This window comes from Phyllostomus discolor, chromosome 3, assembly GCF_004126475.2.
Source record: "Phyllostomus discolor isolate MPI-MPIP mPhyDis1 chromosome 3, mPhyDis1.pri.v3, whole genome shotgun sequence".
NCBI classification, from domain to species: Eukaryota; Metazoa; Chordata; class Mammalia; order Chiroptera; family Phyllostomidae; genus Phyllostomus; species Phyllostomus discolor.
In genome coordinates this window covers 181467354-181538905 of record NC_040905.2, presented here as the reverse complement: position 1 = coordinate 181538905, position 71552 = coordinate 181467354, and the positions used below count along the sequence as shown (strand labels likewise).

The 71552-nt window shown below is 40.9% G+C and overlaps 3 protein-coding genes across 5 annotated transcripts; 2 read left to right on the top strand and 1 right to left on the bottom strand.

Annotated features, from left to right (window-relative positions):
• The first annotated feature begins 46434 nt into the window (after positions 1 to 46434).
• Positions 46435 to 59036, top strand: NDUFB6 (NADH:ubiquinone oxidoreductase subunit B6). 2 transcript variants are annotated; one of them, XM_028529208.2, is made up of 4 exons: positions 46439 to 46742; positions 49100 to 49192; positions 55506 to 55550; positions 58859 to 59036. In XM_028529208.2, exons 1-4 carry the CDS (start codon positions 46563 to 46565, stop codon positions 58925 to 58927), a joined length of 387 nt encoding a protein of 128 aa, XP_028385009.1. In that variant the 5' UTR covers positions 46439 to 46562; the 3' UTR covers positions 58928 to 59036. The 2 variants fall into 2 exon arrangements, with proteins under 2 accessions (XP_028385021.1, XP_028385009.1); XM_028529220.2 differs by lacking the exon at positions 49100 to 49192 and having other exon boundaries at positions 46435 to 46742.
• Positions 59037 to 59675: 639 nt separating this feature from the next.
• SMIM27 (small integral membrane protein 27) lies at positions 59676 to 60370 on the bottom strand. Its single transcript, XM_028508557.2, has 2 exons — positions 60221 to 60370; positions 59676 to 59889 (listed from the first exon to the last, which is right to left on the bottom strand). Exons 1-2 carry the CDS (start codon positions 60263 to 60265, stop codon positions 59776 to 59778), a joined length of 159 nt encoding a protein of 52 aa, XP_028364358.1. The 5' UTR covers positions 60266 to 60370; the 3' UTR covers positions 59676 to 59775.
• Positions 60058 to 70029, top strand: TOPORS (TOP1 binding arginine/serine rich protein, E3 ubiquitin ligase). Of its 2 annotated transcripts, XM_028508542.2 has the most exons (5): positions 60122 to 60266; positions 60542 to 60599; positions 61153 to 61229; positions 61731 to 61925; positions 66141 to 70029. In XM_028508542.2, the coding sequence occupies exons 3-5, from the start codon at positions 61218 to 61220 to the stop codon at positions 68994 to 68996; spliced, it is 3063 nt and encodes a 1020-aa protein (XP_028364343.1). In that variant the 5' UTR covers positions 60122 to 60266; positions 60542 to 60599; positions 61153 to 61217; the 3' UTR covers positions 68997 to 70029. The 2 variants fall into 2 exon arrangements, with proteins under 2 accessions (XP_028364334.1, XP_028364343.1); XM_028508533.2 differs by lacking the exon at positions 60542 to 60599 and having other exon boundaries at positions 60058 to 60266.
• The last annotated feature ends 1523 nt before the right edge of the window (positions 70030 to 71552 follow it).

Sequence of the window (71552 nt, the reverse complement as noted above, 5' to 3'; positions counted from 1 at the left end):
AGAAAGGTGAACCTAGTACAGGGGGACCCCAAGAGAAACGGGGATTAATTCCCTAGCATTGTGGGACCCTCTTCCCTGGTGGCTAATAGGGGAGAATCATGGAAAACCACATGCGCAGTAGCTTTAATGCAACTACTTGTATATACTCAGTAAAAGCCCACCACAACTAGCCAGGAAGGATCCGCTCTATAAGCATAAAGTCCCTCCAGCCCATGAGGTCAATCTCTGCTTGGAGTTGGCCTGCTCCCATGTTCTCTTCTATGAACTCTGGGTGTTCGGTTCAATTCTTTGTCCCGATCACTAAGAACCTGGTTACCTGTGCCCACCTATGACAGTTTTTGGCGAGCCAGCCAGGAGAAGACACCGGAGTGGTAAGCCTCCTTTGCTGCTCTGACACCCAGGATGTCCTTTTCTGTTGCCACCTATTCTGTTTCGGTGAGTCTGATGTTCCCTGTTGGAAGGTCAGCCACTCCTTCAAGAGGCATAGTTGGACCTTCCATACGGGATATCAGTCACTACCTCGCCTGCGCTATGACTTCCTTTTGCAGTCTCCTCATCAGGCCCACAGATAGTCTTTTATGCTTTTCCTCCCCAACTGACTTCTGGTCTTTATACCTTCACTCATACCCCACTTGCCTTTTATGTATGAAGGGTTTCTGCTGTCTTTGTACTAAGATATCTACCTTGGGGTCATTGACAGGCTAGCGCTAAGTACAGTTGCAGGAATGAGCCACTCCCATCTTTGCCACGTGTATACTCTCATTGTAAGCAGCAACATCGCTCAGAACCACACAACAGATGCCTGCTGGTCGCTGGTTACTAGAATGGCTGCGTAGAGCCACTCTTACCTAACTAATTGAATTTGAGAATCTAAGGTGGTTTACTTGTTCCTATAAGGGTATTTTAATTTCCCCTCTCAGTTCATTGTCCCTCTATGAGATCCGCCTCCAGTATGAAGGGTGGTGTTTTGGACATCTCTTGAGGTCCCTTCTGCGAGACTCCAGACGCAGGTACAATTTCTTAAAGCTCTGGAAAATTACATAAGATATTTAAGGGTCTTCTTTGTGATCTAGAAAAGAGTCATTTTATAATAAGATCATCTTGGTGCTCCTCTGAATGGTTTACAGGGCCAGAAATTATTTTTTCCTAGTAAGACACTTCCTTTGCCCCAGATCTAAAAGTTTACAGGCTGGGATTGTCAGGATTATAGGCAAAGGCAATTGCTCAAGAATACAGGACTGGTTCCTTCCCAATAGTTAGAGACAAAAATAGACTGTGGTGATTCTCTCAAGTCTTTTAGATTTCTGTCGGCCGACACTCACTAGGATTTCTTTCGCCAGAGACGTCTGGTAGTTCGGTGGGATCCCAGGGGACGCCCTGTGGCCCACTAGGAAGCTCCTGAGGCAAGAAAAGGGGGACGCCTCTCGATTGCAAAGGAGTATCTCTCTCACTAGAATCTCTTTCGCCAGAGACGTCTGGTAGTTCGGTGGGATCCCAGGGGACGCCCATGGCCCACTAGGAATCTCCTAAGGGCAGCAAAGAGAGGGACGCCTCTAGTCTGCAAAGGAGTATCTTTGTGTTTCTTCTCTCTTAGGATCACTACAGTCGAAATGGGAACCACACCTTCCATCCTTTCTAAATCACCATTGAGTTGCATTCTTAGCAATTGGGATAAATTTAACCCAGAAATTTTTTTTTTTTTTAAAAAGAAAGAGATTAGTTTTCTTTTGTAACACTGTTTGGCCCCAGTATAAATTAGGGAATGGAGAAATATGGCCTGAGAATGGGAGCAGGAATACTATCCTACAGCTAGATCTATTCTGCCGGAGGGAAGGTAAATGGTCTGAAGTTCCTTACGTACAGGCATTTATGGCTCTGTACCGAGATCCCTCATTTTGCTCCAGCCCCACCCTGGCAAAACCTACAGGCCCAAGTGTTGATCAATTAGAAGATACCCTCCTTAGTTCCCCACCTGTCTCTCAAGGGAGATTAAGGGAACCCCAGAGTTCTGAAGTCTCTGCCCCTACCTTAGAGGAAGCGACCTCTCCACCATCTTATGCTATGGGCAACCTAAAGCTGCCAGCTAAGGAAAAACTCAGCCCCATGGGACATACTTAAATGAAAATGTGAAAATTTTAGAAAGAAATTATATGATGTTAGTAATAGAAGGTATAAGGCATGGAGATGCAATCTTGGTGGATATCAGAAAATATGGAAAAAAGAATAGAAGGTTTGTGAATGTTGCAGAAAGTCTGTGGAAATAAACGTGTTAAGAAAGAATTATGTAGTGTGTGTTAGTAATAGAAGGTATAAGGCATGGAGATGCAATCTTGGTAAATATCAGAAAGTATATGAAAAAGAATAAAGGGTTTTTGAATGTTTCAGAAGGTCTGTGGAAGTGAAAGTTTTAAGAAGCCTGGTGGATATCAGAAGGGAAAGGATTTTCCTTCACACTCTATATTTTTCTCCCTACCTGATCCCTCCAGAATTTGGCATTCTGAAGGAGTGAATGATGACATAAGGTTTCTTTGCATAAATCCAATAAGATCAGTCATTATAGTGGTTTTGTTAACCAAGACTTTGGCTGGAATGTCACGCCTGAAGAAGGCATGTGTGGGTTCTGGTCATTACCAGAAAGCCCTGAGGAACTAGGATTGACTTGTAAAGCTAGTGTAAGCCCACAAGAAAAGCCTGGTACTTTGGTTGGTTGTGTGGTTCGTGGTAGTCTTTCCAGGGAAGGTACGAAGGTTACTTTCCTAAAAGATGGCCAAAAAAGAACCTACAAGCACAATGGAAGCCTCAAGGATCTGAGTGAGACAAGTGGTACAGGCAATGACAGATGGCAGATGTGTGGCTCTGCTTCTGTGCCCCAAGGGGCGAACTAAGAAGTCAATCTAAAGGTTCCCTGTGTAAGTTCCAGCAAAGCAGACTTAAAGATCATAGATAATCCAGGCTGCTCTTGGTGTGTTTATGCAAACTAACAAGCAAAATTAAAAGCTAGACTCAAATGTAGTCCCTTCAATAACAGTGAGAGTAAACTTAGGGAGAAAAATCATGGTTCAAGGAAGATCACAATGCTCAGTATTGTATATCATAATGGTGCGACTAACTGACTTAAAAGTTTGTTTTCATTTCAAAGTTGAAACTGGGTTTGTAATATCACCAAAGATGTTCAATTTACAGGCATAAAGGACCTGTCAAATTGCCACTATTAGATGTTCATTGTAGCAAAGGCCTTGCAACTGGATGTCTTCCCAAAAGACAGTCTCACAGGCACAGAGAGACTGGTTTGGGGATTGTTGTGTGAATTAACGTGTGTGTTCTTCTGTTTTCATAGGGCGTATGCCTATAACTTCAGTACCTGAGTAATTGGTTGAATGGGTGAATGAATATAAACCTTGCTTAAGGAGCTCATTTTCATCATCACCCCCAAGACTCAACGGTTTGGCTGAACTAAGTGGTTGGGTTGGTAAATGGTTTGGGCAGTCTATGGGCTTCACCTAGAACTGATTTTCCCTTTTCTGTCTTGATGGCTTGGATAGAAAAGGCTCAAAAATCTGAAAGGAGGGAAATCCTAACATATTCCCCTCAGCCCAAGTGAAGTGTAGTGGGCCACAAGAGTTTTGGATAGGTGTAACATGCCTTGTACACTTTCCTCCTGATAAGCCATTCTTTACTTAAGTCCTTGCCTTTGTCATTTAGTGGTTATGATTTAATTGTTTCTTCCAGCTCTTTCCAAATCTGTCACCTCCAGAATATAACCAGGATGCCAACGGTCCAGTAATGCCAGCCTTTGGACACCAAGCCTGCAACATCATGGTGACAACCAACTGACCAAGATTCTGTAAGGTCCTTCCCCTTACAAGAAGAACTCCCTCTGTGCTGCACCGCCCCCCCCCCCCTTTCAGGGCACCCCTGACCCACGGGTAGGTAGGACAACATCCATGTCCAGCTAGAAGCAGTTACAAGAAGATGAGACCTTCGTCCATTGTCCTTTAAAAGAATTTAAAGTGGGTATATCTGAAAGGAGGGATTTGTAGGAGGGTGCAGCCAAAGGGTCCCCAAATAGAGATTTGGAATGGGGTTCAGAACTCAAGGTGTCCAGGAAATATTAGAAAAATATATAGAATGTCCTCACCCTCCACCCCAGGGGAAGGGACAAATGGAGCAGGGCCATTAAGAGCTGTTTCCCATAGCAACAGCCTTGCAGCTACCCTCTGGCGTGGTCTTTTAACATATCTATGGCCTTTGGCTGGTTGCATGGATATGTTAAATAACATATGTTATATGTTAAATAGTTGCCTCCCAAGCTCTAAGCCAGGGAAATGGAAGTAACTTTCCCTAGTTACGGAGCCTGGGAGGCAACTCCCCCTGGTCACTGCGCCTGTACCTGCGTGAGAACTTGGAAATGATTGGTTCCATAACATGGGGCCACACCTGCCCAGACCCACAATGGCAGTCCAGTAAAGCTGGAAGGCTTTGAGAGTTCTGGCATGTGAGGCCGAGTGTAGGAGAAGTCGGAAATGGGGCTGCAGAAGAAGATTGGCGCGGGATTTAAAAACCCAGACTTGGCGGCCATTGAGGAGAGAACCATGCGGCTTCAGCAGAGTGGGGACTCCCGCAGCCGTGCAGACACCGTCCGGGATGCAGCCGCCTGCAGCTCCTCTACCACCCGGCTCCGAGCCCCAGCCAGCTCTGCAGCCGAGGCCGAGAAAAGGGGCCACCAGTAAGTGACTCGGGAGCACCAGGTCACTGCCCGGCCGCCGCAGCCACCGCCAGGCCTCCACAAGCTGCGCCCACGCTCTCACCTCTCTCGGGCTCAGCTAACCTTGCAGCCACCTGCTCTGGCCAGGACACAATGAGCTCCGCGGTAGCCCTCTCGGTGCTGCTGCTGCCGCCGCTGCCGCCATCGCTCTCCCAGAAAGAGGGATCCCCCCCCCCCCCGCCCCGCAGCCATGGGAAGAATCACCACGCGGCTTTAGCTGGCGATCCTGGCAACACAACCAGTGGTACTGAGAACTAAGGAAGGACTGCCAGCTGAGCACAAATTACTAGGAAAAACCAGGAGCTGCCTAAGCCATGGACTTCTATTTCTTCTCCTGAGATACGGTACCCCAGACTGGGCAAAGGGGGGAAGGAAGGACTGTGTGTTTGTAGGTGTTTCAAGGGACTTTGGGATTTTAACAAAGACATTAAGTCATTACTTTTAGTTTGTATAACTTAAATAAATAACTCTTTTCTTTTTCACCAATCTCTAGCACGGAGAGCTATAATTCTCTGGCTTAGAGAAAGGTGAACCTAGTACAGGGGGACCCCAAGAGAAACGGGGATTAATTCCCTAGCATTGTGGGACCCTCTTCCCTGGTGGCTAATAGGGGAGAATCATGGGAAACCACATGCGCAGTAGCTTTAAAGTAATACAACTACTTGTATATACTCAGTAAAAGCCCACCACAACTAGCCAGGAAGGATCCGCTCTATAAGCATAAAGTCCCTCCAGCCCATGAGGTCAATCTCTGCTTGGAGTTGGCCTGCTCCCATGTTCTCTTCTATGAACTCTGGGTGTTCGGTTCAATTCTTTGTCCCGATCACTAAGAACCTGGTTACCTGTGCCCACCTGTGACAATGTGGCAGAGACTTAATCTCTCCATTTGGGATTTTCTATTTCTCTGTCTGGCCCAGGGGTTTGTGTCTCAACTGTGGGGCATTTTCCTAGGACTGGAGGTACCTACCTACCGAGGACCAAGGAGATGGGTGTGGAGGAGGCATCTGTCCTCTAGGTGATTTGTCCACAAAGTCATCTGCTGAGATCCATCCTTCATCCCATGGAGTCCTGGGCATAGGACTACACCTGTCACCCCTGTGTCTACCTTCTGGTCCTGGCCCCGGCAGACCTCCCCGCTTTCCTCACAGTGAAGCCCTGGGCTGCGTGTGGCTCTGTGCCTGAGCTAATGTGCTGTGGTCTTGCTTCCTTCCAGCAAGGAGGGTGCTTTGGACTTCTCTTTGATGTCCAAATTTGCCAACTCTTCTCATTTGTTTTTCAAGAAGAATCTGGAAATTTTTACCCTATGCAAACGTTTGTGATTTTAAATTCTGGAAATTTATTCATTTTGGGGGAAAAATCACTGCAGTCCCCACCCCCCCAAAAAATCTGTGGCCCAGCTTTGCCCCAGGGGCCATCGTGTTGCGGCCTCTGTCCTCGAGGTTCAGGCTTATGGGAACCAAAGCAGGGAACCACCTTTTTTTGGCTTTCTGATGTGCCACACCTGTCCCCAAGGCAGTAGGCACATGACTGCCTACTGGCTGGAACAAAGGCCTCCATTTGCTAGTGCCTGAGTGAACTACTTCTGAAGCAAATTCTCTGCTCCCATGCAGTTTAGCCTCGACTTCTTCAGATGACTTCTGCTCCAGCTGACCTCTTGACTGCTTATGTGAGACCCCAGGGCAGAATCCCCCAGGCAATTCATTTCCAAATTCTTGACCCACAGAAAATGTGAAAACTAATAAATGCTTATTTTATTTTATTTAAAATGTTTTATTGACATAAAATTTACAGTACACACAATTTACCATTTTAACAATTCAGTGGGGTTTTTTTTTTTAGTATATTCATGATGTTGCACAATTATCAGCACTACCCAATTCCACAACACTTCCATCACCCTGATGTTAAATCCTGCACCTCCTAATTCTGCTCCCCTGACATCTCCTGACAATTGCTAACCTACTTTCTGTCATTACGAATTTTTCTATTCTGGACATTTCAGATAAATAGAATGTACAGTACGTGGTATTTTGTGTCTGGCTTCTTTCATTTAACGTAACATTTTCAAGCTCCATCATGTTGAGGCATGAATCAGCACTTTATTCCTTTTATGGCTGAAGGGCATTCCACTGTGCGGATGTTCCACATTTTGTTTATCCATTCATCATCGGACGATCTAGTCAGTCATTTCAGTTGTTTCCACCTTTTGGCAATGAAGAGTTTGGCTGCTACAAGCACTCACGTGCAAGTCTTTGTGTGAATGCATGCTTTCAGTTCTCTTGCATACATGCCCAGGAGTAGAATTACTAGGTCATATGGTAACTCTACCTTTAACTTTTTGATGATAAGTGTTCTTTGATGTTTTAAATTACGAATGTCTTGGGGGAATGTATTATGCAGGAATACATGGCAAATACCATTCTTTTAGAGCCTAGGACAATTGGCATGGCACAGGTTCTTTTCAACTCGGTTTCATTGGCTTTGTGGTTAGACAGTGCCTTCCCGATTCTGAGGACAGACTGACTCCCAGTCTCACTGTAGTCAATTTTGCTATGAATTTTCCCAGTTTTTTTTTGTATGTGACTTCATAAGAATTTTTGTTGAAATTTGTGAAAGGCCATGATCGAAGCTGTATAGCAGTTATCTATTGCTGCGTATCAAATTACTACACACGTATTATCCCACAGCTTCTGAGGGTCGAGCTTGACGATTACCTGGGTCCTGGGCTCAGGGTCCCACCAGGCTGCAGTTAAGGTGTCTTCTAGGCTGCGTCCTCATCTGGAGCCCCACTGAGGGAAGAATCTCGCTGCCAAGCTTTGCAGATGTTTGGCAGAATGCATTTCCTTGCAGTCGTAGGACTAAGAGCTCCAGCTTCTTGTTGGCTTTCGCCTGGAAGATGTGCACAGGTTCTCACTGCCACCCTCAATTTCTTTTTACAGTAGCCTCCACTACATGGTCACTTACTTCACCAAGCCAGTAGGCAGAGTCTTTAGAACGAGTGTGCTAAGAAGGAGTCTTATAAAAGGTAACCTAGTCACGAAAGTGACATCCCATTACCTTTGCCACATTCTGTTGGTTAGAAGCAGGTCATAGGCCCCACCCACACTCAGTGGGAGAGGATTGTCCAAGGGTGTGAACACCGAGGGTAGAGATCCTGATGGGTCTCCAGAGCCTGTCTGCCGTAGGCCACAGATCAAAACTATGTTAAACAAGATGCAGGAGTGGGGTGTGTGGAATTCTGTAGATGATCAAACTACAAGTTCCATGTTACTTTAATTAGTTTCTAAAGGGGTAGAATTTATTTGATGGTACTTTTATGGTACATTTTCACTCTCACCTGTTACATTTTCGATACAGCATTGTTCCGTTTTCTTTCCATAAAAAAAGATTTTCTTTTTCAGACAGTGCTCCAGCTAAAATGGAAAAACTAATTGCACTGTAGATCCAGCTTTGGCGACTTTGATGTCTCCATAATCACTCTCTTGAAAACTTTATGAGGCAATGTAACATAATGTTTACAAATATGGGTTCAAAACCTGGCTCTATCCTTCTCTAGCTGTGTCACCGTGGACAAGTAGTTAACCTTTAGTGCTTCAGTTTCTTTGTCTGTAACATAGGAATAATAATAATAATACCTGCCCCATGGGGTTATGAGTATTCAAGGGCAAAATGCATGTACATTGTTTAACACACCATGTTATATATAGTAAGCAGTCTATGAATGCAAATGTATAATAATAGCAGCAATTATTATTATTATTATTGACCTAAAAAGGAGAGTTTTGAGAAGGAAGGAACAATAAACAGTGTGGCATAAAGGCCAAGTATGAGAAGGACTAGAAGATACTCAACAGATTTCACCACTGGAGGTCATTGGTGGTCACGGCGAGAGCTGTGCCAGTGGACGGGGGATGCTGTAGCTGCACTGCAGGGAGGTGCAGAGGAAATGGGAAGTTGGGAAGGAAAAGCAGAAAGAGGGCATTGGCTCTCTCAGGGGAAACTGTGGAGTGGAGATAATTAGACAATATCTACTATACGCACTTTGCTTCTCCATGCAATGGGTGATGGGACGCCACCTTAAAAATACAGCATACTCAGCAACTCCCCACACCTGTGCAGGAGATTCAGCCTTCCCTCTTTGGGTTAATGCATTTCTAATCTTTTCTTATAAGAAGAAAATGTAAAAATCCATACTTCTATTTCTGGCTTCTCTGTGGTTGGCTAAATTACAGCTTTAAATATTTAAAAGTTTTCAGCATACTTAACAAGCTGATGCAATAAATGCAAAAAAAAAAAAAAGCTGATCAGTAAGAGGAGAGATTAATGAAGAGTTACAAATTCCCAGCTGGCCCGAGATGAATGGTGCAGCCTTTGAGAGCTTGGGAGGCATCAAATGCAAGCCAAAGATGGTGGATTTAGGGGTTTTAATATCACATACTAAATTGCAAACCCATTTGGCAAGTGACCAACCATCAATATGGGTAAAATGCAGGAGCTGGTGTTTATATTTTTCCTAAGTGAGTTGCAGGATTTATCTATGTGGTAATAAGCTCTTCAGGCTGAAACAGTAGGGAAGATGCTTGAGTATGTAATTTATTATTATTCCACTTAACGTGGTACATCGTGTCCACAGTCACACTTTATCCAGGTCTTTCTGAATGATTTTAGTTCATCAGCCAGAAGGAAGAGTAACTTCTCAAGGGCAAGGGTCATACACCTAATGCTGTGCATTCGCCTTAAAACAGCTTTGGAAATATCTTGTGGGGCAGTACCTGAATGTTTATGGAGCCAAGGGGATCCTTAGTTCTCCCCCGGGGGTGTGTTTATGGAAGCTTTAATAAATTCTACCGTGAGGAAATAGAAAGGGTCTAGACTGCAGTCACAAGTTCAATATCAATCCAGCTCTGTTACAGACTGTGTGAGCTGTGTCATCTCATGCCCTCACTGAGACTCATTCCCTTGGCTGTGAAATGGGATGATTAGGGTGTATCAATCTCATGGACTGTTGTTGTACAGGTGAGAGGAGGTGCTAGGGGTCTGGCATGTTGAAGGTCAAATAAATTTGTCCTGAATTTGGATTCCTAGAACATCTTACTTTTTATTCAACATATTCTGTATTCGTCCTGTGAATATAACCTGTGTAATAACGTCTAAATTCTATCCCCCAAATGGGAAGTAATGAGTTACCTGTCCACAGTTACTGCCATAGTTGTATGGCAGAATAGAAATGGGGAAGCGACCTTGAAACCAGAGGGCAACCCAGCCTGGGGCTTCTGCGGACTGTCACCACTCAATCAAGAAGCAAGAAACAGGGATTGGATTATAATCGCGCCTTTACTCTCATCAGAGGCCAGTAGTCTGAGAAGGTGACAGGTAAAAACTCTAACATCGCCTTACCCTGAACTTTCAGAATCAAATTTGTAGAGAGGAAACATGGGGATTTGGGGGAGGAAATTCCTAGGGGGAGCAAAGACACGCTGTTTCTCTTGGGAGGGGGAGCTGGAAGGGGAGTCAGGCAACTTCTTCCCTAGCTGGCTCCTTTGTTCTGGTTATCTCTGTTATCTGCCTGTTTGCAGGTTTGCAATAGCAGTCCTCTCTTCCCCAGACACCTGTGGTTTATGGCCTAGGAGGTTCCGTATTCTTTGATTAGGGAGGAGAGTTACAAACCATTTGCTCTCAAGTGTCCGTGGTTAGGGGAGATAAGGTCTTGTGATTCACCAGCTGGCCATAAGCTGCTAGAACTGTTTGGCCTTTGTTTAATTTTCTTGTCTCAGTTTCCCTATTCTACTTGCCCAGGAATTTTCCTAACTTTTTACTATCCTGACTCAACATGACTTTGTTCCTCTGGAAGTCAAGACCCCTGGCTGCACTTGTCACCCACTGAGTGACCTTGAAAATAATATTGACTCTGTGAGCCTGCTTCCTGATTTGCAAATTATGGTCACAGTGTGGATGGCAGTATGAAATAAATGCATTCTAAGTTTTCTCTGTTTGAATATACTCGATCTAGGCCAGAAAATTCTTTCCCTACTGGGCTATTGAGTCATACTTTTGCTCACAGTAATTCATTAAGAAGCATTATTAGCAGTCATTATTATTTCCAGTAACTCTAGATGATTTTCATGGAAGAATTTAACAGCTAATGAAATCACTCACAATAAATTAATTAGCTAACTAAAATGTGGTGCTGTCCTAGTGTAACAGGGTGTAGGCTGGGAGGACCCAGGGACCCCCCAAAGGGGGGATTTGTAATGAGGTCCAGAACTTGGGGTGTCTGGGAATGTAAGATATCCCCCATAAGTCTGGCTGGGAGATGGGAGACATGGAGCAGGGCCATTGAGAGTTATGCATATTAGTAACAGCAAGATAGCTTCATATCTGACATGCAAAAATGGTTATTTTGCATATTAGTAACAGCAGACTAGTCTTCCAGCCTGACCAGCAAGAAGGTATGCATAACTTTGACCCACGATGTAACTGGAAGGCAGCTTCCCCTGGTTACAGAACCTGCATGAGAGCTTGGCATGGGTGCCATGGGACCACGCCTTCCTCTACTAACTATGGCAGCCCAGGAAGGCTGAAAATAGGGGAGTGCTAGCAGGTGTAGCCGATTGTGGGAGGAGTCAGAAATGGGGTTATGGGGGAGGTTCCAGGCTGGGATTTAAACTAAAGTCGGGCCACCTTGTGGGATAGAACCTATATGGCAGACAGTGTGAGAGCATGCGGGAAGAATATGGGTGAAAGGATTCTCAATGGTGGGCCATGAGGAGGTGCCACCCGGTTTTGGATTAAGAACTGGAGATCAAGGCGGCGATACAGCTGATGGTGCTGGGGACTGCGGGAGACCTGCCCAGCTGAGCACAGATTACTGGGAGGAACCTGGAGTCTAGCCAAGCTACAGACTTCTACTTCTTTTCCTGAGATACAGTACCCCTGACTGGCCTGGTTTAGCAAGGAGAGGCAGGACTGTGTGTGTTTGTGGGTGTTTTAAATGGACTTTCAGATTTAATGGCGACATCCCACCATTAGTCTAAATCTATATAACTTTTGAATAAATAGTTCCTTTCCTTTTTACCAAACTCTGGCACTGAGAGCCACAGTTCCTACCTGGTGGCGGGCAAGATGAACGTAGTACAGAAAGACCCTGGGGGAGGGAACTTGTTTTGGTACTAGCATCTGGCCCCCTCCATGGGTAGATTCTGTAACACTAGGAAGAAGAGAATTTGTCTTTAGTATAACTAATATTTATTTTAGAAGTCATTATTAATCAGTTCCTGAATTGTACGTGCATGAATATTTGTTGATTTAACCAGTGCATAGATTCTGCCATCCATACAGGCAATCTATGCAATAGGGTCAAGTATGAGTAGGAGCGATTAGGACATTAGAGGAGACCTGGGAGGGGCTGTGTTCTGATCAAGTCTGCTCTGTGATGTCGGTCGGTACTGCTGTCCTAAAATATACCTTTGCCTGCAAGGATCCTGCAGGCTAATTTCACCAGCTGGGAACCTGCCTGGGCTGTCACTGGCTTTAAGGTACGCTGCCGCAGGCGGTCACCAGCAGGCCTCGTCTCCAGATCTAGGGGGAGCTTGCAGTGACATGACTCCCAGCCCCAGTGGGCCTAATGGAAAGTGATAAGGCATTGTTACAGATCCAATGTTTTTGTCAGAATAAATGCAGGGCTTTGTTTAAAAGTTGTGTACATGCACAGAGAAGAGTTACCTGGACCACACAGGGATCAGTGCAGATATTCAGAACCAACTATTAATACAGACTAGCAGGGAAATTACACATCAGGCATCCCTATGCTTCAAGGTGCTCGGCACATCTGCCCCATTGTGGGGTCCTCCTGTTTAGCCATCAAGCTCTGTGGGCTTAGCAATCAGCCAGACCCGGATTCAATTCCTCGTGCTGCTACTTGGAAGCTGTGTGGCTTTGGGCAGTTTTTCTCTTCTGGAAAATGAGGATAAAAAGAGCGCCTACCTCATATATGATGACTGTGAGGATTAAACGATGAGATAATGCATGTTCCATGCTTTGTAAATTGCTTTTCACTTAGTAAGCCCTGAAGTATTATATTTGTTTATTATGATTTTTGTTATCATTAATTAATAATAATAATTGGGGCTCAGAGGAAGTTGCTCAGACTCAGGCAACTAGCAGCAGGCAGGGCCCAGGTGAACGAGGGTCCAGGCTGCCCGCCTGTGCGTGCTTGCACGCAGCCACGCTGCCGCAACAGAGAGATGCGGGTTTACTCCGGGAGCACCAACGGCAGAGGCAGAACTTGCCAGCTAGTGCTGCTGCAGAACAGTTGATTTTGAGAAAAATCTTTTAGATTTTTAAAAATTTTATTTTACTTTAATTAATTAATTTTATTAATTACGAAAGTGGGAACCGGTCACATCCACAACAGTCCTTCCTGCCTTTCTTGCACGGGCTATACAAGGACTAAATCAGAGTGTCTGGGGCTCTCCCACAGCCAGTGAGACCTGAGCGAAACTGCTTGTGGATGGGGGGTAAATGGAACAAAATAAATACTAAGCAGTGCGACTAGTACAGTTTCTTCATCTTATATAACTTTGCTTTTGTCTTCCTAATACTGCTGTCATATCCCATGTGGTCTGTGAGGCCATCTCCTTCCAAACCCCAAACTGGGCCTGGGACACAAATGCCCTAGTGCTCCTTTCCCAGACTTGCTGGGGTTTTCTTTCGCACAGCCCCCCAGAAGCAAAGGTGGCAAGCAGAAGCAGGATGGCCGCATCTGGCTACTCTTCTCTTGGTCAAAGATCTTTTACTTCCTATTCCTGTCTTAACAGGAATGTTATTGGGGTCACCTCTGAGTCCACTCTACCTGTGGCTTAGAGGAAAACTATACATTTTCTTAAGGGAAAGCTATAAGCATTGTTTCTTAAGAGTAAAAAAGGAGGTTTTAGAATTTATAATTTTTTCTTTCTCTCTGCAGTGTCTGGCTTTTCTATATGTCTTGCTATGGAATTAAGACCAAAAAGACATTTGTCTGAGGTGGCACCGACCCCCTTCTCCCCCAGGGCAGTACTCCCCTTGGCTTATCTGTAAGGCAGAGAGAATGTGTGGGAAAGAAAAGAAAGTAACACCTAGGTTACTTAGAAATTACTGAGGAAATAATGAAAGCTACTCAAAAAAATATTATCCCCGTGACACTAGCGAAGATCCACAGTTATGCCTTCAGGATGAGTCATTCATTCATTTATTCATGAATATTTATAGAGAGCCAACATGGGCCAGGCACTGCGGAGAGCAATAAACTGAACTTTCCCACTTTTCACAGCCCAGATAATAGCTTTGAGATCATCCATAAGTAATAATTGTCTGATTTTCACAGAGCCTTAGGGAAATCTCACAGAAAATGAGTAGGTGGTTTTCTGACTGACTGGGATTAAAATAAAGATATTTGCTTTTTGAGGGACCACTGCCTCAAGTCCTCTGTTCAGGGATGCTATAGCCCAACCCTGTCTGCATTTTGTAGTTGTTATCTAGAGTTGTGTGGATACAAATTACTCCAAAATTTAGCAGATTGAAAGAGCAAACATCTATTACTTCACAATTTCTTTGGGTCTGGAATTGAGAGCAGCTTAGCTGGGTGCCTTTGGCCCAAGGTCTCTTATGAGGTCGCAGTCAAGCTGCCCACTGGGGCTGCAGTCATCTCAAGGCTTGACTGAGGCTGAAGAACCTACTTCCAAACTCACTCACGTGGTTATTGGCAGGCCTCGGGTGACCTGCTTCCAAGCTTGCGTGCGTGGCCCTCTTCATGAGGCTGCCTACTACATGGCAGTCGGCTCCCTCCGGGATGACCAATTCAAGGAAAAGCAAAAGAGAGTTCCCAAGATGGAAGCTGCAGCCTTTTTATAATCTAATATTAGAATTGCCATCCTACCACTTCTGCCATATTCTATTTGTTAGGAGCAAGTCAGTAAATCCAATCCGCACTGATTACCCAGGGTGTGAGCACCAGGTAATGGGGATTATTGGGTGCCATCTCAGAGAGGGTGTCTGGCACAACCTTCTTCACCTCCAGAAATGCCTCCGGGGTTTAGGTCATAGTGTAGATTTCTATGATTCCCTCCAATTCTTTGGCATAAATAGTCACAGGCATTTGATGAAGTGTTTCCCGCATTGTACCTTTTTCTCCAAGAAGTTTAGGCAAAACTGCCGTGATGGTGATGGCTGGCAGGGCCCATAGCATAGAAACTTCCTTCTGAGGTTCATCTTGTCATCACTTGCTCTCTGTTTGCTGTTGGGGAGTATATTTCAATACAATGATGGACTCTCAAATGAGTGGTTAATGGGATAAACTAGAAATACAGGAGATGTTTCCCTGATGATTCCCATTCTGCCATTTCAGGAGTTGTTTTTACCACAGAATCAGATCACAGAGTTAAGCATCAAGAAATGTACATTTGAACCCCAGGCCTGATTCTAACTAGCTCTGGACAGGGGACAAGTTACTTTACCTCTCAGAGCTTCATGTTTTTATTTAGAAGATGGAAGTTTGGACTAAATGGTCTCCCAGGGCCCTCCTCACTGTAATAGGCGGTGCTCCCTTAACCACAGAGGTTTTCCTTCCTTGGGACTTGTGTGGAGCCAGGGGAGTGGTCCTGCCGCAGTCTTGCTCCGGGTGCATGCATTGTTGGCATTAGATAGATCGATATTATTTGGCAATTTTCTGGAAGGACAGAGTCTCAGGGAACCGCTCAGACACATCTTCACCAGCCTCATATGGGAAAAGAAGGAACATTTATTAAAATCTTGCCATGTGCTAGGCGCTATGCTGATCATCTTATAGGCATTCTTATTTGATCCTAATAGCAATCCTCTTAAGTAGATATCTTTTTATCCATAGTTTATAAAAGAAGAAACTGAGGCCTAGAGGGTGCAGTGATTTGTCAAGGTCATAAGCTAATAACGAGCAGGGCCAAAATTCTAATGGTCAGTCTGGCTGGCCCAAAGCCAGGTTCTTGATCTCTAAATTATCTATTGTGTGCACCAGTCTCTTGGGTGGAGCCTAATCAGTTAAGGATCCAATACCCTGAGCAGGGGAGCTCATCCAAGTACCCTGGGCAGTGTGATATCTTAGAAATATATTGTTTCCAGAATAAGCTGATGATGTAACAATACAACTTAAAAGCAGATGGGTCCTATGAGCACGTACCATTTCTAACAAGACTCCTAAACATGTGTTGCTGATTAGAGATGACCAACCTTGTGCTTCTCTTTTGTTTTCTTTCTGCTATGAGTTGTTTATTCCTCATGAATGTACATTTACTTGAAAACCTCTCCTGTGTTTTTGGTTAGCAAGAGAGCTATGAAGTGGAAATGCCTCTCTTGGTCCCTTGGGCCCTCTTAGAGGTATGGCTTCCTAAGTGTCTTGTTGCTAGAGGTTTGTATAAATCAGGCAGGATTTTGAGGCTGTGTTTTTGCTCCTTTAGGCTATTAGGCACACAGCTAGTGCTTAGAATTGAATTCGAGCTATAACATGCTGTAGAATTATCTGCAAGAACTCCACTGGGAGCACCTTGGCAAAGGAAACGTCTGGTCCTTGGTTCTCAGTAGACACCAATGCTGCTACACAAGCCAAATCCTGCTATGGGTGGAGAAGGGAGGACATTAATCACTTTCCAGTGGCCCTTGTTCCTAAGTGACTGTTTTGGGAGGCAGGCCCTTGGAGCTGGATGAAATAATATTTTATATAGCCATTTATTGGGCTGTCGCTATAAGGTAAATTTCCACTGACATGAAGAAGCAATTCCAAAGAGTTTACTAGATGGGAATGTCTTCACTAGAATGGTTGAACCAATAAAATAACAAGGCACAATCACTAATAATTATGGAGAAATCTGTAGGAGCGTTACACATTATCTAAGTAAATTCTTTCACTAAGCTTGGTTGAGATGCTATTGTCACCATCATGCAAGTGATGTGTAGAGGATTTAAGAGACTCATTTGCCCCCACCTACCCCCACCCCCATTCTCTCTGGCTAAGGGGAGGAAATGAGGACGAAAGGAGGCTTTGCTTGAGGCGATGGGAGCACGACGCAGTGTGCAGATGATGTTTTATTGGGTTGTACACTTAAAACCTATATGATTTTTGTGAACCAGTGTGACTTGGTTCTCAGCTATTGGTGCAAAGTTTATGCAAAAACAAGAACATCTTTGGCCTCTCTATGTTTACTTTCCTCTGAGAACTTGCACTACTTCCTTATTTGCTTATTCTTCCATCTTCTTTGGCTAGAGCTGTTCTGACCAACGAGGTCACCATTGGCTACATCAAGCTGCTGAGCACTTGAACATGGCTCGTTCAAACTGAGAGGTGCTATACCTGTAAAATACACACTAGCATCGGAAGGCTGGGGACCAAAGAGAAAAAAGTAACAAATCTCATTAATTCTTTTTTATAATGATTACATGTTGAAATAATATTTCATATACATTAAGTTAAACTATATAATTAAAATTAATTTGATCTATTTTGATATTTTAAGGGCTCCTAGAAACTTTAAAATGACATAAGTCTACTCACATTGTATTTCTATTGGTCAGGACTAGCTAAAAGCATAGATAGGTTAATTAATAAAAGAGAAGTAACTAGAAAAGTTGATTGGGTCTCAAATTTGGAAGGCCTTGGAGAACACCATGAATCACTCTGAGCTGCCAAATATCACCCACAACTTACAGAAATGCATGGTGTCTTCACTCAAGATTCATGGCTTCAATACTGCATGGGATGGACAGCTGTAACATGTCCATATCCACACTTGTTTGAGCCAGCCACCTTTTCTCGTTCTTTGTTGTGTTTTATGGAATGGTTAAGTAGTTAGAAAAAGCTACCAAGAATGGAGGTGAGGAAAGAAGAGGGCACAATTCTGCAAGGGAATAAAGAGACAATTTCCATCTAAAAGTGGTGAAACTAAAGGCACCAAGTCATTAACCCAGGATGCACTCTACGGCAGGCCTTTGGCAAGAGGCGTAACACCTACTTAAGTGGGTCACAGCCTGATTGTTCATTTCCATTCATGGGGTTTGTTTCATTTTCTGGTGTCTCAGTTACCTCCAAGGGGATGCTTTAAATAGTTGCGAAGATATTCTTGGAGGTAAAGTTTCTGGAGTGGTCAATCATTAGCTTCCTTTGTCAGTATTTCTCCACCTTCCCATGAGCCTTCAGCAGATTCTGAGCTATTCCTCTGGATTCCAACCAGCAAGCTGTTATCAGAATTCTCCAGCCACTCCTGGATACCATTGCCAATGAGCTGGAAAGAACTGTGTGGGAGGAAATGCCAGTCTTGCTGAGTCAGGCAACTTCTTCATCCCAAACTTGACTGGTAATTGTCGTGACTATGTTCATGGGACCACAGGAGGTACAATCAGCCCAGATCTGGCTCCGTCAGATTCGCTCAGTCAGGACACTGACCCGGGGACTGAAGCAGTCCAACTCCGTGCAGGGAGGGGCTGATAGTCAGGCTATCTGAGGGGGCACCCCCAAAAACCCTGAAATTTATTTATTAAAAATTGTGTATTTATTTTTACATGATTAAATTTTAGTCACCTTCAAAGCACTCTCCATTCAATGGAATACACCTATTTTTCTTTTTTCTTTTTTTACAATCCTTTATTTTTTTCCTTTAAAACATTTCCATTGTACTTTTTTCTAATTTTATTTTTAATTATTTTATTGTTGTTCAATTAGAGTTGTCTGCATTTCCCCCCACCCCTCCCCCCACCCCCACCCCAGCCAAACCTACCTCCTTCCCCTGATTCCACCCTCTCCCTTGGTTCCGTCCAGGTGTCCTTTATAGTAGTTCCTGAAAACCCTTCTCCCCTCTGTCCCCTCCCTCCTCCCCTCTGGTTACTGTCAGATTTTTCTTAATTCCAATGTCTCTGGTTATATTTTGTTTGATTTTTTTCTTTTGTTGATTATGTTCCAGTTAAAGATGAGATCATATGGTGCAATACACCAATTGAGACATTTTTTTCCACTGCTCAAAACAATTTTTTAACTCATCAATTTTGATGCCTTTTAGTGCTTCTGCTGTTTTTTGTTTCACCTCTTCAACATTGCAAAATGTTTCCCTTTGAGGACTTTTTTCATCTGGGCAAACACACAAAGAAAAATGTCGCTCAGGATGAGGTTTGCTGAATAGGGAGGGTGGGGCACTGAGGTCATGTCATTTTTGGTTAAAAACTGCTGAACACTCAGTGTGGTGTGCGAAGGTGCACTTGTAAAATCATCCATCATGCAATGGGCAAATGCTTTGAAAGTCTTCAAAAAAAATTCATGGAAGCTGAATGCAGCCTCTCACAACAATGCCAGCTGGCACACTGCTACAGATGGTTCCCAGAACACTCACCCAGCAGGGGAAGACTATATTACAAGGGGCCCACCCTCCAGAATATAATTCCATTTTGGGGGTTCCCCCCTTGTACGCAGGCAGCAGGCATGGTTACCAGCCCTCTGAATTCTAGGGTTCTTTTGGTATGATTAGATTGTTCATGAAAGAAAGAATAAAAGCTGAGGGCTGATAAACTCTGTGTTACGTACAAGCTCATGCTTTCAGTTCAGATCTAACTCTGGAAGAGGGTGAGTGGTTCAGTTTGCATAGTCCACAAAGGGACTCTAATTTGGAAGTTCAGCTAAAACAGGACTTTGAAGTCAAATGAATTGAAGTCATCTAGTGATTCTGCCAGTTAACAGCTGTATGGTCTTGGCCAAATCGCTTCACTCCTCTAAGTTTCAGTGTCCTCACCTGTAAAATGGTTACCTACTGCCTCTCTTCTGGGATTGTTGACAGGCTTGATGTGTGTGTGTATAAAGACCTGTATGTAAAAACACCTGCTATCCATCAAAAGGAATGCAATGAATCACCCTGACTGTTCCCCTTTAGTGTATTTTATTATTACAGCCATAATAGAAATAGATATCTCCCAGGTGAAACCAAGTTCCAACTGTTAGTAATGATTGTGCTTACTCTAGCTTCTTTTTAAAAAACTATTTGACTTTGGAGATCATTCAATTCTGATGATGATCATGATGATGATGGTGATGATGAAGCTGAAGAATACTTATATTTTATTCAACACCTACCCAAGGTTTGGCCCTGTGTTAAGTGCTTTTCATGTATTATCTCATAAAATCATCATCATAACCTATGGTGCAGGTGCTATTTTTCCCACTTACATATGAGGAATGACATTAAGAAAGATTAGCGGTTTGCTCAAGTTTGCGAAACTAGAAGACCTGGGATTTGAACCCAGGTGTGACTGACTCCAACACTATCATTCTTACCCATTATGTTACATGGTATCTATGCTATTCATTCACCTTATTTTTTCTCAAACCAAAAGATTTTCTGTGTCTAGAAGAGTTATCAAAGTGTGCTTTAAAAGGGAACTATTCCCAATTTAAAATATGTTAAGTAGTTTAAAGATATTTAATAGCTTATTGAAATAAAAATTTTAATTGAAAGACAATCAGGAAATCATTTGATGAAAAAGTAATGAGTTTTTTTATTCTGTATGGAAATTTAAAGAATAGATGTATTCCAGGGAGAAAGAAAATAAATTATGGGTTTAAACCAATATCTGAAAAAACTAATTATAGATATATGCAATTTAGAAATAATTATAGCACTTGAGGTTTTATTATTAATGTTTTATGGTTCACAAAAGTGTGTGAGAATTTGTAGACATGAAAGCTTGTTTATATTCTTGTAAGACTCCAAATGTTACTTTTGTTTTCTATAAGGGCTCAGAAATTATGTAATACCCACCTGCTCCAATATCACAAAATATGATAATCTTGGATAAACATGAGAAAGTTGAGAATATGAAAAACAAGAAACAATCCAGAAATTAAAATAGACAAAGCTATTTCTGAGGCCAAAGAAATAATTAATTAAAGGGTCAAACCAATGAGCATTTTTCATTGGTGGACGTGGGGAGGCACTCTTACTGGTCAAGTCAACTCCGTACAAGACCATTAGTTGCTGCAACCCAGCAGGCCCTATTAGAATTCTTTTTCTTGGGTTTTGCTCAAAAGAACAAATGTCATTCTAATGCCAATATTATCAAGTGCCATTAATTGCTTAGATTTACTTTCCTAAAATTTGCCCTCTTCTTAAGTAAAAGTGTGTCTTTCTAGAATATTAAAAGCCCTAATTTAACTAATGATGAGACTATACAGAATAGGTCAAGTGTCTTGGAGCATTGGCTCATTGATGTAATTCACATTAACTGTCTGGGAGGAAAATTTGTAAATCTCATGTTGGTACAATAAATAATAGCATTTTTTTCTGTTAAGCTTGATCAAGGATATTTTTAAAGAAAAGGAGGAACTGTTTTCACTTTGTCACTCTCATTCTTCTATTGAAATAGCTCCCGGCAAAGTTAACAACAACTTGAACATGACTTTACTTGCACCTCTAAGAACTGCAGATTATGCTTCTTTCCTGAAACATTTCCTTCATTTGGCTTGAGACATCGCTTGCTCTTGGTTCTCCTTCTACTCCTCTGGTCAGGTCCTCCTTACCTCCTGACTGCTGAGTGTTAAAACATTTCAGGGGTTAGCCCTAAAACCTTGTTGTTTCTTTGTCTTTATTTACTCCCCTGGCAATACCATCCCAGTCTCTCAGCTTTGAAAGCACCTGTACACCAATGATTCCCAAGTTTACATTTATTGTCTTGACTCCTTTTCTAAATTTCAGGCTCATTCTCACCCATTGACTCAAATCTTCACTTGAATATCTAACAGGGATCTCAAACTTAACCCGTCCAGAACCAGACTCTTGATTCTCCACCAACATCCTCCACCCCTCCACTGACAATCTCCTCCTTGTACAGTCTTCCACACCTCAGGAAAGGCTGTCTCTGTCTTACCTGTCTTCCGCTGACACCCCACACCCATCTGTACATTCTGTTGGCGTTACCTTCAAAACACTATATAACAGAAATCTAACACTTTTCATCACCTCCACTGCTATTTTCCTCACCCAAGCTTCCTTCATATTTCACTTCCTCACTTGAATTATTTCAGTAACTTTCCAACTGGATCCTCTTCTCCTTTCCCCCTATGCAGTCCATTCTCAACAAAGATACCTGTTTGAATTGCAGGTAAGAGCAAGTCACTCCTTTGCTCAAAACTTGTAATAGGTCCTCCTTTCATTCAGAATAAGATCCAAAGACAATATGACGTGCAAAACCCTGCATGACCTTGCCCTCAGCTACCTCTCTCACCTCATATTTTTATCTCTTGCTCCCAGCCCTCCTTGTACACACGGTGCCCCAGCTACCCCCAAATGTCCTAAAACAACTGCATCTCACTTTCATAGTGATTTGCTCAAATGTTATAATTTTAGAAAGATCTTTCCTGACAACTCTCCCCCACCTCCCGCCACTGCCATTCCTTTATTCTGTCTTATTTCTCCTAATAGCAATTTTTACCACCTGACTCAATATGTAATCACTTATTTGTTTGGGGGGATTTTTTTTTTGGTCTCCCATTTGAATATTAGCCCATATTCCATATTCCAGAACTGGCAGACTGGATGATTCCAACCAAGCCTAAGGCATGTGTGTGTGTACCCACAGTTGCACGTACACATACATTCTTACAAGTATCTGACACCTAATGAGACAGTAAGAAATGAGAACAATGAAACAATGAGAGTTAAAGAGGTGAACCAAAACCTTTTTGAAGAGGAGGAATTACGGATAAGTGAAAAGAAAACTGAAAGACAAAGTTTCAGTGAGAACTAGAAAATGACCCACTCAGTATCCTGCAACCCAAAAGGGCTGAAATTTGGTTCTGAGTCTCTCTGGCAATGCACAAGAAGCAGCTGAGACTCAGAGCTAAGCTTCTGAGGACTCAGTTGCACAAAAGTTCATCCCCCTCCAAGACAGAGAGGCCCTAATATAATATCCCTTCCTCTGGCTTGAGACACAGGCTGCAACCTAAAAGCAGGAGGGTGGGAGGAAGGGAAGAGGCCTGGATTTTATTTAAACCTGCAAAAACTTCAAGCCTTGGTCCCAGACTGCTAATATACTCAAATGTTTTGTAGGGAGGAAAGGGAGAATACTTAGTGGAGGAAAATAACATCACCCTGGGCCTCAAACTATCACTAAATATAATTTTAATTGGTCCAGCAAACCATAAAAAATTATAAAGCAAAGACTCAAGACAAATGGCAAATCATGTAGTTCCAAGCCACCACTTAGCAAATGAAAAGACACTCAAAATCATTAGTCATCAGGGAGATGCACAACAACGCAGCACTGCCTGCGAAGCAGCTGGTAACACCAAGAGCTGGTGAGGATGAAGAGCAACTGGGGCTCACACATATCGCTGTCAGGAATGTAAAATGGTACAGTCACTTTGGCAAGCAGTTTGGCAGCTGTTAAAAAGTTAAACATACACTTACCATATGACTCGGCAATTCAACTTGGAGATATTTGTCCAAGAGAAATGAAGATATACATCCACACAAAAACCTGTTCAACCAATGTTTATAGTGGCTTTAATTATAATTGTCAAAAATTGGAAATATTTAAAATTGGTAAATGGATTTTTAAAAACTGCTCTGAATACACTGTGAAATACTATTCAGTAATATTTGCTAGGAGAACTGCTTTTCCAAAGGCCACGTTGGCTCTTTCAGATGGGTCTGACATTTCAGTTGCCTCTGTGAATGGCCCGCGGAATGTATTGGAGTTCTTGAGAGCAGGACAATGATAAACCTTTAACTCAGGGAAGGGCAGGCAGCCCTGTCACTTCACATTGCTCCCTTCCGTTTGGCTTGCTCGGTTCCCCATCTGACTTTGTGCTCCCTCAGTGGTTCCTGCTGTCTCCTGTGGTTGGGCCCATGGCCCCTGTGATAGGGCCAGACAACCAAGGATGTTTGCACAGGAAGGGCATTTGCTGTGGGCTCAGCTGCCTCACTAATTCGGCCACTGTTTCACATCCCCTGGAGCAGGAGGGAGAAATAGACTTGTAACTTGAGGGCAGAACCTTGTTTGGCGTTTCCTTTAGTGACCTGTCATCCCCAAGTACAGAGCCTCATGTTTAGTTTAGGGTATTGGCACTGATTTTGACAAATTATTGGTGGGAATAAACAAATAAAACATCTACCAATGTTTGGAATCTTGTATATGTGCAATCAAATCATGTTCGTGCTTATGGATGCTAAGTGGTTTTTGAACCATTTGGGAGAATGTTTTGTATCAGTTATTTTTCCAAATCAAGATAAATTGAGCTCAAGAGCCTCATTCTCTAAGAGGACATTATTAATCATTCAGGCACAATGGAAGCACCTTTGGCTTACAAGATCCAAGAGGAGATAGCGTATATACACAGAGGACAAGCCAGACAAATGGGGAGTTTTTGTTACTCCTGAAGGTGGTTCCCAAGGGAGCAGAAGTCCAGCTAGGCTGAACCATATGGAGGACTTCTTTTAAATACTGTATCTTTATTTTTTAAATTTATGTACTCATTATTCTTTTATAAAAGTAATATACAATGGGGGATATAAAATAGAAATTGAAAGAAAGTTCTTCATAATTCTAGACCTCAAGAATTATAACAAATATCATAACCAATTTGGTTTAATATCTTCCAGGCATCTTCCTTTTAACAGCTGCATACAATGTCATTGGAGGGATGTGTATATTTTATTTAACAATTCTTACACTGATTAGTATTTAGTGTATTACCAATTTTTCCCTGTTATATATCACTCTATAGAAAATATCTTTATACATAGATCATTCATTATGCCCTTAATATGTTATTTCCTTAGAAGGAATGCATAGGAGTGAAATTTCTATATCATGAGTCTGAAAATTTTATATTTGAACGCACCTTGCCAAATTACCTTGCAAAAAGGTTGCACGAACTCTGTGCCCAACAATAGCATGGGAATGTTGGTCTCCCTAGGCAATGCTTGAATGGTTGAAGATTTGTATATATTAGTTAGATATTTTTTCATGTGAATTTTAAGATTGTATGTTTCCATGTGTTAGGCCATTATTCTAGTTGTCTGTTATTATTTAACAAACTATCTCAAATACAACAACAACCATTTTATTACATGTCATGATTTTTGTGGGTTGGGAATTTGGGTGGGACTCAGCCAGGTGACACTGCTCTCCACCTGATGTTGAGTGTGGCTGCCTGATGGTATGCAGCTGGCACCTGGGGTCGTCTGGAGCGTCCAAGATGGCTTTACTCACCTGCTCCTAGTCTTGATGGGAAAGCTGGAAGGGCACACTCACCTGGGCCCTGGTCCTTCTCCATACAGTCCCAAAGCCTCTCTGTGTGGACTCTGCAACAGGGTAGTCTAACTGCTCACAGGTGGCTCAGGGCTCTAAGTAACCAAAATGAAAGCTCCTGATCCTCTCAAAGGTTAGACTTAACACTGGCATGGGTCACTTCCACCATTGTGAACTGATCAAAGCAGTCACAGGTCATAGAGATTTGAAGGAGGTCCAAGGGACCTCACCTCTCAGTAGAAGGACTGTCAAAAAGTTTGTGGCCATCTTTAGTCTGTCACAAATGTTACTATTAGTATATTTCCTACTATTAAAAAAATCTTTCCATTTCTTGAGGAAATCCTATTTGGATATGGTAGAAACTCATTTAAAAACCTTTGTTACAGGTATTCAGATTGGAAACTGAGTCAATTGTAGTCATTTCACTTTTTTTCACATGTAAGTCTGTAGTTGCACATTGTGGCTATGTGTGAACTTGGAAAGTATTTTGTAATATTTGTGAATGTGCAAAGTATTTTGTAATATTAAGAAAAGACAACAAAATATTTAAGAGACATGCAAAGGTAGTATTGGGTTGGCCAAAAAGTTTGTGTGATTTCTTTTCCCATAAAATAAAAACCACATTTTTCATTTTCACCAGTAACTTTATTGATTTGGATATTTTGGCTATGTCAGCTATATCCTGCATGGTATAATGTTGATTGTTCTCAATTAATGTCTCGATTTGATTGGTATCAACTTCACTGGTCTACCCTACCATGGAGCATCATCCAGCAAGAAATCTCTAGCACGGAACGTCAGAAACCACTTTTGACATGTTTGAGCAGTCACAGCATCTTTTTCATATACTGCACAAACCTTTTGCGTGTGTGTTTCAGTTGCATTTTTACCTTTTTAAAAATAATAAAGCACACAATATGCCAAAAATGTCACCTTTCTTCCATTTTCAATATTAAAATGGCTATATAAAAATTCACCAATCTTGCTTTTTTTTTTTAAATGCACGCTGATATGACAACTGTCACAATACAATCTAACAAAATTGTTTAGAGTGTAGTTAAAGACAACTAAGCACTACTAGGGCCATCTTACAGAAAAAACAAACGAACTTTTTGGCCAACCCATACCTTCTGGAAAGGTTTATTGCAGGCACAGGAAGCTAATTTTAGGACTGGCCCCAGAATAAAGTTACTAGAGTTTTAGTATTGCTTTACCTCTAGTAAGCTTTGTGACCTCTTCAAGTCCCTATATTTCTCCATGTTCTTATTCATAAAACAAGGCAGTTTTATACTGTTAAAAATAAAATTTTCCTGGCTGGCGTAGCTCAGTGGATTGAGCACGGGCTGTGAACCAAAGTGTTGCAGGTTCAATTCCCAGTCAGGCCACATACCTGGGTTGCAGGCCATGGTTTCTCTTTCTCTCTCTTTCTCCCTCCCTTCCTGCTCTAAAAATAAATAAATAAAATCTTTTAAAAAATAAATAAAATTTTAAAACTTGAAAATAAAAAGCATAATTTCAGAAGTATTTCACTATGTTTATTTTTACTGGTAAAAAAGGGGGCAAAGGGATGTAAAAGGGAGACATCTGTAATAGTGTCAAAAATAAAAATAAAGTTAAAAAATTTAAAACATCTAAGCTTGAACCTTTGGTACCAGCCTTCTCTAATAAAATAATAAGAACGATGCTCACTTTTGTAGCTGCATCATTTGCACAAGACTAAGAATCCCTCACAATGGGTGCCATTATCATACCATTTCACAGAAACGGAACTTGAGATGCAGAGAAGGTAAGTACCTGACCCTGTCATGTAGTTAGTGGCCAAGCTAAGATTTTGATTCCTGAGTCCAGAGCACAGGTGTGCAGCCGCTGCTACCCTCCCCCACAACTACTATCCCTAACCACACATCCTAACGCCTACCAGGAAATCGATGGTAATGGCTGTTGGCCTCTTCAGTCGTTGTGACTGAGAAGCATGATTATGCTTTAAAATGAGTAAACAACTCTTGCAAAGCTGCTCACTAGGTTAAGGTGACATGGGAAGCAATCACTGTGAATCAGCTAAGGAACACAGAGAGAACTAAGCTCATGGTGGAGCACGCCTGCCAAATGCTGAAAAGAAGATCAGCAGCCCTCTGGGACGGAACGGGTGACCCGCGACGCTGGGTGGCGTGATTGCTGGACTGCAAGGCCCAAACCTCCTGGGCTTGGCTGGCAGCTGTGATTCCAGGGGGTCAGGCTCGAAGAGGTGCTGTTTCCTGCCTGTTGCAGTTCACAGAGTCACATCAGAGAAGCTGAGCCTGGTGGACTCTGAACAGTGGTCTTTCCCCACCCCACCCCGCGCCCCGGCAACAAAATTAAAACTGTACCTAGGGATTTATCCACCCTTTTGCTGATCTCGATGTGTGCTGTGCTGTGAAATCCCTGTACACAGCACCAACTCTATCTCCCAGGGTGTTGCTTAAAATGTGGCTGAGCAGAAATGGAATACATCGAGTCTTGTTGAAGTCAGCACACAGAGTTAAGCTCTAAAAGTAATGAGAGAATTAGTTCCACTCTGGGAGATAAATAAATTCGAAGGATGGAGAAGTCAGGGATGTTTGGCTCAGTTGCTCTTAGAAGCAGACCTGTGAGGAGAAAGGTCTGGCGTGCACGGGACACATTTGAGTGCCACTCTGACTCCTTAGGTGATGATGATGCTTTGGGTATCTTTTTAAAAATATATTCAATATATGGGGTTGTTTTAACCTGCAACTGCTCACCTTCAGTGCTTTTTATCACTGGCAAAGGTAAGAACTCAAAAATGTGGCCAGCTTTTTCTTTTAGCTCTTAGAAACATAAGTGATATTTAAGTAAATATTTACATTTAAGTAAATATAAAATTAGGAACCATTTCAATATTTAAAGCCTATAAGGCTCTCTGCTTTCCACCTCTTTCTTAATGTTCTTTTTACCTTGACTCTGAATTTCATGCTTTGCTTTTTTTTTCTAAGTGTGTTCCATGAACCAGAAGTATTTGTTTAAACATTGTTCTGAAAGTTTGGGGTGAAGGAAGTCATATCAGAGAAAATTTCTCCCCAAGTACTTAATGAAATGAACAAAATGTTATTTTTTTAAAAGGCCAAAAATTCATCAGCAGCAATCAAAAATTGAAAAAGGGCATAACTTCATGCCATAAAGTTTGAAAAGTGACTCTCAACACCTACACCCCAGAAAGAGAACTGAGGAAGTTCTGAGAGCCTGAATATACTCAGATTTGAACAGAAGTGGCCAGAAGGTTGAGTAGGTGGGGAAAATATTCAGTCTCCACACTGCTGCAGATCCCACTGAGGCAGGTGGGGCTGACAGGCCAGCCGTGCTCCAAGGTGGCTGCTGAGTGAGAGGAACCAACGGGAGCCCGTGGAGTAGGCGATGCCTGGCTCTCGCTGGGAGGACGGACCCTGGTGCAGGGCATGGGCTGGGGCTCAGAAGAAAGAATGGAGTGCAGAATCCCTGCCAGGGCTGCAGGCAGCTCCAGAGAAGCTCTTCTCCTTCCCACTCTCAGGTCTCAGGCTACAGAACAGTAAATAGAAAATGACATCCAGCCCCCAAACTGTTGGCCAGAGGGGTGATAAATAGTTTCCGAGGGAAAGTAAGAAGAAGGTCAAGAATGCATTCAATCAAAGAAAATGAAGTTATATGGAACTGCCCAACTGTAGTTTGAATACAATGAAAATAAATAGCATGTCAACCTTGTAAATGTGCCAGAGAGAGACCCAAAAAAACAGAAGAAAACTACCCCAGATGCCTTGTGCTAAAGAAAAACTTAATAAAAATATGCTATCAATAAAATAAGAGCTCAAAGACCAAATGCTGAAACAACAGAAAGAGAAAGAAAAATTGCAAGGCTAAGGAAAATAATACAATTAAGGTCTAACAGATAAATTGGGAAACAAGGAACAGCCTAGACGCAACTGAAGTGTTACTGGCATTGAAGAAAGGCTTAAAAGAACCACTTTGAACACAGCAGAAAATTACAAACAAATTAAAACAATTAGACCAAATACGGTGTTCAGATCTAGGCGATACAAAATAAAGATAATTATTGTCCTTAAAATAGCATACTCAACAACAGAGGGTAAAATTATTCAGAAACACAATGAAGGAAAATTTCCCCAAAGTGAAAGAATAAAATCTGCTATGGAAGGGTACACAGTATACCCTGAAACTATTGGATATGAAACAATGGACATTAATTAAGACGTTTAAAACACGTAACAAAATAGGAGGAGAAAGAAGAATGGAAGGGTGGGAGGAAAATGACCAAGAATGAGATTTTCAAATTTCAAAGAAAACCCCACCTATTTGAGAGTGTCAAGAAGGAGGACTGAAATGTTGGGGACAGGGGAGTGGGAATGGGCAAAAAGGTACAAAAGCATAAAAGCCAAGTTTCATTAAGCGGACAGTTTTGCACCAGGTTAACCTTCCCTGTGATCCATTGCCTCATTGGTAACATGCAAATAACAATGCCTGCTTCACGGGACTGTGGGGGGAGTGAAAGAGAAAGTGAGTATAAAGACTGGACCACCGAACCTGACGTTCTAAGTGCCCCGTGGCTGCAGTCTCTCCTCCCTCCCCATCCCTTGCCCACAGTCTACACACTGGTGTTTGTGTTGTTCACCCAGGCTCACCTTACATCCTTATGCCACTGTAGTTCTTCAGGTTGAGTACTTTATGGCTTAAAGCTACATATTTGCTGGCAAACCATTCTTAAAGTATCATGGCAATTATCATGGGTTTTGGCATTAGAACTAGGCTCCAATCCTGGGTTGCCTCTCTCAGACACATAATGGAAATATCTGAAGGAGAAGGAAGAGAGAAAGGACCAGGAGCAATATTTGAAACAATAATGACAATTTTCCCCAATTTAATGTTAGACAGAAATCCACAAGTCCAGGAAACACAGAAATTATCAAACAGGTTAACAGGCTTGCAAAAGTACACCTACGCATCTCATATTCAAACTGCAGCAAGCTAAGGATAGAGGGAAAAATCTTGAAAGAATCCAGAGGAAAGAAACACCATTCCTGTAGAGCAGTAAAGATAAGAATTACAACCAACTTTTCCTCAAGCAAGCAAGAGAGGAACAAAATATTTAAAGCACTGAGAGAGGAAAATAACCCCCACCAACCTAGAAATCTGTACCTTGTGAAATTATCCTTCACAAATGAAGGAGAAATACTTTCTTAAATGAACAAAAATTGAGGGATTTTTTTTTTGCAAGTAGACCCACCTTGCAAGGAATATTAAAAGAAGTTCTTCAAAGAGAAGCGAAGTCATATAGGTCAGAAAGTCGAATCCACTACATAAAGAAAGGAAGAGCATTAGAGAAAGAAAAAGTAAAGGTAAAATAAAACGTTTTTATTTTATCTAACAGATAATCATTTGAGGTAATAATAGCAATGTATTTGACAATTGTAGTTTATGTTTTAGTGAAATGAGTGACAGCAACGATATAAGAGATGAGAGACAAGAATTGGGAATATTTGGTCATTATATGGGATTTGCATCACTTGTGAAGTGACATAATGCTTCTGAAAGTGGTCATGCCCTGACCGGTGTGGCTCAGTGGGTTGAGTGTCGTCCTGCAAAGTGAAAAGTCGGCTGTGCAATTCCCCTGAGAAACCGATCGATGTTTTTCTCTCACACTGATATTTCTCTCTCCCTCCCTCTCTTCCCCTCTCTCTAAAAATAAATAAATAAAATCTTTTTAAAAAGAAAGAAAGAAAGGAAGTGGTCATACAGGCTACCATCCAACATTGTTGCTTTCACCACCTGTGATTTGGAATCCAAGAACTTTGGAGGTGAAATGGACTGTGCAGCACCGCCGGCTGCTGCCCGTGTGTGGACTGAGTGTGTGGGATGACCTCATCTAATTAGAAGTGATGATTCTGCTCCGATGCTCCTGGCAGCCTGTTCAGAAGGGACACTGCTGAATGTGTGTGTCTCTTCTAATTCTCTGAGGGGCCTGGGCTCCCCTCTGGTTGCCCCTCTCTCCTTCACACTCAGTCCATTAGCAAGTCTTGCTTGTGCTACTTCCTAAACATCTCCTACGTACAGGGGTGGGCAAAAATAGGTTTACAGTTGTTTGTATGGAATAAGACATAATAATTAATAAATGATAATACAAGAATGAACTCTGTTTCGTATCCTTTAACTGTGAACCTATTTGTGCCCACCCTGTATGTCACACAGTTGCCCTCTGCCACTGCATTTGAGGAACCCCTACCTCCTAATGGCTGGATGGTTGTACTAGCCTCCCGACTGGGTCTTTCTGCTTCTGAGCTCTCCGTTCTCTGGGCTGACCTCTTCATTGCTGGACAAATTTTCTCTGGACAAACAAACCCTGTTACTTTGATTATAAAACTTCCTGGACTGTTTACAAGAAAGTCTAAACTCCTTGGCGTACACAGTCATTCAGTGCCCCCCTTGTCGGCCTCAGCACCCATAACTCTCTCACGCACCCTCCAGCCTCACTGAGCATCTCGCCTTTCCCAGGATATTCTGTGTGGCTTCAGGCCCCTCTCCTCTGTTCCCACTGTCAAAATACCCTTCCCTTCCTTCTCTGCAAAGACAATCACTCATAGTTTCAAATCTCATCAAGAAGTTTGCTACTCTGGACAAGATATGCCTGGGAGGTCCAATTAGGAGTTTCTGAGTCCCAGGCCTTGCCCCTCCTCTCTATAGACTCTTTCCCTAGTAAACGTCATTCATGATGTGGCTTCAGTTACTGGCACACCTGTGATCCGCACAGTCACATCTCCCACACAGGCTCGTCCTCCCGACTCATAGATCCAACCACCTACTTGATGACAGTGTCTGCAGCGTTATGGCTGAGACGAGACAAATTCACACAGACTACTGAGTCCTGTGGAGGAAAAGGGACAGCATGGTCACTCTCTCAAGGGGAGAGGGTGTCGACCCTTGCCTTGACAGGCTTTTATTGGCTTTAATTTGCATAGGAATACAAGGCATATATGGAAAGCTCATCAATCATTGTCAGGCAGGAATGATCAAATAGATAACATTCAAAGAACTCTGAGGGCCTATTTTGAGTCAGGGTCAAATAGCTAAAGGACCATAAAACTTTGGGGAAACAAACTCATTTCATGCTTGAACCCTTATCATTTAAATTGAGGGTATTAGCAAAGCAGGTTCCACAGGATTTTATGCATTCTTTCTTAGGCCTACCCACCCCGGGGAACCCACCCTTTCCAGCACAGGACCACACCCACCTCCAGCATTGTTTCAGGCCTAAGTCAGGCAGGGGAAGTAAGGCAGCCAAGAGATTAGGAGACTTCTCACAGACAAAATGAGGACTCAGGCTATATTAAAGCTGAGGGGTGAGGGTCCATCCCCCCTTTCTCCATAGCCCCCCAAGTCCTTCCCTGAGGGCCCCTTGTGACCATGCCTGTCTTAGGTCATCCCTCCCTTGAGGAATCTTACCCATCACTGGCTAACCAGTAATGCACTGGGGGCCAGGCAGGGTGAAGTAAAAGGGGGCAGAGGCAGTGCTCCTGCTGGGAAGATAAGCTTTCTTTCCTTAGGCTTAGGGTGCCAAGGTCCTTTACTCAGCTTTAGCCATGGGGGAATTACAGCTTCTGAAACCAGGCAGGGCGGTTCCCAACAACTTGACATTGCCTTTTTTAACATTCAAGAGCTCTTTTAATAGTCATCGAAATTATAATGTAAACACTGTTATCATTCTCACTTTGAAAACTAGAAGACTGAAGCTCAGAAAGTGAGATACATATGTTTGCACAGCTCATTATGTCTGATGGTATCTGAACCCAGGACTCTGCCCAAAATCTCATGCTGTTATCCAACATGTATCACTACTGCCTCTTAAATATTCACATCACAGTAACTCAGATAGTTTGCTTAACATCATCTTCATCATTATCATCAGTAAAAGAATTACTGTTAAGAAATGGAACCAATTTGTTTGAATAGGAATAAATCAATATTCTAGATAACTTTTTTTAAAACATACACAATATAATAGAGTCTTAGGGCTGGATAGGATTTTTAAGGATATTCGGCCCATCTGTTTTTCCTACTTGATTCTGGGACATGTTTGAGGCCATGTATTTTTTGAAGAAATATTTTTCAGCCCTGGCTGGCGTAGCTCAGTGGATTGAGCGCGGGCTGGGAACCAAAGTGTCCCAGGTTCGATTCCCAGCCAGGGTACATTCCTGGGTTGCAGGCCATAACCCCCAGCAACCGCACATTGATGTATGTCTCTCTCTCTCCCCCCCCTTTCCTCCCTAAAAATAAATAAATAAAATCTTAAAAAAAAGAAATATTTTTCATTAGAATGGACTAATAATATTGCCTTCCTGGGCAATGAGGAGAGAAAATTACTGTCTGTCTTGTCTTTTGCCCACCATTGTATTTAAATACCCTAACACCGTGCCCGGAATATAATTAGCACTCAACAAATGTTTTTTAGATGAGTAGATAGCTCACTCTGTATATTTCAATAGCACTTTGCCCTGAATTATTGTCAATAATTCTGTATTGAAATCTTGGTTTTGACTTCAAGGACACATGATTTGTCTTGTTCATCTTTGTTTTTATAAAGGGACTGACACCTGGCCTGACTCACAGTAGGTGTTCCAAGTGTGCCTGATTTTCTAATCATTTAAGTCATAAAGGTCGCTGTTACTTTATTATGGCCAAAGGTGGAATTACATACACATTAGCTTGGCCAAACTTAATCCCTCAACTCTCTGGACACCCAAACGTGCACCTTCTGTGGCCTGGAATGTAGTGGATAAGGAAATATATGGCTGCCATAGTTTGGAAGAACCAGGGTGGGGAATGTTCTCAATATATCCAAGGTAATAAGAAAACCACACTGCCGATGGGACATTATTTTAGCCTCCACGTAGTACTTTGATTTCTTGTCTACAATTGCAGATGATGTATTAGAATGGTTTCGTAATGTTGAGTATAGTATTAGGGCTTCATTTAAATACAGGAAGCATCTGGAAGGATGGTAGAAGTGAAGGAAGAAGGTTCTGGTGTTGACTTCCTTTGTTTCTGGGAATAAACCAGTGTTGCGATCATGAGATTGGCTGGAGGGAGGGTGAGAGAGAAGGGGCAGGAGATCCCACCACTAGTCCTCTTTGAGCAGGGCTCAGGGGCAGGGAAGGAAGGGAGGGGAGATTCACAGCCCGCTACACATTTCCTTGATTTTCTTTATTTTTAATCAGATGAACTCCCTTCTTGCACTGAGAGCTAGCACCTGATACAAAGGATGCCAGTATTCATGGATGCACGGGTAGCAGAAAGAGACATTGATGTCCTGTGCTCTCTCCTGTCAGCAATTCTGGAGATGCCTTATGACACCTTCCACCAGGCTCTGGTTGCTAAATACTAGGGTTGCAGTTTTCAAAATAATCATCTCATTTAAGTTTCAAAGCATATTTTAATTGGGTGGGTTTGACTTATTTGGAGTTGTCAGAACCCATATAGCACAGCAGAATAACCTTTGGGTTTTGATATGTGTGTCTCCAAACAGGGCTGGGAAAAAGAGGAGTAGAATCTGTGCTTGCTTTCAGACCCACTTGGAACTGGGGAAGTTTACAGCCCGAGCTGCTTCCTGGACTCTCCAGACATCACTGCTGATTCTGCACTTTGGGGGACGGGTTGTCATTTCAGTGTTGCCAGGTTGCTCATTTTAAATGATCTGTTTAGAACAAAACACTTCGTTAGGAAAACTTTGGGATAAATTCTTTTACCACAAACAGTTTTCATGTCCCATTAAGAGATGAAATTTGCCACATCAATAGTATTTTAAGAAAGCCACCTATAATTGATAATGAAGTGCCCTAAATACAGGAAAAGGCATGAGAATTGCAATTTTTCAGAAAGCTGTTCATCTCCAGGTGTGTGATGCTTTCAAACGGGGCCATCTAGTGGAATCCTCTAGCAGTACAACCAGGAGTCTGTCCCCTCAGACCACACATTCAAGTTTTTAAAATAGCCTTTTGACGCTTCTAAATCCAAATGTCCCTGATATTAAGAGTCTCTTTGGAAATAAATATCTTTCCATTCAAATTCCTGCACTGATTAATCTGACAATATCCTAATCTGTGGATACATGCTCAGTTAAGTTTCTAAAAGTTTGAAAATGTTTACTTTTTTCTCCTTGCTATGGAAAACAGCACTTTCAGCCCGCCTCCCCTCACACCATGAAATCTCACTGAAGAAGTAAGAAGTGTGTGCGTGAGACAACCTGAGAATTACACAAGACAGTGCGTGATGTAGGGCCCAGATGTTTGTTACAGATGCAGTTGGACTGTACTTGACACATCAGTCACATTGTTGGAGTTAAACAAGATGTCAGAGGGTGTTTCCTTGGACCACATGGAGAAAACAGGCCTCTGTGGCAAATGTGTACCTGAATTTCTCCCTAACCAAGTGGGATGGAGAGTTTGTTCACCAAGCTCGTTTGCTTCTCTTCCTGGAAACAGCTGAATTACATTTTGCAGTACCCCCTGAAGCTGGGTGGGGCCCTGTGACTGAGTTCCGACAGATGGAATGTGGCTGGGAGAGATGCGCACCCCTTCCCGTCCTGGCTCCTAAAGCACCCGAGTCGCCCTTCGTGTGTTTTCACCTCCCCTCCCCACCCATCACCCAGGAGAGGTCACTGCCCAGGGCCACGGGAGCCTTTATCAACCTGGGTCCTTTGACACCTTTGCGGAGCCTGACCCTCCCCTGCCTCCCCACAACCTACAACGAACCATGGCAGGGACAGGAAATATGCTTTCATCGTTTTAAGGCAGTGAGACTTGTGGCTCGTTTGTGAATTGCCCTGGGTAACACAGGAGAGAAGGAACAACCAGAAAGAAGGAAAGAGGATGATGTCAGAGAAAGGCATTCAGGTCCAAATTTCCTGCAGAGACATCTGTGAGCAATCTGACGACTCTTTTCTCCAGGTTTCAGAGTAAGCACGTGGTTGGTAAATTCTGAGAACATCTAGCAGAACAGCTGGCAGTGGAACCACAGAGCACTTTCTGACAGGGCTTGACCTTACAGGATCTGCGCGGGGTCTGGGAGGGGGAGGCAGGCTGTGGATGGAGAGGCTCCCCACAGCTCAGCTGGTCAAGTTTCCAATCTGACAACAGGGCTTGTCAGCTTTGGCCAGCAGACACTTACTAATTGTTTCATGCTGATTAATTGTCTCAATTAACTCTACTCCGAGACGTCCTCCTGTAAGGTGAGGCATGAGCCTGGTTCCCCATTCTAGATGTTCCAGGTACATTCCAGCCAGGCAGAGTGGGATGTCAGCAAAGTTGTTCATCTGAGCCATCTGTGGAATACTTGGAACAGATTTAACACATACGGAGTCCTTTGAATGTCCTAAAGGAATAGAAATCCGTGAGCTGCAGAGGGCAAAGTTCTGCAGAGGATGTGAGACTTGGACTGAACTGTGGCCTGGCGGAGAGGAAGGAGGCAGGAGTGCTGGCAGAAGGCCAAGAGAGAGGAGCGAATGAGGAGACATTGTGGAGGGGTAGGAAGGCTATTGGTCCTAATAATGTAAGACTGGGGCAGAACAAAAGGGTGAAATTAAGCACCATAGACAAAATGAGGGCAAGTTACGAAGAACCTAAAAATCATGACTGGGGTTTGGATGTGAAGCCTCAGGCCAGATCTCCCAGACCAATCAAATATAATTAATAGACAAGCTGGACTTACCCAGCCATTGGTTCTGGTACCTGCCAATCATTTACTTTCTCCCCAATGGGAGAGCATCTGACTGAACACCTGCTCCTAAATCTAAATGTGCTGAGATAATGAAACGTACAAGATGGTGCTTCCTCTGTGAGAACCCTCTCATCTACCCAGCAGCTCATCCTTCGTGATCCAGTTCTATCGCCTTCTCTAGTGCGCTGCCTCATCGAACCTCACCCTGGTCGATGATCACTCCTTCCCTGTGCAGCCATGAACAATATATGCCCCACTGTCTCCTGGTTATTGCAAGTATTTATTACTTCTCTGGCTGCCTAACTGTGGATTCTTTGAAGGCAGGGAGGGCTGTGTCTCATTTAACTCTGTACCCCTGACACTGACAGCAAGGACTGCCATTTGGTAGGTACTGGAGATTAACACACAATAAACGTGCAGATGGATGGATGAATGAAAAGGTGATATGTTTATTTTCCTAAGGCCGGAGACTTCATTCACACATCCACCATAGCCAGTATGCATACTTATCTGTCTTTGTATTTGTCTTCCTTCATTAGATTGTAAGGCTCCTTAAGTCTTGTTCATAAATGTATTTTCAGCACAGTTCAGTGTCTGCCATATATAAAAAACAAAGTTAAATGTTTACTGGATGAGTGGAGGCATGGGTGGCTCCTGCTATGAGCACTCACAAATTACAAGGATTTGGTGGCAGGAGATCTTGGAAGATATTTGATACAAGTAAACAGTTGCTAGGAGAGGGCTTACACAGTTACACGTGGTAAGGCACAAACTTAGGGTATTGTTGGGATATATAGTTTGAAGTAAGCCAATTACAGAGAACTTTGTTCTTGGCCACAGGGACATTTTGGGTTTTGATATTTAAAACTTTTCTTCCGGTATAAGGTATAAGGTAAACCGAACTGAGCCCATTGTAGTTAGTCTTGCTTCTCTGAGTGGTTCTCAGTAAATAGGCCAGTAAAGAGTAAGCCATTGTTTCTGATGTAGTAGCCGTGGGGAATATGGAGCAGTGAGGAGCTGACCTCCATCTGCTGGGTGCACTGAGGCCAGCCAAGGCAGGGGCTGTTGAGGGGTACATCCCACTTGTTCCTCACAAGACAATACTTTGGGACCAATATGTAACTTTTTTCAGTCAGTATGTAACTTTTTTACTCCCATCCTGCCAACTATGTAAGTCCTCAGAACAAAGAACTCGGCTGTCTGGCCACCCAGCCTCTGGCTGCCCAGGGGGCTTGCCACCCCAGCCTCTGGCCGCCCTTACTTTCACCACCCTGCTTTGCCCTGAACCTATGCCTTTCACACCTAACTTAGCCAGGCCCATTCTCTTCTGTGGGAACAGTTCACTAATAAACCCTGATCACATACTAATAGATTTGCCGATCTGTAATTCTTTCTATGCATTGGCAAGAAGAGCCAGGCCTCTCTCATTAACATTATGAGTATATGCTCACTCTTTTTTTTTCTTTCATTTATCCTTTGTTGGTCATTAGTAACTTTACAGAAAAGAAACAAACTTGTATGACGTTTACAACAGTGTTTTTCAAATTTAGGTAATGTAATAATCCCTTTTATAGGAAGGCAAATAAGTTCTTGCACATTTCTAGAATAAAATATTTTCATTATAACTTGCTCAGGCTGGTGTGGCTCAGTGGATTGAGTGCTAGCCTGTGAACCAAAGGGTTGCCAATTTGATTCCTAGGCAGGGCACGTGCCTGGGTTGCAGGCTAGGTCCCCAGTTGGGGGCGTGTGAGAGGCAACCACACATTGGTGTTTTTCTCCCTCTTTCTCCTTTCTTTCCCCTCTCTCTAAAAATAAATAAATAAAATCTTAAAATATATTTTCATTATAACTTTACTGAAATATTCACAAGAAATATAATCTGCATCTATATTCTTTTTCAACTACAAACCCAAAATTTTCAGATTAAATACAAACAAAAATCTAATTCTAATACAATTCACATAATAGATATGTTTTAACAAAACAAAAACAATGACCCTGGCTGGCGTAGCTCAGGATTGAGTGTGGGCTGTGAACTGAAGTGTTGCAGGTTCGATTTCCAGTCAGGGTACATGTCTGGGTTGCAGGCCATGACCCCCAGCAACTGCACATTGATGTTTCTCTCTCTCTCTCTCTCTCTCTCTCTCTCTCTCTCTCCCCCTCCCTCCCTTCCCTCTCTAAAAATAAATAAATAAAATCTTTAAAAAACCCAAAAACAATGGTGTTGGGTTGAGTAGTGGAAAGATGCGTTCTGGGGTTTTCTGCTTCATGTGTATTGCCTTGGTCTTGAACATGCTGGAACATTATTTGAGTCAGTGAGCATTGTTTTTATTGTTCCTTTTAAACAATTATGTTAATTTTAACCATTTCATTGTTTTGTTGGTTTTCATTGTTTCAGTGCTTAATAGCACCCTCTGAATTGTGACAATAACAAAATATCCTAACAATAAAAAGGGATAATGAAAACTTTTTCATTTTGCCTATTTAGTATCTTACTAAATGAACTGTTGCTAGTCCATACACACAAAGATGGAATCTTTGCTGCAAGGTGGCTCCATTCACTACTTCCCTACCTTTGAATGACTGAAACCTTTATTCACATAATGTGCCGTGTCATCACATGGCCTCCACTGAGCTTCCAAGTGTCTTGGACACTGGTGCTCAGTGTCTGCAGCATTATGGATGAGACGAAATACATTCACATGGACTACTGAGTCCTGTGGAGGAAAAGGGATGGCCTGGCCACTCTCTCTAGGGGAGAGTGCCCCGATCCTTGCCTTGACAGGTTTTTATTGGCTTTCAATTTGCATAGGAATACAGGTAAAAGCTCATTAATCATTGTCAGGCAGTAAGGATCAAACAATAGATAACATACAAAGAACTACTAGGGCTTATTCTGAGTCAGAATCTGTCAGCTAAAGGGCTACAGAACTTTGGGAAACAAACTCATTTCCTGCTCAGACCCTTATCATTTAATTGAGAGCATTCTTAGCAAAGCAGGTTTCACAGGATTTTATGTATTCTTTCTCAAGCCTGATCACCCCCGGGGAGCCCACCCTTTCCAGCACACTGCACCACCCTCTGTCACTGTTTCAGGCTTAAGTCAGGCAGGGCAAGTAAGGCAGCCAAGAGATTAGGAGACTTCTTGCAGACTGAGGACTCAGGCTATGTCAAAGTTGAGGGGTGAGGGCCCATCACCCCCTTTTGCTATAGCCCCCAAGTCCTTCCCTGGGGCTATTCCTTCCACGGTAGAACAGGAACTATTCTGTTCCTTCCACGGTTAGCCGTAATCATGCCTGTTTTAGGCTATTCCTCCCTTGAGGAATCTTACCCATCATTGGCTAACCGATCATGCATTGGAGGCCAGGCAGGGTGAAGTAAGAGGAACAGAAGCGGTGCTCCTGTCAGGGAGATAAGCTTTGTCTCATTAGTGGCTTATGGTCCAAAGGTTGCTCAGTCAGCCTTAGCCGTGGGGGGGGGCGGGGGCGGGGCTGATTACAGCTTCTGAAACCAGGCAGGGCGGTTCCCAACACCCAAGCAATTATAAATAAACTTGCAAATCTGAGTTCTTGGTTGTTGTAGAGAACTGAGGCAAGGTTGCCTTCTGTGTTACAGAGCTAGTGCTTTTAATCAATCACGCTTTCTCCAGTGTCTGATTGGCATCACTTGCCATGCAAAATGCAGGGATCCAACTATAAGCGAACACTTGAGCAAATGGACATTGCCTTGTGCTCCTAAATGCTTGAGAAGCCAGCTTACTCTGCTATATTAATCTCAGAAGAACATTAAGATATCTTTAGTTACTCCAACCTTGCCCTTTCCAAGTTTTGTGGGCTGGTTAATGAACTGTGTATGCAACCCAACTGAATTGCATTAATTTGTCAGTAAGCTAGAGTGCCCCCTTGTGGGACCATACAGTAATTGCGAACAAACACTTTCCTGGAGTGCTTAACTGAACATGTGCCACTACTGGCTTTATTTTTATTCAACTCATCTTCATGGGTTTCACAGGCGTAAATAAATGGGAAGTGGTAGAGATGTGGTAGGCCACAGCCTGTGGCATAGGTATATATTTTCCAAAACAATATTGATTTTCTCTCTCTTTCTAAATGTGGTGGTGGTGGGAGGTGGGGAAAGGGCAATAATTTTCCAGAATAAGTCAGAAAGATAGCTCCAAATTCAAGAAATTACTTGATGTTTTTAACTCTATCACAAAGGAAATATTTATTTGAGTTATCCAATGTCTCACGGAGGAACTAGGTGCAGTCCTTCCCGGACGATTAATCACTCTTGGACACATTCTCACTTGAGCACCAAGTATTTGGGTGGCGTTCATGACAGGGTTGGGGGCTCCAGCCCAAGGAGGCTGTGGAATTTTTATCCAAAGTGTGGCTGTCATGAAACAAAATGAGGATTAAGAAAACTACTTCAAGGCACAGACCTTTAAAAAGTTTATTTGGAAGAATTTCAAACATACACAAAATTATATGAAAGGAGTATAATTATTGTAATTTCCATTTACCTATCAGACAGCTTCAACAATGACCCACTCATTGCTAGTCTATTCCCTCCATACTTCTTTCTCCCTCTCCAGTTACTAAGAAGTAAATTCCAGACATTGTATCCTTTCATCTATACATATTTTAAAAGGTATCTCCAAGAGATAAGACGTCCCTTTAAAAAAATCCTTGGCCAGGTAGCTCATTTGGTTAGAGCATCATCCCAATACATCAAAGTTGTGGGTTCAATCCCTGATCAGGGCACATACAAGAAGCAACCAATGAATGCATAGATAAGTAGAACAACAAAACGATATTACTGTTTCTCTCTCTATCAAAAATCAATAAATAAAACATTCAAAAAATTAAGAACCTTATCACATACAAAAATCAACAATAATTGCTTAATACCACAAAAGATTGAGGTAGTATTCAAATTTCCCACATCATCTCTCCTTTTTAATTAAAAAAATTTTTCTTTTTTGTGAGCAGCTTTAGGTTTACAGTAAAATTCAGTTGAAGGTACAGGCATTTCCTATATACCCCCTATTCTCACACATGCATAGCCACTTCCATTATCAATATCACTCCCCAGAATAGTGCTTTAAAAAAAAAAAAATGGCCCTGGCTGGTGTGGCTTAGTGGATTGAGCACTGGCCTGTGAAGCAAAAGGTTGTGAGTCTGATTTCCAGTCAGGGCACATGCCTGGGTTGCAGGACAGGCCCCCAGTTGGAGTAGGGGTGTGTGTGAGTGGCAACCAACCAACATGATTTCACATATAGATGTTTCCTTCTCTTTCTCACTTCCTTCCCCTCTCTGTAATAATAAATAATTTAAAAAAATAAGATGAACCTACACTGACACATTATAATCACCAAAATTCTTAGTTTACCTAAGGGTTCACTCTTGTGTTGCACATTCAATGGGTTTAGACAAATGCATAGTAACATCCGAGGTCTGTCCAGAAAGTCTGCAGCCATGTGCTATGAAAGAGACACTTACTGAAGAAGATACAGGATACAAGAAACATTGTACATGTGACAATGACACCTCGATCCCCTTCAAAGTAGGCACCTTGGGGCCTCACATAGTTCTACCAATTGCCATCAGCTGTCCTGTTGTATTTTCCTGAATCTCATCAGTGGTCTGAAATCTCTCCCCTTTCAAAGATAATTTTAGTTTTAGGAAAAGCCAGAAGTCACAGGGCTCCAAATCTGGAGTCTAGGGGTGCTGAGTCACCTAGGTGACTTGATGTTTTGCCAAAAAACTCTCCAAGAGATGTGACACATGAGTGGGTGCACTGTCCTGATGAAGCTGCCAATCACCAGTTGCCCAAATATGTGGCCTTTTGAATCATCCGAATAGTTTCTCCAGAGGAAAATGTTCAAGATTAATGCAAAATTTAACATAGATTCGTTGCTCTACTCAGTCATTTTGAATGCCACTGGCCACATAATACACATGCTCACTCAGTGGTGTGTACCGCCCCCACTGACTAGTACAGTGAAGTTGTCATTGTTCACACATGTGCATTCCAGTCCACTCTCCTTGGCCACCAGGTTACATTGATGTCATGTGAACCTTTCTTGTTATATTAACAATGGCTGGGCTTTTTCCAGACGGTCCTTCATACATATCCATCATTACAACATCATTATGATATTGTAATGCTCTGTATCTTCACTGCTCTGCATATCCTCTGTGCTTTGCCTATTTATCTCCCCACCACCAGCAGCCCTGGCGACCACTGATCTTTTTATCTCCATGGTTATGCCTTTTCCAGAATGTCATGTAGTTGGACTTACATCGTTTATAGCCTTCTCAGATTGGTTTCTTTCACTAATAATACACATTTAGAATTCCTCCATGTCTATTTACGGCTTGAAAGTTCATTCCTTTTTGGCGCTGAATAACATTTTATCGTCTACATGTGCCACAATTTATTCACTCACCTATTGAAGAAAATATTGGTTGCTTCCAAGTTTTGGAAATTATGAATAGAGTTGCTATAAACATTTGTATGCAGATTTTTGTGTAAACACAAATTTCCAGTTCCTTTGGGTAAATGTCAAAAGAATGAAACTGCTCAATTATATGGTAAGAGTATGTTTAGTTTTATAAGAAACTGCCAAAGAGTCTCCCAAAGTGTCTGTGCCATTTTGCATTCCCACCAGCAGTGTGAGTGTTCCTGGTGCTCCACGTGTTCCACAGCCTCCCCAGTGCTTGGCGTTGTCCAGGTTTCAAATTCTGGCCACTCTAATAGCTGTTTAGTGGCATCTCATTGTTTTAATTTGCGTTTCCCTGATGACATATGATTTAGAGCATCTTTTCATATGCTGACTTGCCATCATACATCTTCTTCAGTGAGGTGTCTGTTAAGGCCTTTGGCCCATTTTTAAATCAGGTTTTGTGGTTATTGAGTTACCATTGTCTCTTTTAATCTGTGGGTTCTTTCTATCTATATTTATATCTGTATCTATGTCTATATCTATGTCTACATCTATATATAATTTTGTTTTAAGAAACAAAATCACTCCTCTGCCATTTCTATAATCTGAATTTTTCTGAATGTGCCACTTCAGTGTTGTATAGGAATTCCTCTGTCCCCTGTAGTTCCATTAAATGAGTAGTTACATCTAGAAACTTGACCAGATTCAGGTTGAATTTTTTGTTTGGCAAAGTCACTTCACAGGCAGTGAGGCAGCCTTGCACCAGGAGACTCAGTTGCTCTCTTTCTGAGACATCAGCAGCTATTGATGACTGCGGTGACGCATTAATGAACTAATGGTTGCAAAAAAGTGATATTCTAACTGCCATCGCTTCTTCTTTTATTAGGCTTTTATGCTTCTTTGAAGGAATTTTCCCTCATCACCTATTTCATTACTCTAAGATGCAATTTATATAGTGAGGCCAGAAGAATGCTTAATTTTTCCTCTACTTACCACTTTTCCAAATAAGGAATTAATTCCCTACCACCATTTAAAAGTGATCGCTGAATTTTAAAAAAGCGTTATGAACTTATGTATGCGAACATATTTAATATTTTTCAATCCACTGACATCATTATATTCATTGATGCTCAAATTGTTCTGTCTTTCATGAGTGGAAGTCTATTCAGGTTGGCTCCTGAATCCTCTTGACAGGATTCTACTAGCCCTTAAAAACTTTCCTGCTTTTTGTTAAGACAAGATGGTCCACGCTTCTTTTACAATTCCTAACTCAGACCTGAAATTAGCTATTTCTTTAAAGCAATGGTTCTCAGAGTGTAATCTGAGGACTCCTGGGAGTTCCTGTGATCCTTCCTTGGGGTCTGTGAGGTCAAAATTATTTTCATAATAATACTAGTTGCTATTTGCCCTTTTTAACTCTCATTCTCTCACAAATGTGTATGAAGTTTCCCAAAGGCTGTATGGTGTGTGCTATTATGAGTGAGTGCAGAAGTGGTTATAAGATTCCTGCTGTCACTTATTAAGCCAGGCATTAAAGAAATTTACAAAAATGTAAAAATGGTGGCACTCCTCTCATTAAATGTTAATGGATGTTTTGTTATTTTCAAATTTGTTCTAATTTCTGATGCAATTCTAATTCAGTAGATATACCCCACATGAACAAATGCTCTTTGGAGTCCTCAACAATTTTTAAGAGTTTAAAGAAGTTTGGGGAACAAAATGTTTGAGAACTGCTGCTCCAAGGAGTCTTAGTTCCTTTTAATGGAAAATGATTCTTAGAGATCACAATCTAGGAGCTACAGACATTCGTGGTTACTTGGTTGGCCATTGTTCTTAGGCCATTCAATGAGATAAAATAATACATATGTACGTATTCAAACTAAAGACTATAGAGTTTTTACTTAAACTCTTACATTTGTATCTCCTTTCTCCCATTACAAAAACCCCAGCATAACCATTTATTTTCAGTGTTAGATTAACAATACCTCCATTACCATCACTACCAACAATATGATTACTTAATGAGATTTTTTTGTTGCAATTCTTTTTGTCTTTGAGGCACATCTCTGTATAGATGTACAGTAAGTAATTTGACAATTTAAAGTTACTTGAAATGATGTACTTTCAAGCTTATGCCGCCATGCAGATCAATTAGATCTCTTTGTTTTTACTTTTAATTTTCACAGGCTGCTTTTTGCAAATTTAATTTTATGATAATATGAAATGCTTACATGGCTCTAGAGTTAATTCTGTTGAATAAGATATATTCAGAGTTTAGTTTTTATCCCTGTCTCCTCTATCCTAGTCCTTCTTCCCCCATAGGTAACATTTTTTAAAAACCGAGTTCTCTTTCCATGATTTAAAAAATTTAACCAAACGTATACACACACACATACATATATGTATGTATATATATACACATACACATATATACACATATACTACTATATATAGTATTTTTTAGTATTTAGTATTATTACTACCACCCTCCCTTTTTTGGATAAAAAGTAACATACTACATACACTTTTCTACCCATAGCTTTTGTCCACTTAAAATATTCTGGAGAGCAATCCACAGTTGTATATAGAGTACTTCATTACGTTGTCGAACTATAAGTATTCAACCAGTTCTCTAATGAGGAATTTGGGGGCAATTCCCATTATTTTATTATAAATAGTGCTGCAATGAATAGTCGTGCACATTCCTTTCATGTTTTTACCACCGTATTATTGGAACAGAGTCCTAGAAGTGGGATTGCTGAGGCAAAGTGTGAATGCATCTAATGCTCCTAGATATTAAACTACTTTTTACTTCTGCAGTACAGATGAAGAAACATACTGGGAGAGCTGCTCAAGGCCACGTTACCAGTCACGGACACGGCTGGGATTTAAACTCAGCTGTCATGCACTCCACAAACTCCAGGGAAGAGGAATTCCAAGGTGAGGAAGGCAAGTAAAGAATTTTGCATTTGGAAAATTCAATGAATCACACATTCGCATCCTTCCTAGCAGGGAAGGTTCTTATTAGAACCGCAAGTCCTCCGACTTCTTAAAATTGGTTCTCAACATCTCCTCCTCTTTGTGGCACTTTCGCTGGTGAAGTGCCCTTGGAAGGCGGTGCAGAGCTTTGCGCATGCTCAGGTGCTGCGCGGAGATTGGAGCCGCGGCAGGCCGGAGTGGCGTCACGACGGCGCGCCGTTCCCAGGCGTCCCCGCAAGGTCGCTTTGCCCAGCGGGAGCGCGCCCAAGTGACTAGACCCTGATCCGGGGACGCGCTGTCTTCTTCTGCCTGGGTACCAGCGGTGACATGACAGGGTACACGCCAGACGAGAAACTGCGGCTGCAGCAGCTGCGAGAATTGAGACGGCGATGGCTGAAGGACCAGGAGCTGAGCCCCCGGGAGCCGGTGCTGCCCCCTCAGAGGGTGTGGCCTATGGAGAGATTCTGGAATAAGTTTCTTCAAGACCAGGCCCCGTGGAAGAACCTGGTGAGTTCCGGCCTCCCCCCTCCCCCCTCCCCCCTCCCCCCACCTCCGGTACACGCAATCCTCCGCGACCCCCAGCCAGCTTGCTGGGGTTCCTGCTCCTTGCAGCCACACCAAGGACTGACGTCGCTTTGCGCCGGCAAGTCCGGATAGTTCCTTGAGGGACAATCAGGTTCAACAAAGGCAGGTGTAGCGGGAACGCTGCCTTGTCCCAAGAGTGGGTGGGAGTCAGGAGTCCAGGAGCTCGTACGGCTTTGGGGGAGTCTTGCCTCTGCGTTCTAGTATGATCAGAAGGAGGCGAATCTTTGCTTAGATCTGGCAGGACACTGCACATTTGGTTCTCTTTTGACTGCACAAATCTTCCCTCAGACTGATAGCCAAGGATTCAGTAGTTAAAATTCTGTGATTTTAATATTGAGGACACTTGGCTGATTTTTAAGGTTGAGATTGTAGATACTAACAAACACAGCCTACTACCAGAAAGCTCAATAAGCCCCTAGCTAATAGTGCAGCCCCCCCGTGTGATTACCATAGTAGACAGGGTCCTGTTAGTATGTGTAATGAGTCATGTTCAAGAGCCACCTTTTTAAACTACCACCATGTACTTTTAACCAACTTTTTCATTGAAGAGAAATGCCATTCCTGGACTTTACTCTGCAGACAATCACTCATTCAAGAGTTGTCTTTAGTTCTGGCTCGTGTGGCTTAGTGGGTTGAGCACCGGCCTCTGATCCGAAAGTTGCTAGTTCGATTCCTGGTCAGGGCACCTGCCTGGCTTGTGGGCCGGGTCCCCGGTTGGGGGCGTGTGAGAAGCAACCGATGATGGATGGATTTCTCACACGTCAATGTGCCTGTCACTCTCTCTCTCCCTTCCCCTCTCTCTAAAAAATAAATAAATCTTTTTTTAAGGAGGTATCTTTATTTTTAGGGTCTCTGGACATACTTTTGAGGTCATAAATCACATCAGTTATGAGGGATGAACACTATCTCAGAATTGTTCTCAACTAAGACATTGGCTGATAATGATGGGAATAGTACTAAGTAACACTTGGGTGCTTACTCTGTGTGGGTCAGTTTGCTGAGGGTTTTTATATATGTGTTACTTTACTTAATGCTTTATTCCTATAAAGTAGAAAACGATTCCGAATTCTCATTTTGAGTGAGTAGAAACTGAGGCCTACAAAAATTCAATGATCTACTTGTCATAGAGCTAGAAATTGAAGTTCATATTGAGATGTGTGTTTCTACTTTCTTACAGTCTACAAAGTTTGGTGCAAATTTTTCTGAGAAAGTGGTATTAGATACTTATTTACAATGGTAACATTACACTCTAATTCAACCCTTCTCTCACCCTTTATATACTTCACATTACTTGTTCATTTTGGCAGTCATTGGTTGAAAGTAGACATACCTCCCATCAGCTAGTGATGTGAAAAAGTAAATAATCAGCCCTGGCTGGTATGGCTGAGTGGATTGAGCATAGGCCTTCGAACCAAAGAGTTGCCTGTTCGATTCCCAGTTAGGGCACATGCCAGGGTTGCAGGCCAGGTCCCCAGTAGGGAATGCACAAGAAGCGACCACACATTGATGTTTCTCTCCCTTTCTTTCTCCCTTCCCCTCTGTCTAAAATAAATAAAAAATATTTTTTTAAAAAGGAATCATTCATTGAAATCCATCTTAACTTACTTTGAGTTTATTTTTTCTTCCACAATCATATCTATTACAGCACTTAGAATTCTTTTCCTGAAAGGATAAGTGTGTTTCAGTCAAATTGGCTGCCATGGAAAAGTTCCATTTTTTTAGTTCTCCTTTGCTTTTCTCTTAAAATAGTATAAAGACATCTCAAAATGAGCTCAAAACACTCCTATGTCAGTATGTAAAACACTCTTCCAGCATCCGTGTGCTCAGGTTGTCTGCCTCACACCTGGAATGATGCAAGTGGAGTTGATTGTGGGAGCTTGGTAAACTAGGGAGATAAATTTATCTGCAAAATTCTGTAGGTTTGATTATTCTGGTTAAATTGATTAGCATTTTTTGCCATGTCTTATCTTAAACTTACAATAAGGATATTTTAGAAGTTTTTTTAGAAGAATCTTTAAATGCCTTACTATAGTTTTGAAAAGTGCTACTTGTCTTAACGCATTTTGCCTGAATTCCAGGTATCCTACCCCCTAGAAGGCCCTATGCTTAGTAAAAATATTTGAGTGGGTGAGGTTAGCTATAGACTATAAAGAAATTTGTAGCATTTAGAAATTTTAAAATAATCATGACATTGTTATATCATTGATGGTTGGGGTTTTTTCTTTGCCACAGATGTAACATAGAATACCTGTTTATTTTGTGTATGTTTTTTCCCCCAGATCTATAAGACATACCGACACAGTGTCCTTGTTTTTACTCATGTACTTATACCTGCCTGGATTATTCATTATTATCTCAAATATCATGTGACTGTAAGTACGTCTTAAACATGTGTTTTTCAGAATTTATTTTTAATATTGTCCAAAATTATTTTCTATGTGGGTATGCCTTACCCTGCTTTATTTAGTGGAAATAAACTGATTTTGAACAACTTTGTATCGTGTTAAATAAAAGGTTTAATGAAATTTAAGTATGGTTTTTCAAAAAGTTAATCTTTTTGTTGCTTTCAATTTGAAATGCATTTCCTCATAGAAACAGTGTTTACACTTGATTAGAATCTAGTGACCTAATGATAGTAGTGTAAATTCAGGATTGTGAGTAGGAGGGAGAAAAAAATTTCTGTTTCTCTTTTTGAGTGGAGATCTGGTATAAGATAACAATTCAAAATAGTCAAAGGTTATCTTTGTCATCATTCTATTTCCCTTTCCTTTATTCTGTCTGATATTTACAACATTTTTTTCTGTAGAATCCAAGATGTTCAAAAGCTTGAACTTTTTCACTGAAAGATCTTGGATGTTGTGGTTGAAATGAGCCAGTTATCTTATTGAGAAGGCTAAACAGATAGCCTGGTGTAGGGTGTCGGAGCCAGGCATGGTGAGGAAAGAGTGCATTTCATGAGGAGAGAGCAGGGGTGGCTGCCAAGCATGGAGTGTTGTAACCCACACAGAGTAGGGGAGTACTCTTGTACCCATTGGGGAGTGTTAGATCCTGAGTGGGTTGCTACGAGGGGAAGGGGTGTTGGTGAGTACACCTGTTTGGGAGAAGAGCAGTGGCTGCAGCCTGATGTGGGTAGGATATTGGAAGGGGCAGCACAAAATAAAATGTCAGAACCTGAGTGAGGGGAGGGTGTTATTTATACTGGAGTGTGGTGGTGGTGACAGGAGATTAGTTATACACAGAACATTGGTCAAGTAAATACATAAGTCTTGTATATTGATGATAGGGGTACCCGGGTTCCCATTGCCAGGAACTGAAGTCGAAAAAACTCTGTGCTACTGGAATGGAATTGGAAGCACCGGTGTGAACTTGTTTTTAGTACATATTGACAGATATAGAAGTAAGTATAGGTGTTAGTGTGGAGATTCTCTAGCTGTGTTCACTGACAGCTCCTGGTGGCAGAGCTGCCCCATGGAAATTAGCATGTCTACCTGCCTGGTCTTATTTTCTAAATAAATTGCTTCACTGAAAGAGCCAGGGCTCTTTGGAGAAATGGCCAGTTCCAGGGCTGGGGCAGGAAAAATACAAAATTGGCTTTTTGTGCCACAAAGTAAAGAACTGTTCAAAGAATGATGGAGATATATCAAAAAGACAGAGTAAGCTTGAAGGAACTCACATTGGGATAATTTGAGCATCAAACTATATAATGATAGTAATAGATGATAGACCACCTAATATATAAAATATAAATCCATTAGTCCATCATCATATAATTAAGTATAAATGGAGAAAAGACAAAGCTTTGTTTAATAGATTGCTAAATAATAAACAGTCAAGGAATGATAGGACCAGAAAAATCATAATTTGAGTCATCATAGTAATATTTTATTCAGCCAAAGAACATCAAAAGACACTAAGATTAATCTCAAAATACCTATTTTCAACATACTCATTTGTTACAAAGGGAAAAAGGTAATTTTGTGTTAGAGAAGCCTGGCACAGACCACTGTAATCAAGAAATCTAAATTAACATTACTAATAATGGGACAAACAAATTGTGTGCTACTTGATAGTATGCAATAAAAAGAAAACAGCATCAGTTTTGCAATATTCCTGCCAAAAACACATAACCTGAATTTGATCATGAGGATACTTAAGACAAATCTAAACTGAGGGACTTTCCTGCATAATTGACTTACTGCCTTTAAAAGTGTTAAAGTGGTGAAAGTTAAAGATTAACTAAGATTCATTCCAGATTGAAAAAAACTAAGTAGGCTTGTCAACTAAATGCATTTCATATTAATAGGCCATAATCTGCTTAGTCAAAAGATTAAAGATGGTATTAACTGTCAAAATTTTAAATAGCCTAAACAATGAAGAACAAGTCCGGTCAGATGGGATTTTCTGAGAACTTCAAACAATTATGGAAACAATTGGTAAAATTTGAATGGGTTCTTTAGAGAAGGTAGAAGATAATAGTGTATCAATGGTAATTTCCTGATTTTGATGGCTTTTGTGAGTGTTTTAAGAATATTTTCCTTATTTGTAGGAAATATCCTAAAGCAATAAACCAGTCAGCAATTTACTGTGAAGTAATTCAGTAAAAAAATTATTTTTATAATTCTTACAACCTTCTGTAAGTTTAAAATTATTTCAAGATAAAAACAAAAGTTAGGGACTGCCTAACAAATTGCAGGTAATCCAGTTGAAGTTAGCGTATTGAAAGGAGAGAAACAAATAACTGGGGTTCTCAGAAAATTCCCTCTAACATGACTGGTCCTCTGTTGATTGGGTGTCTCTTTAAAATTCTGACCACTGACATCTTTTTTCTTTTCACTAAGGAGATATATCCATTGATCAACAACTATGCAGTGCCTACTATGTTCTCTTCCTTTACTGCTATCAAAAATATATAAGACAAAATTCCTGACCTTTAGGAGTTTATAGTACAGTTGGAAGATAGGTGTGATTTGGGTAAGCCTGTGCTAGAGAAAAGTTATTCCAGTTAGAAAGATAAGGAATCAGTAATGGTCACGACCATATCTAACCCAAGACTGAGAAGATAATTAGAATAGCAGGTCTCTTGGCTCAGTAGACTGGGGCCAGTTAATGGAAACGCTTGAAAACTATACGTGGAGTGAATTGGAGGGAGGAAAGTAATACTGACATCAGACAAACCAGCTGAAGGCTGTCACCATTTAGTAGGTATTAGTTGATGAGAATTTGGTTAGCAGGAATGGAAAAGTGAAGGCAGGAGATATTTTTTAAGGAAGAAATAGCTCAAGTTAAGTTGGGGGTAAAACCAAAGTTCAGAGTCATTTATGACTAAAATTCCTCACCTTGGAAGTTATAAGTGGGGTGTTGTAAAGGAGGGTTTTCTGGCCACTGGGAGGAAGGGAAGTTGTTTAGGAACATGTGTTTCCACATTAGTTTCTGGGTCCACATTAGTTTTTCACTGTCTTAACATGTAGGACCCTAGAAAAGACAAAATATTACCATATTTTACCACGTATAATGCACTCCTCTGTATAGTGTACATCCATGTTTTTGGCCGAAAGTTTCAGGAAAAAAGTCTTTTAATCTTTTAATTCATTTATTTATTTGTTTATATTTACAAACAAAACTGGTATTATTTTGCATAAAGGTATCTTTATTGCTTTCTAGAGTTACACTTTTAATACAAAAACATAAATAATTAAAAACATTTTTGTAGATACAGAATTAGTACTACCCAAGTATAATGCACACCCTTATTTTTCCCTCAAATATTTGGGCAAAAAAGTATGCATTATACATGGCAAAGTATTATACTTTCTGTCAGCTTTTTTTAATATCCAAGAGTGGTTTTTATGTGCAAAAGAACTGTTCACAGTTATTTGGAATATAAATTAATATTCAGTTTGTTAGTATCAAATTAAAAAAACTTTTTCCTGATTCTTTAAATTTATTTTAAAAATTCTGTTCAACTGCTTATAAAGCTGGTAAAATACAGTCTCCTTTCTTCGTTCTTACTATTTTTGGGTCAATCCCAGTTGAACACTCCTAAAATAATTCCACTTACAAACATAATCAAATTCTCTTAAATGTTTTAGACTACATTTATAAATTTTACATATTTTATTTTTAAGTATTTATAGGGCAGCCCTGGCTGGTGTAGCTCAGTGGATTGAGCGTGGGCTGCAAACCAAAGGGTTACCAGTTTGATTCCCAGTCAGGGCACATGCCTGGGTTACAGGCCAGGTCCCTGGTGGGGGCCACGTGAGAGGCAACCACACATTGATATTTTGTTCCCTCTCTTCCTCCCTTATCCCCCTCTAAAAATAAATAAATAAAACCCTTAAAAATATTTATAGGGCAAATTAATGACCCTAAGGAGCAAAATCTTTTTAAACTTCAAATCACAAGTCTAAATCAATTATGTACTTCTAACTAGAATCTTAAAACTAGTGTTTTAAAACCAGATTACCTTACACATTACAAATACTGTAAATAACAATATATGGATTGTCCCATTGTTTTTGGAAATGATCATATTTGACATTCACCTGTTTACTCTAGATTTGATTTAGTTTGTCATATATATTTAACTAAATTTTTCTAGAAGCACATTTAACAAGCTGCAGTTACTAGGTCAACAATTCAAAACAATATAGTTGCTTATCTGAGGGATTCAAACTTCCAGGTGATTTTTCCTGAGTCAAAGATGTTAATAGGGCCCTGGCTGCTGTGGCTCAGTGGATTGAATGCTGCTGTCCTGTGAACTGAAAGGTTGCTGGCTTGATTCCCAGTCAGGGCACATGCCTGGGTGGCTGCAGGCCACGTCCCCAGATCGGGGCATGGGAGAGGCAACCCTGTATCTCTCACACGTTGATATTTCTTACCCTCTTGTTCTCCCTCCCTTCCCCTCTCTCTAAAAAAGGAAATAAGTAAAATCTTTTTAAAAAATGTCAGTATTCTCTCTTGATTTGGGTAGAACTGCATCCTTAGTAACCTTTGTAGCCAGTTTGCTTCATCTAACACCTTTACTGCCTACTTGAATTTTACCTTCTTTGATGACATTTCACTGTCTTATTGCCTCGGGCCTGAGTTCTTAAAGACATTTTAATGTTTTTATGTGGTTTCATGTAAGATGTTTTATTTATTTATTTTAATCCTCTCCTCAGGACATGTTTGTTGATTTTAGAGAGAGATGGAGCGGTGGGGAGAGAGAGAGAGAAAGAGAGAAAGAAACATAGATCTGTTGCCTTCTATACATGCCCCAGCCAGGGATTGAACCCTGACCTGGAAGCGAACCCGAAACTTTTTGCTGCATGGGACGAAGCTTCAACCAGTTGTGCCACCTGGCCAGGGCTGTATTATGTAAAATGTTTTCAAAGACACTTTAGCCCTGACTGGTGTCGCTCAGTGGGTTGGGTGTCCTCCCACAAATCAAAAGGTTCAATTTCCTTTCAGGGCACATGCCTAACTAAGTTGTGGGCCAGGACCTGGGTTGGGGTCGTGTGAGAGGTAACACATCAGTGTCTTTCTCGCACATCAATGTTTTTCTCCCTCCCTTCCTGTCCCTCTAAAATTAAATAAAATCTTAAAAAAGAAAGATGAAACATTTCTATTTTAAAACAAAAAGACACTTTAATGTCCTCACATTGTATTCTAAGTTTCTCTCCTGCTTTTGGCTTCAATTTCTCTGAGTTTTACATCATGCAAGTAATTAAATTTTTTTGGTTTGGTATTTCATGCAGATGTATATGCTTAATAAGTACATTTATTTTATAAATATTTATTTAGTTCCTCCTGTGTGCAAGGCACTGTTCTAAACACAAGGATTCAGCAGTGAACAAATCATATTGAGTCCCTGCCCTCATGAAATGTTTAGTCTTGGAGAATGGCAATAAATAGGTAAAGAGGTATGTAATGGAGGTGCTAAGTCTGTAGAAGAAAAACTAAGCAGGGTAAAAGACTAGAGAATGACAGAATCTGCTATTTTAATTAGGCCTTTCTGAGGAAGTGCTTCTTGAAGAGAAACATAAATAACATGAAGATATTGAACAAAGCAGATAACTAGAAGCGCATTTCAGGTAGAGGAGTCATTAAATGTAAGGGCTCTAAGGCTCAGGCAGGCCCAGCTGATTGGACTAACAGCAAAGGAGCCACCATGACTGTAGTACAAGGAGAGTGAGAAAGGTAGGAGCTCAGAGATGTAGCTGAGGTCCAGATTGTGCAGGGCCGCCAGAATTTGGCCTTTTGTCTCTAAGAATTAAGAAACTTTGAGCAGAGGAGTGATACATCTTAAAAGAATCACTCTGGTCTGCTTGCAGTGTGGAAATAGGACTCGTAGCTGAAAAATGCTAGAGGCTTGGACAAGGATAGTAGTAATAGTGGTAAGAAACAGATTTGGGATATAATCTCAAGGTAGATTATATCCCAACACATTATAATCTCAACAGGATCTGCTGAGGAGTCAGGTTTTGGCCTCCTTAATTGGGAGAATTAAAGGGTCATAATACTGATAGGGGCTAGTGGTTAAGTTTGACATACCTGTTTCACAACCAAATAGAGATCTTGAGTAAATGGTTGTATGAGTCTGGAGTCTGGTGAAAATTTGGGACCAAGTTAAACATTTGGGATATGATCTGTTTTTTTAGAAGAGACTCTAAAACCATAATTAACAGAGCATTACTTTTATTTCAGACAAAACCATATGCCATTGTTGAAAGGAAGCCCAGAATATTCCCAGTAAGTCTTAAAACGTCTCTGATTTTTCTTTTGTTCATAGTTTTCTTTCTCCTTTCCCTCTCCAAGTGATTGTTAAACTAAAATATTCCTTTCTTCTCACTGTCAGTTCAAGTGCCTGTTTTGTGTATTCTTATTCAAAAAGGAAAAAAAAAGGAAATAGTGTGAGGTAGCAGTTACAGTTGAAATGTGAGGTGGACACATTTCTTTTCAGCTTGTTTATAAAACTTGTTTGACTTTTGTAGTCCTAAGGTGAATTGAAGGTAGGTATCCTGTGTTTATGTACAGTTAAGAACTTAGCCTAAGCAGATACCTGAGCATGGTAATGTAATGAATAGTAATAGCAACTGAATTCCTGTTACTATTTCCAAACTACTATTTCTCATGGCAGTTTGACCTTAATGTCTCTGTGTGTGAATTTAAAATTTGTTAATATGTGCTTAAATTTTATAAAATGAAAATATAAGCTATTATCCTAATTTAAAATGAGTCTTTTCAGCATTAAAAGATTACACAGTAGTCAGTTGGTTGTTTGTGAAGTTATTGTTTAACATAAAAAACATTGTTTTTTTCTATATCTTGTCACAGATAATAAAGTACCATCAATCTCTAAGTTCTGTTATTTTGTAAAATAAAACTCAGTGTTGATTCTTAGCTTCAGTCAAATAACATAGTCACAATAATCCATTATCTACTGCAACAGAAGGGAATTTTAGGGAGAACCACCAAAATTAACTAAGCTTCCAGTTGGAACTCTGCTTTAGGAAATAGTAGGGGATTTCTTCTATATTGCATTGTGTATAATTGATGTGTGTAAGGGTGTAGGTAGTCTCAAAATAGGCAATTATCTTGCTGGTTTTACCAGTTCGGGAATTTATTCTTCCATATACATATTCATTATTTCTTTCTTTCCATAGCATTTCTCCTACTTCTCTATTTTTTGCCACTGTGGTTCTTTCTGTTTCTGTGCCATTGACCCCTTTGAGAAGCTTCCCATTTGAGGACCTGAAGAATGCTCATTTGTACACAGAATAGAATAAGTAGTAAAAAAAACCCCTAAATCTCCATGACTTAACAAAACAAAGGAAACAATTTCTTATTGATATCACAGACAATGTGAAGCAGGCAATCTTCCTGTCTTATGGTTATGCCATCTAGATTGAGGCTTCCAAAATCATATAAGGGGAAGAGAGGGCTAGATGTCTCAAGATGATTTTAAGGCCTAAACTTGGAAGTAGCTTACATCATTTCTTTTAAATCCTGTTGGCCAGAACTTGTTCTCATTGTCCCAGACAGTTACGTGCTTTTCTGTATTTCTCAGCCTCCCATGACTGGAATTCTGCCATAGTCTATCCTTCTAAGCAAAATAGCTCTTTGCTTCCTTCTTCCCACACATATACACAATTCCTTCCCTAAGGAAAATCCCAAAGTCCCATTCCATCACTGCAACCAGCCTCAAATCCAAGATCTCCAGATGATGCATAGTAGTGTCTGTCAGCTTTAGATACAACTTCTCTTGGAGATTTGAGGATCGATGAACTAAGATGGCAAGTAAACTGTATCCCTTGTCCCCCTACCACCACCACACCCATTGTTTAGTGATGGTGTTTCAGACAGCAGAGCAGTCACTGGTTCTTGGCAATCCTGAAATTGTTGTCAAATATTATAAAGACTCCTAACCCTTATGTATAGGTAGTTACTTGAATGGAAACTGATTTTGTCTTCTTGAAGTAACACCTTTGTTCATTGTCCTTCCTGGCCCCTGGCTGTGTCCAGGGGCTCTTGCTTTTCCATTATCAACCTTGACCACACCTAAATGGGTACTGGGATGTATTCCCTTGTTAGAGTCCCAGTCTTTCTATCTGCCTCCTACTCACAGAAGGTTGAGTGCCAGAGGTTGTTTTAAGCTCAGACATTCACAGGCTTTAGTTGTTTGTATGATGGTTTCTTTGATCATATAGTTCCCACAACATTTGGTAGGCATAAAAAGAAAAATACTCGGTAGGAGTCTATTTACCTCTAGCTAGTCCCACATCCATCTGTACTTTCTATACAGTTACCAAGTTCTCCACTTTGTCCTCCTACAACTGCCTGTCTCAAGTTAGTGGCAGCTGTGTGGAGACTACCTGAAACAGACTCTGGATCAAAGGCCACCTTCACTTCGATCTGATCTTTACCATAGTGTTCCTCTGTTTACTGAGCTTCATTGGGCTTCTGTTTCTCAGAATGTCTTCAGTGTTAACCCTTACTATTTAGAGATTCAGAAGCAATGTGATTTTCTAATCCTGAAAGGACCTGAATTTTTTCATTCTCTTCTTTCAAATCAGTGACTTCCTGCTTAATTTCCTAAAGTACTTTCCCAAGGCAGCAAGTAGTCAAACATATATTATAACTTTTTTTACAGCTACCTCTTCTAGAACCTCAGGTTGATTAGACAGTCTGCTTCCAAGTTATTACTGCCTTTTATTTCCATCTTTTACCTTCCAATGCCAGTGTCCATGCCATGTGGTTCAATTTTTCTTATAGCAGCATTAGTACCACTTCAGAATACTAATTTCTGTGTTAGGGTGATGTTAGCTATGGTAACAAAGTACCCCCAAAATGTAATGGCTTAAACATAAAAAGTTTATTTACTAGGTAACAGGTCAGGAAATGACAGGGGTGGGCGATGGATAATTCCACCCTACACAGTCATTCATGAATTGTCATGGTGACTGAATCTAACTTGAACACAAAGTTGAAACTAAAGCTAAGTAAGTAATTTGCCTACAATTATACAGCTTGTCCATGGAGTTTCCAGGATTCTTACCACTTGGTTCTGATCTCCAAAGCCTATGCCTTTTCTGCCACACATACTGTCTAGGTTTGAAATGACACCTGAACCAAGCTACCTAGGCAAAGTGTGCATTCTGTCTCTACTATCTGGGCTAAACAGTAAACTGGTGATTGCCTATATTTAATTGCTGGGCATACATTACCTCCTTATATTGAGCTGAAGGTTATTTCCCTCTAACTTTTCTAGTGCTTCTCCTATTTTGGGGGGCCATATAAACAAACATCTCTTTATCACTCTGTGAAAGCCACTTTTCATGCCCTCTGTGGTCATTTTGTTTGAGTGAAACTTCCTGTTCCTTCACTTAAACCTTAAAATTTGAATACTGGTTTCTTGTCTTTAGACAGCCTTTGATTTACCTAAGTCTCTTTTACAGTATGAATGCCAAGGCTGAACTAGATTTTTGGTGTGAGGTCTGCCAAAGTGGATACACCTCTGTAAACAAGATTTTTCTGCTAATGTATGTTTGTTTTCCTAGGGTGATACAATTCTGGAGACTGGAGAAGTAATTCCACCAATGAAAGAATTTCCTGATCAACATCATTAAAGGTTAATTTAAAATTTCAGAGGCATATGAGCCCAAGTTTTGTTGCTGTATTACCATATTTACTCAATATATTTTCTGGAAAAGTACCTTGAATAAAGTGTACTCTCGGATATGTGCTGTTTCTTCGCAAACACTGTACAATTTAAGACTGATTTATTTAAGGATGAGTAAAAACTGGACATGCTACAAAAATGATATGAGCAATCACCCTTTTCTGACCATTCTTGACTTGAAAACAGCATGTTGAAAAATAAGTCACAATAGTTTTTTTTCTTACATAGTACCTAGCTGATGTGTAGGTATGCAACAATAAAATGTTGTAATAAACAAATATAAGAATAGAAATTCCACACACTTTTGTTTTAAAGGTGGCTTTCTGAGACTTCTTTTAAAAGAAGTATTTTAAAAACTCTAAATTGCAGAGCATGTCATTCCATCTATGATCTGATACTCAAAGGCTGTCAGATCTAGGTTGCTTTGTTATATAAGAATTTTAAAGTATTTGAGAAGTTCGCACAATGATGGTGTATTATAAAGGACTGTATGCAGGCCCTGGCTTGGTAGTTCAGTTGGTTATAGTGTCCTCCCAGTATGACAAGGTTGCATGTTTTGATCTCCAGTCAGGGCACATAAATCAGCCAGTGGATGCATAAATAAGTGGAACAACAAATCAATGTTTCTGTCTCTCCCCCTCTCTCTCTAAAAAATCAATTAAAAAATAAATGATTATGCAAAAATAAATTTGGAACCTTTGTATTATGTATTTTACTTTAAATTTAGACATGTGTCAGGTAAACATGGGATAAAGAAGTATTTACATAGAATAAAATACGAGGAATTACAAATTTTCATTCATTCCCGAAGATTTTGTCTGGGTATTTCTTCTTTAGCTGTCGTCCAGCCGCTACTGTTGAAGCGTAGATAACATACCCCCAGGAGAGTAATACGATCGCTAGGAGCAACTTAAAAAAAAAGGGGGGGGGGGAATAAAAGAGAAAAAAAATCACTAGTACGAGTACTGCCTCCTCCCTGCTCCCCACTCCCATTGGTTGCCATGTACGTTGCTAGGGTGACAAGCGAATAAATAGAATTCCGGAGGCGTACCCGCTTAAGCTTTCCTTACGTAAGAAACGGAAGAGCGTGTCCTCCCGGAAGAGGCGGAGTTAAGATGAGGGAGTGAAAGAAATTCAGGAATGGGTTTGAGAGTTTCTGGACGCTGAAGAAACACCTGGGCTTTAGCTCGTGCGCCTAGGGAGTAGACCGCGTGGAGCCTCGCCTGGCTCAGGGACCTACCACTGAGTAAATCCAATCCAGGGTGCGGCGACTCACTGGCTTCATGGTAAGGAGGCGACGGCGGTCCACGGGAACGGGCAGGACCTGCAGGCCCTAGAGTAACCTCCGGGGCGGCTGCCGGGTGGTGGCGGCCATCTTACATCTGGGCACGAGTGCCCGCCCACTTGCCGCCAGGAGCGTTTCCCATCGGTCAGCGGGGCTCTTCCGCCCGGAGCTGGGGGCGGGTTTGCGAGATTGCGGGCCCAGCCCGCCTTTCAGGGAGGGTATTAGACAATCGAGAAAATGTTTAAAAATGGCTTTTTTTCCCCTTTTGACGCTTAGAGAGATAGGCGTACCTCGTCAACCGGTTCTTTCAGTTTCAGTGCAGTGTTAATGCAAGGTAGTGTACCATCATATGCATTTAAAAGTTTATTTGAAAAACTAATGTGTTTTATATATAACAGTTTAACGCTGAAAGAATTAACGTTTCTTCTCGCATCTGTTCCCATTTCATATTGATAGTCTTTCTTATATTCATCCTTGATGTAAGCAAAAATACTACCCACACTTATATAACGGTGACGACTTGTTGTGGGAAATCCTGTTAATTCACCCTTTTTTCAAGAAACAAGGCTTTTATAACTCAAGGGCTTGTTCATGTAAATGATAACTTATGAGAAGAAATAACGTGGCACCAATTCCCTGGCTTAATGTCTGCCAATCAACAAGCGTTTGTTGAGCGTTTATTATGTACTTAGAACGTTAGCACGAATCAAATATTAACTTAGAGGACGGCGGTTTAGCACGCGGGCAGGTATACCAGGTTCTAGAATGTTTGGAACGCTCACATCTGAGGCCAGAGAGTAGAATGAGGCAGTGGGCCGCCTTAGGCTCAAGCGCTCTTTGTACAGCTCAGATACCATCTAAAAATAGGGTTTTAATCCTAATTTCAGGGAGTGGAGAAGGGAGAGAGCAGTCTTGAGAGAAACACGTTCTGTTTTGCGAAGATTCCAAGGCTATGTCCTTTAAGGTAATCTCTTTATCTCCGGACTGGAGTAAATCTCTTTACTAGTTGGGCTCTGGTTTTGGATTCTACTCGAATTTCGGTGCTGTTTCCTAAGAGGTAGCTCAGTTCCTTTATACACTAGAAATAATTTTTGTAACTTCTCAGACTTTGGTGAGGTCTAAATAAGATAAAACTGGTTATCGTGTTTTTTGGGTAATTTAGGAGTGAACATTAAGTTTCTGCCTTTGTAACGACCAGAGATTACTGGTCACAATAAAGACTGTGATAATAGCGATTTCTGCCTGGGAGGGTCAGGTCGCTCTCCTTCCTAAAACCGGAGGGGTGGTGGGGGAAGGGAGGGGGAAAGGCCGAGCGCTCTAAGCCCCGCCCTCAGTGCCGGTGTCCTTCTAACGCGCCTGCGTTATGCCGGCGGGTGTTTTGTTTTGACGCGCCGGGGCCGCGGGGTGGGTTTTGTTCCTACCACTGCCTCCAAGCTACCATGGTGATGAACACTTTACGTCTCAGGGGTCGCAACAGCCGCTGGGGTCTTCGCTGTCTCGCGAGGAGGGTGAAACGACCCCGCGTGCCCGGGATCCCGAGGGTCCGCGGAGAAGTCGCCGGGTACGCCTTCGCGGATCCTGCCGTCACCGCCCTAGCTTCCTAAACCGCCAGGACCTTGCCTCGAGCGTACCAGTCAGGCATGCGCCGACCTTCTCCGAGGTGAGTGAGAGTGGAAACAATGGGCGCGGGGGTCGAAAGGGCTGAGGGAGCTGGAGCTGCCATCTGAAGCGAGGCCCAGAGGTGAAGGAGCAGGTCGTCTGGGTCTGGGCAGGGCTGGCAGACAGAATCTGCGGCGCACCTGTGGATTTGTGCCGGTGGGCGGGAGAGGGCTACGTTCCCAAGAAGCGCTCCAGGTGGTGCACTAACTGGAAAGACCTTGGCCTGGGTGGGGGTTTGAGGGGGGACCCAACACAAAACGTTCCAGTTTGAATCGTGTCATGTCCACTGTCAGAAATGTGACCTTGGATGGGTTCTCCAACTTCTCTGAGCCTGTCTGTAAAAAGAGAAGAACAATATTTTAGTTCATTGTGGTTGTGTAATGCACATGGTGCTTGTCTTAAATCCTGGCCGGGAGCAGTTCTCTGCCAAAGGAAGCTACTATCACCGTGATTGTTTGGGTTGTCGGCACAATGTTATATACTGTGGGCTAGGAGTGAGTTTTTCTTCTTCCAATTGGTGTAGCTTCCCTCATGGGCTGCAGATCCCTACACTGGAAAGGGCAGTACTGAGATGAAGCAAATGGTGATTTAAGGGGAAAAGTGAATAGAATTCTTGGTAGGTAATTTTCAAGATTAAGATAAAGTAAGAAAGAGCTATCCAGGATTTTAGTTAATAGTGGTGAGGGTTGGGGGGGGTTATTTGTTTTTAGTCAATGACATGCAAAGCTGTACAGTCAGCGGAAACAAACATGCTTGTCTGGAGTTCGTGGCTCTAGAGGGCAATAGTTCCCAAGCTGTTGTTTTTTTAAATATTTTATTTGTTAATTTTTAGAGAGAGGGGAAGGGATGGGGAGGGAGAGAAACATCAATGTGTGGTTGCTACCTCTCGAAGGTTCTCTACTGGGGACCTGGCCTGCAACCCAGGCATGTGTGCTGACAGGGATTCTAACCAGTGACCCTTTGGCTCACAAGCTGGCACTCAATCCACTGAGCCACACCAGCCAGGGCCCAAACAATTATTTTTATTGCTGGAATTCAAATTTAATTGGAATTAAATTTTATAGGATCTGATCAAGAGATCCTATAATTTCCACATGATCTATAGTTTAGGTTAAATATATGTAATTCAAAGTGCAGTTCAGAGGTACTGCAATTTAAGGTCACAAGAGATAGAACGCAACTTATTTTAAAATTTAAATACTTGGAATGTATTTCCAGTTTATTCACTTGCAAATCCTTTTTAGCTGCTTTGCATGGGTATATTAAGCACAATAATTATGTTAGGTAGGAAGATAAGTTGTTACAGACTGTCATCTCTCTGGGCTTTTATTACAAGTTATGAGTGATGAAAACAACCAGAAGTAACTTTATTTTCACATAACATAGGGAAGTGGTATTCAGTTCTTAATGTTCATTAACCACTATTCTAAGTGTTTTTGTGGAATATATCCCTTCAGGTGGGTACTATTTGAGTTATTTCTGCTTTTGAGCTTCTATGATAAATGCTGCTAGGAATATTTGAGTTACAAGTGTTTGTGTGGACATATGTTTTTATTTCTATTGAATAGATAGGTGTGCTATTGCTGGGTCATATGGTAATTCTACTTCATTTGTATCTCAGAAATATTTTAGTTTTAGTACTATTGAGTGACAATTTTGAAGAAGTAAATCCCTTACTTGATTTACATTCATTGCTCTTGTTTGATGTTTTGGATGAATGCCATTCTTTGTAGCTAAAGATATTCCTGTGTAGAAATACAAAACAGAACTCTTAATTAATTTGTTCTTTACCTGATATGAATGATATTAGTGGACATTCTTTGGACTTGTGCAGTCAAAGTGGTTAATGGGCTTATAATACTAAGGAAGACTAAGGTAACATTTTTTAAAAATCATACTTAGTTGAGCTTTTGTTTTATTTGAACTTCAAACTTACCGCCCGGTAATTTTCTTTAATAAATTCTTTCTATGTTATAATTTATTTTTTGTTGTTGTTAAAAAAATTATTTATTTTTAGAGAGAGGGGAAGGGAAGGAGAAAGAGAGAGAAACATCAGTGCGTGGTTGCCTCTCAAACGTGCTTCCTGTTGGGGACTTGGCCAGCAACCCAGGCATGTGCCCTGACTGCGAATCAAACCAGTGATCCTTTGCTTCACAGGCAAAGTTTACTGATGTGAACTGGAAACAGTTTAGTAAACACTAAAATTCTGTATTCCAAAGATAGAAATTATGATAAAATGTATTAACTTGATATTCATCGCTTTAAAAGTCTTATAATCCTTTTACTATATTGAGGGACAAACTTAAATCAATAGTTAATGTCAGTTTTTCCAGTTTATAGAGTTAGTTTTAGGTGACACCTGGTCTTTAATCCAGATCTTCTGATAACCTCTCCAGGTCTGTCTCCACACTACTCCTACCCCAAACACATTCTTATCCTAAAGGTTCCCCCCCCCGCCCCCAAGTATGAGAATAAAAAATGTCAGAAGTAGGTGGAAATGCTGAGAAATTTATGCAATATCAAGGTTTCAGAGTTTAAATATATTAACAGAAAAGCAGTTGGTGTCCTGTATTTATAATTCTGTTCTCTTTAAAGACTGGTGATTTTTGCATTTCCACTGTAAAAAATAGAAGACTAGAAATATTCGGACCTCTTGAAAAAACTTGTGCAGCGTTGAGTCTGTATTAAGTTATGGCTCTGAGAAAATTAAGGTGCCCCCTAATGAGCAATTTTAATTTGAAATCTATGGTAAAATACTTCACAATCTGAGATTTTTGTTGTGTTTTGTTGTTATTGTTGTTAGAGCTTGGTATGGCCAATGAGCCTATTGTTTAGAAAACTACATTTCTATTGTTTGAGTGACTTAACAGCAATTAACAAGTGATGGGACTTCCTGTGATAGAGGATGTAGAGAAAGATGAATTACAGGCCCAGGAAAAAATAAAAGGACAAACTAATATTTAATATATATAAAATGATGACTGTAAAATGCAGCTAAAGAGGAATTTTATAAGATAAGAAGGCTAAAATGTAAAGCATACTAGACTTCAGCTCTGGCAAATTCATATTGTAAGTTATTGAGCAATATAAGCTGATAAACTTAATAGAAAACGAAACTAATCTTTACGATTCTGGTTATTCTTGTGGGAAAAGATACTAAGGGAAAGGGACCAAAAGTGTAATGAAGATACTTTATGACTGACTTTAGATTAAATAAAAAGGCTAAGAAAGGCTTCTTAAGGGGGGTGAAAGGAATCTGTGATGAATTGACTGTAATAGTGTATTACTACACGGTTGTTACCAACCGTGTAGTAATAATTATAACAGCAACTAACATTTAATGAGCATTTGCTGTGAGCCATGCACTGCACTTGAGTGCTTTTATAGTTAGTATTTCATTTTACATTTCACTAAAAATCCTTTTTGTGTGTGAAAGAATCTTTCACTAAAAACCACAGAATTGGTTTAAACAGGTAAACTTTCAGGTGAATTATCTCGTGAATGCTTTTTTTAATTCAAGTATAGTTGAAATACAATATTATATTAGTTTCAGGTGTATGTTATAGTGATTTGATGTTTACATACCTACTATGTGATCACTATGGTAAGTCTAGTAACCACCTGTCACCATACAAGGTTATTACTAAAGTTATTTTAAAGGTGCATATATATTCTTAACCACAAATAAAACAAACCAGTAGTATATACTGTTTGGGGCACACATATTTGAAAGATATAAAACCATACATAGCAGTAACACCAACTGAAGACTATGATGTTTCAGGGTTTTTTAAAGGCCTGGAATAACCATGAAAAAATGTGTTACATCAGAGTATGGATACTTGGAATATCTTCTTTTGTACTTTAAAGAATAGAATATCACATAATATTTGAGAGTTACTATGTAACTTTTTAGAGGGATTTTTACATCTTCATAAACCCTGTGAAATGGTGACCTACAGATGAAATTAAAGGATAGAGATAGTAACTTGTGCATAGTCACACTCCTAGTATGGACCCGGATTCACACCCGGGAGATTGGTCTTTCAGGCTTGTACTTATGTACTCTTACTAGGTAACACTGCCTCTTTCTATTACAAAGATCATGAACTACTGAACTATTTTCACCAAAGTATGTTTCATAGTCATAAACCTGTTTCAAGTTTAGTCATTTCTCTTTTACCAGGTTACTGATATAAATTTTTCCCTTTTACAGGTAATGGCATCAGCAGCTAAGGAATTTAAAATGGACAACTTTTCACCTAAAGCTGGCACTAGCAAATTGCAACAGACAGTACCAGCTGATGCATCTCCTGATTCTAAGTGTCCTATTTGCTTGGATAGATTTGATAATGTGTCTTACTTAGATCGCTGTTTACATAAGTTCTGTTTTCGCTGTGTACAGGAGTGGTCTAAAAACAAAGCTGAATGTCCACTATGTAAACAGCCCTTTGATTCTATTTTGCATTCTGTGAGGGCAGAAAATGACTTTGAAGAGTACTTCCTAAGACCTTCCTATAATGAAGGGGTCGTCAGGGGTTCTTTTGCCACCCCTGATGTTCAACGATTCCACTATCGTACAACTATGACAAGAGAGCGAAGTGGTTTTTATTCACCCAGTAGTACCATGAGTAGAAGAACAACAACTCCACCTGATAGTGGTGTACTATTTGAAGGGTTAAGCGTTTCAACAAGACCCAGAGGTGGTGAAATTTCTCAGTTAATGAGACAGATTCCAAGGAGGCCAACTACTACAGATGAAAGATCTTTGCGGAAAATTCAGGAACAGGATATTATTAATTTTAGGCGAACTCTCTATCGAGCTGGTGCCCGTGTTAGAAATATTGAAGATGGTGGTCGCTACCGAGATATTTCAGCTGAATTCTTTCGTAGAAATCCAGCTTGTCTTCACAGATTAGTCCCCTGGTTAAAACGCGAACTTACAGTTCTTTTTGGAGCTCATGGATCTTTAGTGAATATAGTGCAGCACATCATCATGAGTAATGTTACTCGGTATGACTTGGAGAGTCAGGCCTTTGTGTCTGATTTAAGGCCCTTTTTACTGAATCGGACTGAACATTTTATACATGAATTTATCAGTTTTGCTCGATCTCCTTTTAACATGGCAGCTTTTGATCAACATGCTAATTATGATTGCCCTGCTCCTTCTTATGAAGAAGGTAGCCATTCTGATTCTTCAGTCATCACAATATCTCCAGATGAAGCTGAGACCCAAGAGCTGGATATGAATGTAGCCACTGTTAGTCGGGCACCATGGGATGATGAAACTCCAGGGCCATCTTACTCAAGCTCAGAGCAGGTACATGCTGTCATGTCTTCCCTGTTAAATACTTCTGATAGCTCAGATGAAGACCTTGTATCAGGAAGAGCCACGTCTCAGATACAAGCAGTACAAACCAATGAGGACCTAAATAATGACAGTGATTCTTCTTCCGATAATTGTGTCATTGTTGGGTTTGTTAAGCCGTTAGCTGAGAGGACCCCAGAACTTGTTGAGCTGTCATCAGATTCTGAGGAGTTAGGCTCTTATGAGAAAATAGAGCCTGTGAAAACACAAGAACAAGAGCAGTCTTACAGTTCTGGTGATAGTGATGGTAGTAGATGTTCATCTCCACACTCTGTCCTTGGAAAGGATGAGGAAATAAATAAAGGTCATTGTGATTCTGGTACAAGAATCAAGTCAAAGAAGGAAGAGAAACGATCTACATTATTGCCCTCTCCCAGAGACCTGAGCTCATCTGTCAGAGGGGACAGAGTGTATTCCCCATATAACCGTAGACACAGAAGGAGGGGAAGATCAAGAAGTTCGGATTCACGTTCCCAGAGTAGAAGTGGGCATGATCAGAAGAATCGTAGAAAGCATCATGGTAAGAAAAGAATGAAAAGAAAACGATCCAGAAGCAGGGAAAGTAGTAGATTCAGGAATAGAAGAGACAAAAAAAGATCAAGAGATAGTAGTTGGTCGAGAAGAAGCCAAACTCTTTCTCTAAGTAGTGAAAGCACAAGCAGATCAAGATCTCGGAGCAGTGATCATGGTAAAAGAAGATCACGGAGCAGAACTAGAGATCATTATTATTTAAAAAATAATTATGGAAGCAGATATAAGTGGGAGTATACTTACTATAGTAGAAACAAGGATAGGGATGGCTATGAATCATCTTACAGGAGAAAGACTCTGTCTAGAGCTCATTATTCCAGACAATCTTCAAGTCCAGAATTTAGAATTCAGTCCTTTTCTGAAAGAACAAATGCTAGGAAAAAAAATAATCACAGTGAAAGGAAATACTATTACTATGAGAGGCACAGATCAAGGAGCCTGTCTAGTAACAGGTCAAAGACTGCATCTACAGGACCTGACCGGGTGAGAAATGAAAAGCCTGGAGGGAAACGAAAATATAAAACCCGACATTTGGAGGGTACTAATGAAGTGGCTCAACCATCTCGTGAATTTACTTCAAAAGTAAAGGAAGGTCATTGCCAAAAATCTTCATCAAAATTGGATGGAAATTGCAAAAATGAGAGTGATAGTGTTTCAGATAGCCGGTCATCAGACAGAGAGACAAGACACAAGAGAAGAAAAAGAAGGACCCGGAGCCTAAGTGTAGAGATAGTTTATGAAGGGAAAGCTACCGATACAACTAGACATCATAAAAAGAAAAAGAAGAAGCATAAGAAGAAGCATAAGAAACACCATGGAGATAATGTTTCACGTTCCCCAGTTGTAATTACCATTGACAGTGACAGTGATAAGGATTCTGAGGTAAAAGAGAGTACAGAATGTGACAATAGTGCTCCTCAAGATCCTGTACAAAGTGAGTTTTTGGCTCCTTTGCAAACATTTGAAACTGAAGATATAGTTACAATAGAAGATGAAGTTGGTGTTCTGGACAAAGAATGTGATACTACTTCATTTAACTTAAATAATGCCAACAGACCTGTAGATAATACTCCACTTCAGCCAGCTTCAATTGAACAAACTCTTGATGTAAGAGAAGAAAGCACCTTTGCTGCTGATTTGGAGAACCAGCCCAGTAATGTGTCTTCAAACTGAGCCATCAAGGCAACTGGCATCTCCACGGACATCATTAATGTCAGTGTTTCTTGGTAGAGACCATGATACATTTAAAAACTGCCAAAGCATCTCACCAAGAATTCTGATGATATAAAATGAAGAAGAAAAAGGAACAATGTCACCTACTGCAGTCTGTTTAGATGACTTTTGGTGAAAACTTTTCCCCCTTAAAAATACTTTAAGTGATTTTTTTTGTGTGTGTGTTAAAAATCTGTAAAAATTATTTGTTCAAGAAGTATGTTGCATCCTCAGAAATACGCACTTTTAAGTGAAGAAAATGTTATTGCTAACAGTTTATTTAAAACTTGGGATCCTTTTTAAATAAAAATATATAATTTTAGAAGTTATTTCATAAAGCCATATGGTATTGACATATTTTTAAAGTAGTTAAAATGAGTATTTTTGAATTTTTTTTGAGAGTTATTCTGGAAATGTGTTATAAACTAGGAGAATCTGTTTAAATAGTCTTTATTTTTCTTCTTAAAAATTTGTATGACGGAAGCATTACTTCAGGTTAAATTGAGGTGTTTTAATCTTTACAGTTTATCTTGACTTCTGCCAAAAGAAAAGTTTTAATATTTCCTTTATATACTTGTTTATCTGATCTATCAGTAAAAAAAATGTATATTCAGCAAAAGAAAAATAAAACAGTAACACTTTAAGACAAGAATGCAGAAATTTTCCAGTGCAGTATTAATGTATTTTTAAGTTATTATTTTAGTGAAAATAAGGATATGCTTATGAGACTGAATTTCAGGTTAGCTGCATTTTAGTTGTAATGATTTAGTTCTTTAATCTGATCATGAAGAGTGTATTATTTGCTTTTTATCCTTCAGAAGAATGCAGTTACGTAGCACTTAGCTTACAAATGAAGAAACCTTTGGCAGACCTCTACACTGGTAGTTCTTTTAAACATAGTGGCTATGTTTATAATTATCCTGTTTTAGAGATAATACAAATTGCTCTTCATCTATAGCCTGATATAGACAGCAGGACTTGGATTAAATCTAAATTTAGCTTTCCATTTGCTTTAATACGATATTCATTTATTGTTAACAGAAATTGAAATGCCTGCTGCTATTGTTGGGTTTTGTACTCAGGGATTCAGTGATGGGGCAAAACAGGTAATATTCCTTGTCCTCCTGTGGTGGGGGCTGTATAAAACATAAGTTGTCTGGAGAGAAAGTATAATTTACTATAAAAGCATACAATGGGGGTCTAATCTCAATAGAAGTGATGGTTGAATTGAAATCCAGAAAACAAGTTAGGTACAGAGGTGCTCTTAGCAAAAGTAAAGATGTGCAAAGATCCAAAGGCAGAAGGGAAAGCCTACCCACAGTGGTGTCCAACACAAAATTATAAGTTAAAACCGTTTTTTGTTCACCAGTTTTTGATAGTGTTGGTGGACTTAATGTGTAGCCCAGAGATGCCAAAGGGGGGACACCCCTGCGTGGTTCCAAGAGCTGAAAGAAGGCAGGGTTAGCCAAAGGACAAAGATTGTGGGGCCAAGCTTTTGTAGGCCCTGTTGTAGAGTTTGTGTTTATCCTAAGGGCTGTAGGAAACTGGTTTAAAATGACAAGGATCTAAAATTGATACTGACTTTTTAATGTTTATAAATCGACAAATTGTAGGAAGACTAGTTGGTTAAGGAATATACTTTGAAATTATGAAATGACTGTAGTTTTCTTAAGGATTACAAACAAGAATGCTGTTCTTGTTTCCCATATTCTGATTTTACATGATGTTTTCAGTTAAACACTTAATGAAAAGCCATTTCACATCATCCTCTTTTAAAAGATGTTAAAAAATTTTTTTCTCGTTTCCCTACTTAAAATCCTTTAGTAATTTCCTTTTTGTTAGAATATTTATTACAAGTAAACAGTCCAATATAACATGGTTTACAAATTTGCCTAATCAGTTCCTGATCCATCTTTAGCTTTTCTCTCACCTCCTTTGTGCTCTGGCCACACTAGCCTGCTTCAGATCTATGGAGGTGCTGCTCCCTACTAATTCTGAGCCTTCATACATGGCATATTTCTTCTGCTGGAAACTGAATTCCATCCTGGATAAACTGAGTTTCTTTTAAACTGGATTTCTCCCCACTATTCCCTTCATTATTTGCTGTCTTAACCCTGGATTCCTTCAGAGCATGTATCACAAATTGTAATTGATTACTAAATGTCTTACCAGCCTGAAAGTTCTTTGGCAACTATATGTATGTGTCCTGCTATATACCTTTATTTCTATCACATATGGAAGAACTTAAAGGACCTACCAAATGGATGAATAGATGCTAGAGGTTTTTAAAAATTAGCTAAGACCTGCTTTTTGCTTCCAGGGAGCTCCACTGTAAGCTTATAGTTTAATACTGTATACTTTTAACTTGTTCATCTGAATTGAGTGTCCGTAAGACATTTTATTTTATCTCAGCGTCAATGATTTTGTGATTTTCCCTGTATAGAGGAAATGAAACCAAGCATTTGCACTTGCTCATTCATTGGTCCTCAGATTCACAACAGAACTTGGTTACATTTT

Excerpts from the sequence above, each read along its gene's own strand:
- NDUFB6 (XM_028529208.2), top strand. The coding sequence starts at position 46,563 with ATGACAGGGTACACGCCAGACGAGAAACTGCGGCTGCAGCAGCTGCGA. Across the intron at positions 46,743-49,099 it reads AGGCCCCGTGGAAGAACCTG|ATCTATAAGACATACCGACA; the intron begins GTGAGTTCCGGC and ends TTTTTCCCCCAG. Across the intron at positions 55,551-58,858 it reads GGAAGCCCAGAATATTCCCA|GGTGATACAATTCTGGAGAC; the intron begins GTAAGTCTTAAA and ends TTGTTTTCCTAG.
- SMIM27 (XM_028508557.2), bottom strand. The coding sequence starts at position 60,265 with ATGAAGCCAGTGAGTCGCCGCACCCTGGATTGGATTTACTCAGTG. Across the intron at positions 59,890-60,220 it reads TGGATTGGATTTACTCAGTG|TTGCTCCTAGCGATCGTATT; the intron begins GTAGGTCCCTGA and ends TTTTTTTTTAAG.
- TOPORS (XM_028508533.2), top strand. Across the intron at positions 61,926-66,140 it reads ATGCGCCGACCTTCTCCGAG|GTAATGGCATCAGCAGCTAA; the intron begins GTGAGTGAGAGT and ends TCCCTTTTACAG.